The sequence below is a fragment of the Arachis hypogaea genome, chromosome 19, assembly GCF_003086295.3.
Source record: "Arachis hypogaea cultivar Tifrunner chromosome 19, arahy.Tifrunner.gnm2.J5K5, whole genome shotgun sequence".
Taxonomy (NCBI): Eukaryota; Viridiplantae; Streptophyta; class Magnoliopsida; order Fabales; family Fabaceae; genus Arachis; species Arachis hypogaea.
In genome coordinates this window covers 131,793,228-131,865,316 of record NC_092054.1, presented here as the reverse complement: position 1 = coordinate 131,865,316, position 72,089 = coordinate 131,793,228, and the positions used below count along the sequence as shown (strand labels likewise).

Below are 72,089 nucleotides of genomic sequence, written 5' to 3'. Positions count from 1 at the left end.
ATGACTTGGCCATCATATGTGTTCAATTTATCTCTTGTTAGGCATATTGTGTGAATGGTGCAACTTCTATTATGACTTTTGATGGTAGAAAATTGAAATCACCAATGCATTTCCTTGTTCGTTGATGTGAAATTTTGATCGTAAATGCATTGTGTTGGTGTAATCTAAGTTTCATTGTTCATCTTGGAATTTAAATTAAGTAGCCACTTTACGAATGTTTAACTTTTGATGATATCTTGATCAAACATCTTTTGGGCTTCCAATTGAGAACATTGTATGTGTGATTACCACTTTTTGAGGATGAACAATGAACAATTCCCTTTTGGTGCTTGCTTGAAGTTGTTTGCATTTCTCTGTTCTATATTTGCAACTTGAGCACTAAATCGTGAAGCTTTGAGCTGTGAATTACCTTAAGGGTGTGATTGCCGTGATATCTGGCCGGTGTGTGTGTTCCAACCGTGCGCAATATTGGAATATACACACTGTGTTTCTTGCAAATCATACTACTTCTATAAGCTCTTTTAACATTGTTAGCGCTTCCTCAATGATTTTACTTTATTGTTGCCCTATGATCTCGAAATTCTTTTATTCGTATTTTAAGGATGAGGAAGAAGGGTAAGACATCGGTTACTTCGCCGGTTGAGCAAACTACCGCTAGCTTACCTGATGTTTGGAGGGATCGCCAAGGTCATTAGATCGGATACCTTGGTTAACCGGAGCGCCGACTCTCAATACGAGGCTATTGAGAAGCGTACAATCCATTAGGAGCGGCCGTTGAAGGTTCCAAGCCAATACAAGGCGACTATTCACCAAAGGATTGCCTCGCTTTATTGGAAGTTTCTCGAGCGAGAACCCATTGAAGTCAATGAGACTATGGTGCGGGAATTTTATGCAAACTACCAAGCTTGGGAAGCGAAGTCAGTCTTCCTCCAGGGAAAGATATTGGATACATCCAATCAAGCTCTAGAAGCTATTCTAGACATCCCCCACATTCCACTTGAGAAAGATGAATATTCCAAGATAAAGGTGGATGTCTTCAAAGGAAGAGTATCTTTGACTCCCATTCTTGAGAGAATAGGCCGTCCTGGTGCATCTTGGAAGTATAGCAAAGGGAGGAATTTTGTTCCCACTAGTATTGCATACTCTGATTTGAATACTGAAGCTCGTATATGGCATCAGATTATGACGGACTACATCATCCTGAGCACCCACACTACCCATGTGAGATTTAGAACTGCTTTGCTACTTTGGGCTATTATGCAAGGGAAGCATATAGCCATCTTGCCTTTATTGCGCAAATCAATTTGGAAATTAGTTGAGAAGAAGAATATCAACATTCTATTTCCATCGATGGTGATGCGCTTAGCAAAGCAGCAGGGCTAGAGAGGAGACCAATGGACATTATGTTCCGGATTCCTAGAGGCAACAAGTTCATTCCGAGGAGAGATTTGGAAAGATCAACAAACATCACACCCTCCAAGAGGAAGAAACCCACAGCACTACCATCAACTCTACCAACTTTATCAACTGCTTTACCCTTTTTCCGACCTCTTCCGGATCTATTCCGAGACATCTTGCATGATATCCACCACATGGAGCATTTGGAGCACAAACATTTTGAGTGGATAGCGGCAAAGCTACAAGGAAGAGACCCCGGCCTGATTCCTAGAGCTTCATCCGAGCTAGCTGGGGAGGAGCATGATGCAGTTGACCATCCCAATCCTGAGTCCACCAGCTGAAGGTGGCCCCTCTTCATCCTCTCGGATCGTGAGCATGCACAGAGGACCGTGCACAAATTAAGTGTGGGGGAGGATCGATGACTTCAAGGGGGGTAAAAATTTTCTCTCTTAAAGACACTTTGCAATGTTTCTTGTAGTACTTTTTCTCCATTTTGAGTAGCTTTATTTCTATTGCATCTTGTTTGGTTTGCTGTAAATATTTCTTTATCGTTTATGGATATTTAGTAGTTAATACTTGCATGTTGCATGATAGAATGAATAAGTTGGTGAAACACCAAGGAATTTCCATGAAATTTTCTTTTTAAGGGCATACCATTGATTGAATTGAAGAAAAATTTGTTTACGAACTTGCTTGGAGTATTTTGTTTGTAGAACATAGAAACGAGCTAGAACAACATACCTTGTTAGATTTGAGCTTTAATAGATGGTTGCACTTTTCAGCCATAATGTTGTTCCTGCGTGTGATTATACTCCTTTTTTATTTTGATCATTGGTTTGCATGATTCTTTATGTTCTGTATTTGTGTTTGGATGCATTTAGCATGATTGAGGCCATCTTTGATGATAAACTCACTAACCTATATGGCCAACCCTTGCATTCACCTTTGTGATTGAGCCTATGAATCTCCTTTTGTTCTAATGATAGCACATTACTCCCCTTAAGCAGAAAACCATTGATGTCCCTGAATTACTCTTTGATTAGCTTGGGCGGATTAATGTGTAAATTCTAAGTGTGGGGAAATTTTGGGAAGCATTGGTGATAAAGGCATGAACTCTTTGTGAAAAGTCTTTTGGGCAAGTAGGTAATGCTCATGCATTTCACTAATTAAAACATATGCATTCATAGTTCAAATTAAAAAAAACCTTGTGCGTAACAAAGTATGAATAAAAAGAGTAAATAAAGGATGCATATGCCATATTTGAAAAGAAAATGCACGAGTGAAGTGAGATAGGAAAGAGAAAATGGGTAAAAAAGTTGTATTGTTATGTGTACATAGGTGATGTAGGATTAGGTGGACACTCAAGCTAATCAAAGAACTAATTCCTTAAGTCCACTTAACCATATTTCATCCTACCTAACCCTAGCCCCATTACATCCCTCTAAAGACCTCATGATACTTGTTATTCATGCATTAAATACTAGTTGATTGTTAGATGACTTGCAAATCTTTGGAATACATGATAAAAGGGAAATTGAGTGGTTAAACCCTAAACACTGAGCGAATTGAGTGGATACACATCCGGTGAGGGGTTCGATCGCTCAATTCTATGTTCTTATGCCTCATATTGCATCTTCTTGCAAGTTGTTTGATTGGATAGTTTTGATAACTTCAATTCAATTCTTTGGACATTGATCTTAATGCATGAACTCTTTGCATTGGCCCTATAGTTTCTTGTGATGGATTGGAATTTTATGGTTTGTTTCTACCAACTCTTATCATAGTACATATTGGTGATTAGTCTTAGGATAGTTGCATGTATTTAAGTAGTATATAGCATAAGTCATTTTCCCTTTCATATATCTCCTTTGTGTATGTTTAGCATGAGGACATGCTAGTGTTTAAGTGTGGGGGAATTGATGAATCCATATTTGATGATGATTTTTGGTTAGAATTGGATGGATTTTCATCATATAAACTTGCACTTATTCCCTTGAATAGCATGCTTTTGAACTTTCCTTCCAAATTGTGCTTGATTATGAAAATGTGCTCTTTTGTGCTTAATTTAATCTATTTCATTCCGTTTGCCTTCCATTCGATGCCTTGATGTTGTTTGTGAGTTATTCCAGTTGTATAAGGTAGGAATGGGTTGGAGAAAATGGAAGAAGAGCATGCAAGGTGGAGGAAACATGAAGAATCAAAGGAGATGAGCTCAGAGACGTGTGCGTGCGCATGGCTGCCTGTGCGTATGCACAGCTGCCCAAACAGAGCGCGTGGATTGCTTCAAGCATGTTGCGCGTCCATTCAAGCATCACCTAGTGTGCGTGTGCACGGCTACTTGTGCGTACGCACATGACTGGATTTCTCGCAAGGTGTGCGGACGCACGCATCTGTGTGTCTGCACATGTGTCCACACATGACTTTATTAAAATGGCATGTGACTCGCGATTTGGGGGCTTTGGAGTCCCATTTCTGAAGTCTTCTAGCTCATATTGGAGGGGAAAGGAGAGACATAACATAGCATATCATTAGTATAGTTTTAGGAGTAGTAGTAGGAAGCATTAGTTAGCTTTTCTCTAAGTTTTTAATCATCTCTATTAGGATTTATATTAGGGTTTTACATTCAAGTGCCATTTTCATTTTTGATCTTGGATTTTGCTAGCTTTCATTGTAAGTATTCTCTTGTTATTACTCTTTATAGTTACATTGTCATTACTCTTTCTTCTAATTCAAGTTATAGTTCAATTTTACTTCTTTCTTGCAATTTTAATTTCTTGTTGATGAATTTGATGCTTGATGTTTGTTTCATGCTTTCTTGTGTTATTCTTGTTGATTGAGATCAATTGTTGCTTTTAGTTTCAAGCCTTTTCTCATTTTCCCCATGTTTAAGGTTTTTGCCCACCAAGTGTTTGACAAAATGTCAAACATAGTTTTAGGCTAAATTTTTGGTTCTTGGCTTGGGTAAAGTGAGAAATTGGGTTTCTAGAGTTGGAATGTCCAACATTTAGTTTCAATTCTTAGATTGTTAATTGTTCTTGTTCCCACTAACGCTAATTTTTTTATAAGCCAATTAGCAAGCAATTTAGGATTTGTTGGTTGGGAACACTTGTGCTCATTTAACTTACCTTTCAATGTAAGGGTTGATCAAGTGAGATTAATTCATCATAATTGTCATAGTTGTGGTTCCAACAAGGAAAGGACCCTTAGCTCAATCCAAGCCAAGACTCTTTTTGATGCTTTTAATCTTTCATATACTTCTATGTTGATCTCTTTTATACTTTACTTGTTTATATTACATAGTCGGTTCTTTAATTTCTTCATTAGTTCAATCATTACAATTTTGCATGTTCTTTTATTGCTTTATATGTTCATTTCTTCATTGACAACCCCTTGATCACTACAACTGGATTTACACACTCATTGTTCTAGAAGTACTCCTTGGGAGACGACTCGGGAGTCAAATACTCTCGGTTTTGAATCAGTTTTGAATTATGACACATCCTGTGAATTTCTAATTTGATCGGTGGCCAACTTGTTGGGTTTGGACTATACTTACAACACTAACTCTATTTTTGGATAACCGAGTTCCTAATCCTATTTGCGAATTAGCCATCGTCGTCACTTACCAAGAAAACAGGGGTTCCGTGCCAGTTTTCGGCAACCACACCCGTAGCAGCGCAGCTTCCAACAGAACCAAATAGAGTGGCAGTAACCTTCGAGCAACTCCGGTGAGCTTCATCAGCGGTGACTGTATAACCTGATGCAAACAAATTTAGTAACAACTCATGGTAGAACCAACTTAACAGAAAAGAAGATCTGAGGCAAGATTAGAGCTTACCAAGCAGACCTAGGCTTCAGTGGCGGTTTCTGGTGGTAGCGGCGGCGGTGTGGAGCTCCGGCGACGCAGTAGCAATCATAAACGGCGACGGGTAGATCGGCGAGGGCGGCCATCTTTCTAGTTGCGGCAGCTAGACCCGGCGGCAGCAACTGAAATGGTAGTGGATCTCGACAGGGGTAGAAGCTTGGCCACCCACCTTTAGGAGCAGCAACGGAGCAAGCGACGTGGCTGGACACGGCGGTGGTGGTAGAACCGGCTCCCTCTCTCTCTTTGCACACTCTCCCTCTTCGCGGTTCTGTTGCTCAACAGCGGCTCGGTTGCGGTTCGGCGGCGACGGCTCGGTGGCACGGTTTCCCTCCAAGGTCTGACGACAACGCGACGATGGCGGAAAGGCGCGGTGTAGCGGCGGCGCAACTTCTCTGCTCCCTCAACTCCGCGGTCTTTCTCTCCCTCTCAGATATCCTCTCTTCTCTGTCAGCAGCGGCAGCGACGTTGGTAGTGACACCCACCACGCCGCCTTCCCTTCTTCCCCCTCTCCTTGCTCTCCGCGGTGCCCCTTCCCTCTTCCTCTTTTCTTTCTTTTTCTTCCTTTCTTTTCTTTCTTTCTTTCTTTAGGTGCAGTGTTATGTGTTGAGTGTGTGTTGAGTGTGTGACCGTGAGTGAGAGAGGGTGCAGTATGTGTGTGTGTGTGTTAGTGTGGGTAAGGGTAAAAAATTAGGTTTAGATAAAATTAGGGTTATGTTGGATATTTTATTAAAATTTTAGGTGTAGTAGTGTAATTTTATAAAATAAATAAAAGATAGGATAATAATTAAAAATTAAATTAAATATAAAATATTAATTTTAAAATACCTTTCAATTATAAATTTGTAAATTAGTTTCAATTAAATGCTAATTAAATAAAAATTGGAGATAGATAAATTAATTCTCCTTCATTTAAAAAATAAAGTTAAAAATATAAATATTTAAAATTAAGGAATATAAAATATTCACTATTTTTCAATTATAAGAACTCTAAATAAAAAATAAGAGTTTACTCAACTTTTATATAAAAATCTCCAAAATATAGTCTTAAATAAATATAATGCATCATAAATAATTAATTAATAACTTTTAAAAATTTAGGGGCCTTACACTAGGCTTTTCAGCTATGTATTTTTCCGTAGTTAATGTTGGTGGTTTTTAGCCACTCTATTTCCGTGACTAAGTCGCACTATTTTATCACAGTTGATTTGCAATATTTTACCACTTTTTTGGGTCGTAGCTAACCTAAAAATTTAGTTTTATGATTTTTTGCGAATTTATAGTCTTTACCGTAATTTAACCGTGGCTAATTAAATAACACTAGCGGCTCAACAGGCACTATCGTGCCTGTTTAGTTGCTTTTCTATTATTTTTTAAGAAATTAATTGTATCCTTTTATTAATATATTATTCACCTTTTAAATTTGTCAGATAAGCTTTTTTTTCATCATTTCAAATTTAACATAGTATTATTTATATGATAGTTTGGTGAAATTAACATTACTATAAAAACACTTAAATTGCTAAATTATAAACGCACACAATAAAGATATGTATATATGTTATCGGAAATAGATATGATTCATAAAATAATGACAAAAATATTATCCTAATTTAAAAAGAGTATATATAAACTAAAATGCTTGTTGCTTATTTCAAAATGTTAATTATGCGTAAATATCATGGATATTCATGTTTGTCTTCATCCTTTTTAAGTGGTAGGCCAATTTATGGATCTGAATCTGAAGAGGCCTTCGTTTTCCTACAAATAGTCGAAGGACAGAAGAAATGAATATGTTTTTTTTGTTTTTAAATATCAAACTATAAGATAATTAATTAAAAAAAGAGAATATAAAGATGATGTACCTGAAAAAAATCCTTCGTAATTCATCATACATCTCCTTATCAATCACTTCTTTTATCTTGAAAAACTGTCAGATTTTTTTTACCATAAAAATAACTATATAAACGCTTCAGGTATATTCAATCAAATTGATTTCTTATTATAGAGAAAAATTCAATTTAAACCTGCAGAAATGAGATATCTTATTTTGCATTGAATTTTCTAAAAGGACAAAAAGAATGATTATAATTCATGATTTATTATTGACAAAGCGTAAATTAAATGATATTACATCTGATTTGTTAGGTAGGCTTTTTATAACAATTACCAGGATTGATATTGTTTTGTACCGAAATGAGTTAGTTGTGTTTTTATGAGTTCATGGCTGAAAAAAAAAGTTAAAATTTTAACATAATTGGTATATAGGTCGAAATAGATGGTTTTATTTATTATATACTAAAAGTTTATTGCATTACCTTTGATTCTTTTGATCCAATATTTTTCTTTTTATAATCTTCCATAACGGAGTCTTGTCTGTTTTAACTATATCTCCCCAACCAATAAAAAAAATTGAGTGGACGAACCTGATTCAATTTCACGTCTGAGTAATAACAATAAAGTAAAAATAATGCCAAATCAATGCAATTGTCACCGTCATTAATATTGTAATATTTACTTTATTGTAGTTAATCGGGTACGACATTGGAGTTGGAATTGGAGTTATATCACTTGATATGACAACTTGTTTTCATCGTCGAATCATCTCCTGATAAGTTGCACGTCTTCTAATTAGGTGTTGCTGTCTTTGTTCTTTGGTCATGTTCTGTCTTCTTCGTCTGGCATATTTTGTCCAAGTGGGTCGACGTTGACGTGATTGTTGATGTCGTGAAGTTTTCATTTCTATTTGTCAGAAAGAGAGCAAGATACAGAGAAGGAAAACGTGTGCCAGACCAAGTTTGAAAGTGAAAGAGTAATCTAATTCTCTTGTGGGTTAAGTACGACTGAAGGTGGAACAGTTTTTTATTGAAAATGAGTCGGTTTTTAAATTGAGTACGTAGTAGTAGCAGTTTTTTTTTATCGGAAGTAAATCAGTTTTAAAATATGTCGTGGGTTGAAAGTGAATCCGTTTGATACTCTATTGTCAGATAAATTCTCTTTTTGATAAAAAAAATTAAAAAATGGAAGACGCAGTAACAATTTGTTATATTGAATTGAGTGTTTAATAAAAAAGAAACAGGGGGTAAAATAGGAAGAAGAAATTAGATACCAAATTTTCCTATCCCTATTATACATTGGTACAGCCCATTATATATATTGGTATAGATTTGATTAAGAAGTACTCTTTTATACGTAATTTTATTTATTAAATATACACATAAAAAATTTACTTTAATAGACATACGTAATTAAAATTCAAGTACTATAATAAGTAAATTCAAGTTCTATAATAAAAGTTAGGGTTTCTTTTTCTTTTTGGTAGTACTCTTAATTTTAATATCATTTCTTTTGTACCCATGTTAAGTTTTGTTTTATCTAAAATAAAATGAATCAGTTTTAAATTCTATCATGGGGTAAAGCCATTTTTAATTAAAAAATAAAAAGAATTGAGAGTGAGCTGAGCAGTTTGATTTTAATTCCCTTCACGATTGAAAGTGGAGGAGTTACGTAGCTCTCTTGTGGGTTAACGGAGAATTTACAAAACTGAGTAGTTTTAATTTATAAAAATAAGGGTAAAATAAGAAAACAGATTTGGATACCAAACTCTCCTATCCGCTTTATATATTGTAATAGATTGTTATAGATATCTATAATAATATTATTTAGAACAATTATGGAAGGTTTATCGAATCAAAACCTAAAAAATAGATTATTATTAATTAAATAAATATAAAGAATTCTTACCGATATTTGGACCATTCGGACTGTTACTTAGACTAACTCCACTATTATTATGTGTATTTGAATATTTAAAAAATTTATTATTAGCATGAAAAATAACGTAATTTGATAATTTAAGAGTACATTCAGGAGATAAATTATATATAAATGGTACTAAGAATACAATAACATAGATATATTGTAAAAAATAATTCATATTAAATGATATACTAACAAAATAAATTTATTAATGGAAAGTATAACTTAGAGTATCTGACACAGAATATTGATGAGCGGGCATATTTGTGATATCTTCTAATGGTGTTGTCATATTAGTTGTACCAGTCGATGTATCAATTTATTTTCCTCGTCTAATACTCTTTCTGTAACGGGCACGCCTTCTGGCGAGGTGTTGCTGCCTCTGTTCTTCGCTCATATTTTGTCTTCGTCGCTTGCCATAATCTTGCCAAGTCGGTGGACCACTTCCACGTGAATTTTCTATTGGTATCCTGTCAACTGTAGTTAATCTAATTAATCAAAACAAACATATAAACATAGTTTTACACTTTTATTTAATGACGAAAAACAAATTATATTATGTTTTACGTTATATTTAGATGAAGTAAGAAGGATGCATGAGAAGATAGATGAGAAACGAAGGAAGTTTTTCTATTATGTAGTAATAATAATGTGAAGTGAGAGAGAATAAGAGAAGAAAGAGATAATTATAGAAGTTTTGTGGATTTATGAGATAAGAGAGAACGTGAATGAAGATGAGTTAGTGAAAATTTTTTAACGCGGAATAACTAACGTATACTAGAGTAGGTTATTAAGAAGGATAAAAATGGAAAAAAGTTTTGGACACCAAAACAGATTTTGCCATTATATATTGTTATAGATTAATATTTTAAAAATTATACTTTAATATATTTAAATTAAGAGCATCATAACTATTACCATAATTTTTATATCTACAAATTGGATAAATATTTTGTTTCCTGCATGATTATAATAAATACAAAAACCAAAGAGACACAACACTAAAAAAATTTTAGTATTTATAAATATAACCAAGAAAAAAAATATAATACTAATAATTCAGTAATAAAGTTTTACATAATAATAAATAAGTTATTTTTAATATAATCTAAATTAAACTACATTTAAAATTAAAATAAAGATTATAAAATACACCACCTAAAGGTGTGCCATGTCATTAAAAAGAGGAGGCACTTCATCACCATATTATATAATAGAAATTTGTGGAGTGTTGCCAAGTTTTTGTTTCTTTATATCCATCTAACTTTTTTTTTTCTAAAGTTTCAACTTGCTTCTCTAATTCTAACACATGTTGCTGAGATACATTGTTGGAGACTCCACTAGTTATATATCCAAAAACATGTTTAGACTTGTCAAAACTTCTTGGACATACAACACTGCTAAAACCGCACACACGTCCTACATGCTCAACACACCGAATACCTTTCCAACTATATCATCCAGATGAGCTAACACTGTGGAAGAAACACCCTCAGCAGTAGCGCATTCTTGATCTTCAAACAAATACTCTAATATTTGCTCCTAAATACACTACAAGAAACATCGTTAAAATCGACGGCCAAATCGACGGTCAAGTTGTCGATAATATAAAAAATCGACGGCAAAATTGATGGCGGAAGTGGTCGCTATTAAACTTGTCGATTTTTCAAAATTCTAATAAAATTGACCACTTGCCAAGCTGTCGATAATTATCTTATAAAATCGACAGTATTTTCGTCTATAATGAGTTTGAGAATTTTGCCTGCTTAATAAAATCGACAACGTTACCGTCAATATTATTATATAAAATCGACAACAATTTTATCGATATTTGATTCAATAAAATCAACAAAAGGGCCGTCGATTTAATTATTTAGATACCGACAAATGCTTAATAAAATGGACAACATTGCCGTCAATATTATTATATAAAATCAACAACACTTTTATCGATATTTGATTCAATAAAATCAACAAAGGGCCGTCAATTTAATTATTTAAATACCGACAAATTCTTTCTTTGTATTTTGTTTTTTTTTGTCCATTTTAAATTTAAAAAGCGACAACGCTGTCGTCGATTTTAATAGCTATATTTTTTAATTATTTTTTCTATTTGAAAAATAGTAGACAATTAATACAAATAAACTTTTAAATATAGAAATAAAATTTATACAAAATATTAGATAAATAAACTTCTAAATATAAATAAAGTTTATACTAAATATTAGACAATGAGTTTACAAACTTATCAAAATAATAAATAATCCTCTAACATAAAGACTCAAGACAGGATAAATAACTAAACTTAGACTTATATTCATTTAAATTGCAATCTACTAATAATACAAAATATTCAAAGCAAAATAAATAATCCTACTCATACTCATCTAAATAATCATCCGAGTCATCAAGATCGTCAGAATCATCATCCCTTTGAGAACTCTGTGGTTGTCCTGGTTGCTGCAGAATAGGTGGGAGTTTTCTACCTGGGGTTGTGGTTTGCTGGGAGCTTGGAAAAGTAAAAGGAGGAGGTAGGAAAACACATGATCCAAAACTACTAGGACCCTTGGCCCTCACATACTTAGTCAAGCTACTGAGTTGATGACTAAACTGATCCATCTGTGAGTTACTGGTGTTGAGATCTTCACGCAAGGATTCAACAGTCTGTTGCCACTCTTTTTTCTCCCTTTAGTAGCAGTCTTCAAGCTCTCTATATTTAACAACATGTTGTTCAACTTCTCTATTAGGTATTGTGATTCGTTCTCTAAGATCCAAAACATCAGTGCTGGTGGTCGTGGTTGGCCCATCAACTTGAGGTCGCACCATGAAAGAGTCCCTTACCTCACCCATGCCATATACCCTACCTTTTCGTTTTCCACCTACTGTCTCAATCCATATGCGTTCCTCAGAGACAGGCGGTGGATCAATTACACTAGCCTCTATGGCAGCCTGCTGCTCTTGCTTAGCCTGAAGCATACAATGAAGGTAAGTTCCCTTTGTCTTTCGGGAGTGTTCATCAGCCCATTGAGTCCTATCCTCTTTGCGAGTATGAGTGTGCTAAAAAAACTCATTCATACGTGATAGTCTTCCAAGTGAATGATTCTACATAATGTAACCAAATTATCAATAAATATGGGTGTAAAATTGATGATGTACTGAACTAAGCAATTGATGATGTATATACTTATTTATTGCCTATCAACGAAAAAGGCCATAGGTAAAAGACAAACACCCGATTAGATAATATATAAAAATAAACGTCCTAGGTTCAATCATCTCCACAAGTTGCTTGACTTTAGACTCACTCAACACATTACGGGTTGAAAGAAATTGCAAGCCAACATAATAAAAATATATTAATAAGCCACCATTTCAAGTGTATATAAAAGAATAAAGAAGCAACGGCACTTTACCGAGAACAAGAAGGTTAATTAATGATGCATATGAACAATTATTGATGGTCCATGCATATGAACACACACTTGACAATAATGTGTGTGTTCATACTTAGCTTGTGATTGTAACGTTTATTATTTTTTAGACATGTAATGAACCGTATCCAAACTCCTAGGTAAGTTAACATGTTCAATAATAAGCTCAACAACAAAAACGTGTACAATACACACAGATGGAATTGCTCAGAGGGTGGGTAAACTATAGCTTCATCATTGAGCTCAATACCGTTAGACCTTACTCAATCAACAAGTACTTCAATCAATCCTTAATTCCATTGTATAAAGGTTCAATCCAATACTGAAAATAAGAACCAATTATTCATAGTAAAAGGCCACACACTCAAAGGTATAGTACTAGGAAACTTCACTACATTCGAAGTCATGACCTTATTCTTTGCTACCGGAAAAATCAGAATGAGATTTTAAAAGCTCCAAAGGAAGACATGAATATTTCACAATCAAGATAACTAAACAAGTAGATCAAGAATGCAGATATTAAAACAGAAATAAGCAAGTAGTACAATAAGAAAAATCAGGATTTTTTCCATCCCATCCTATAAAGCATCAAGCCATCAGTTAAATAAGCAAAATTGCATGCGAAAACCGTCAAGAACCAGGAGAAATCCTATGTGTAATTCTAGAATTTGATAAACCAAAAGAAAAATTTACTGATACTGGGCTAAAAGGTAATTAACAAGACCGTCGTTATAAACTAATATCAAATCAGATTGCTATAACTATGTTCCTTAGCAATTCCCATTTTTTTATGTTCAATCACTATCACAATTAGTCATGATTGGTAATAAACTAATATCAAATAAACTCTTAGTGTGTCATGTCTTATTTAGTTATTTACATTTCTACAAATGATAGTATAAATTATGATGGCAACTGATAGTATAAAGTAAAAAAGAGGGTTCTATAAGCAACTTACCCAACGTAACCTCGCTTCTGGAAAGGTGGTGCGTCCTGCAAGTGAAGGGAGGTACCTCGAGTCAATTTCCTGGAAGCTGTATTTCTCTCCTGTAATTGTCTTTAGGCATCAGTGTCCTAACGTCTCATCAATTCACCAAGAACTCTTTAAGTTCATCTATCAATGATTGAAGATAAACATCAATTTTTGCTTTGAGATTTTCTTTTCCGGGTATGATGCATGTTAGGAACAAAAAAGGGTCTTTTATACACATATGAGGTGGAAGGTTATAAGGGATGACTATAACAGGCCAGCAAGAGTACAATGTGCTAAAATGAACATTAGGAGAAAACTCATCAGAATAAAGTCCAAGTCTAACATTATGCGGTTCGCTTGCAAAATGACAATGCTTGGTATCAAAATGTTTCCATGCTTCACCATGGGAAGGATGTGTCATCACGTCGTTATTTTTGTAGTTTTGGTGATACCACAACATATGAGGGGTAGTACTCATTGATGCATACAACCTTTGTAACCTTGGAATCAATGGCAAATAATGCATTCTTTTATATGGAACCTCTTTATTTTTACCCTTCCTAGGCTTAAATCTCTACTCCCCACAAAATTTGCATTGTCTAAGATCTTTATCCTCTTTGTAATATATCATACAACCATTGACACAACAATCTATCTTAACCTCTTTAAACCCAAGCTGGGAAACAATTTTCTTAACTTCATAGTAATTAGCAGGAATTTCATTTGGAGTTGTTTGCATTTCTCTAAACAAAGTTGCCCACTGGTCAAAAGATCCCTGAGATTGGTTTCCTTCTGATTTTATAATCAGCATCCTACTAGCAAGTGACAATTGTGAATGGATACAATTTTCCCACAAGGGTTTACTAACTGAACCTAAGAGGTCATAAAATCTCTTAGCATCTCGATTTGGTAACTCCACTGTTGGTTGCATGTACATGTGAAACTCAGATTGCAAAGCATCAATAACCATCTCATGATAACTATAAAAATTTTCTTTCCATGTAACACCATCTAATGCATAGCTACTTTCAATATCTTCATCTATCATAATCTGATTCTCTGTGGTTATCTCCTCCCCATGCTCTGTCCAAATCCAATAATTAGGTTTAAACCCATGAGTATATAGATCAATCTTAATGTCGATCAACTGTTTAAACCTCTCACATTGACATCTAGCACATGGACACCTAACTAAACCTCCTCTGAGAAATTTGAGTTCTAGTACACACATCCACAAATTCATTTACCCCTTTAACAAAACTGGGCTTAAGACCTCGCCTCTGGTCATATGTTCTATCATACATCCAACTTCGATTCTGGTTTTCCATTATTAATGATTTTAATTTCCTACATATCAAAGGGATAATATTAAAAAAAAAAAACTAAAAACTCACTTTTTAAATTTTTTTTTAACGAGAAACCACAACAAATAAAAGTATTATCATGAATATAATATATGCTTTCACCATGAATAGTTTACACAAACAAGCATACATAAGCAAATATAGATAAGAATGCATAATATTTTAATGTTAATAACTATGACTGCTAAAAAAAGATAAAACAAAAGAGATGGGACATACACAAAGTGAGGGAGAAGACTTGATAATAACCCCAAGAATGGTGAGAGGAATGCTTAAATCAAAATCCTTTTGATAAGCTAGAGATACAAATTTGATTCAATCCTTGCAATAGAGAAGGAAAAGTTCTGTTTAGCCAAGTAACAATGATAAATGCCCTTGTCAATTGACATATAAAAATGCAGACAAAAATATATTTCATAGGCCCATGAGTAAACAAATTTCAAATAAAAGGATAGTTGTTACTTTTGGTATAATGATGTATTATGTTTGGGGGACTCGTGAAGATAGTGTTTCTTCTTTTTTCAAAAAATGGGAATTTAAATAATATCGTTAAACATATTTTAATTAGTTGCTTAAATAAATTAAAATGTGAAAATATAAATTCAAGAATTATAAGATAACTACTAACAAGATGTGGACACATATTGCGTATTATGATAACAATTTGATTAAATATAAATCCAAGAATGACAATTTAAGCTCACAAATTTCACCTGAATCCATATATTAGAGATGATTAACTAAAGAACAAGAATTCATATATAAAAGTTTAATTTGCATGAAATTTTCTCAGATCTTATGAGAATGAAATAATATGTAACGTGGGTTCAGAGAAGGTATTGAAGTAGTTTGAAGAGGCAAAGAAGAAATATCCAATAGTTTCATTATTCTATAAATGATTGACTTGTTAGATGTCACCAAAATGCAAATTGTTTGCAGGTTGTTACACTAATGGTGGAGCTGGTATAGTTCCAAATTAGAATGTTGAATGAGCACATGTATAGGAATAACTGTGCCAACAAATAATTGCCACCTTGAATTTAGCAATTGTACTTAGTGTTTTGATATATATGGTTTGGATTTGGCAGCAAATAAAGTAGATAATAAGGTATGGCCAAAAAAATACAATTCAACCATACATATCCTTATGGGTCATAATTTAGTTAACTGCCAATGAAGATGGAGATTAGTTCCACTTTCAACCAATGTAAAGGGTTAAGAATAGAAGAGAGGAAGTTAAATAGACACATAATAGACCAACAACAGCAGTCACAGACTATAGGTATATTCTAGTTCTACATATTCCAATCCAACTAGCACCTGATGAGGATAAGATATGATATTGACCCTGTCTACATTTTGCTGGTGCTAACTTCATCATGATAAGGATACTTTCGGCCTGCGCCCCTAAACAATTTAAGAATCTAAGAACACAGTTGGAAGCATTCAACAATCAGAAAAGGGGCTAACTTAATTTCAGCTGATATGAGTACAATACATGACTAATTTAACTTTTGATTTTACACAAGAATGACAGAAAATAAGTAGAGTCATAGGGTACAACTCTGCAACAACTAGAAACAAGAGTTCCATGTTTTCCAACAAACAACAATAACATCAATAACTAACAATGATGAAAATTGCATTTGAAACCTTTGCTGATCCAAATTCCAAAATTAAAATTCTCCTCAAAATAGCCACAGTTTTCTTCGGAACCAAAGCAGCAAGTATATCAAAAATTGAAAATCACTTTAGAAAACAACAACAACAACAACAACAACAAACAGATGAAATGAAAGAAAAAGAAAGAAAGAGAAAGAATGGCGCCAACCTTGCGAATGGAATCCAGGGAATGAAAGTGGCGGGATTAGAACAGAACTAGAAATGCTGAGATCACAGCTTAGATGCTGCCAGTACATTCAACAGAACGATCCACTCCTCCATTGGTCATTTCATCAATTATCTATTGAGAAATATTAACATCTTAGTCTTTCTTCCTTGAAATTATAAATAATTACGTAGAAAAACTTAAAATGAACTAACCTCTTATATAGGTTTGTTATGATCTTTTGGGTTCACAAATTCATTAACCCCAAACTTCTTAGCTGCCAATAATAGTAAATGAGAAAATACCATCAATAAGTGAATACAATTTGTAGATTTAGGAAACTTGCTCAACTTATTCTATGCTGAATCATCTACTACATTTGATTAAAAAAAAACTGCATTATACCTAGTTCGAATCGGTTGGAAACTAAATCAACCCCAATAATTCAGAAATTATTGCCCCTCCAGTAGTCTAAAATTTGGATTGAAAAAAGAATAAGAATCACTGCTCACAAATGCCTTTGATCCATAACTATAAAACTGCAATGCAAAGAAAAGTAGTGGGTAACATACATCAAGATCAATAGCAAAATCCAAATCATAATGAAAGCAAAATCCCTAACCAAAAATTAGTACAGAAGGAGAGTATAAAATAAATACCAAAATCATTTCAATTAAGTAGAGAAAGAATATTAGTAGAGAAATAATATATTGAGAATTCATGAAGCATCAAATTATGACCAGGATATGTATGACTGGAAGCAATGGCCTTTTACTTTCTTGAGTGTCTACAATAATGATAGTAAAAAATTTTATTAGAGAATGACCTCGTAGAGGACCAAACCTCTGACATAAACATCACACCATAGTCTTAGCTCATAAAATAAAATAGAACCAGAATAAACATGACCAGGATTTCTAAATTTAGAAAATAGGAGATTACAATTAGGTCATTGTTTACACCTGAAATAGGGGATTTCCAAATGAAACTGAAGTTGGCTTTGAAAAAAGTTCAGTAATGGTTAGAAAATGATACCTGGTTCTTGTAAGCTCGATTGAGAGAAAGCGGAGAAGGATCAAAGTAGGAGGAGCGACGGCGGCACGGCAGCAGTAGAGCGATAGGCGATGCGAGCAAGAGGAGCGACAATGGGCGAATGTAGGGAGTGACAGTGGCACGGCAGCAACAGAGCGCGACAGCGGCGCGAGCAAACAGAGTGACGGAGGTGCAACCGTGACGCCGACATCGGAGAATGAGGGTTGATGAATTTGGGATAAAATGAGGGTTGGTGAGGAAGTGGGGAATTTGGGATAAAATTGTGTTTCTGAACTTGGAGGCGGGAAGTGGGTGCGGGGTTGGTGTTTTTAGTAATAAAAATTGACAGTATATTTATTGATTTTAATTTGAAAAAAAAAAAACAACGCCTTTAGCTTCTATTTTATACATTAAATCCACACCATTTATTTGATTTTAGAAAGCAATCTAGACCATTTAAATTTATCGATGGAAACATTGTCGATACTTTAAATATAAAAATAGACGTCATGTTTATCGATTTTAAAATAAAAGTATTTTCAACCCCTGGTTCGTCTACAATATGCAGATAGTTAAAAAAGGTTTAATGCATCATAAAAAACCGATGACCAGGCTGTCGATTTTATTATTTTATTTTTAATTTTCTTTTTTTTTAAATATCGAAGCAAGCTGTCAAAAAATGTTGACGGGAGAGATAGCCATCAATTTTTTGTGTCAAAAAATATGCTTTTTCTTGTAGTGATACCAACAGAAATGATTAGTGCATGCAAGCATGGGTGTAAGGAATAAAATTATAGTAAACTAATACAATAACATAATTATTATACCACTATTCCTTGTCTCCCATTTACGTAATTTCCGTCCTTCTTTATCAGAGTTGACAAAATAACCTCAATTCGGCATATAGATCTTCCTAATTGTTTTTCCTAACATTATGGTCATATTTGAAACATCAACACTTTTTTCATAATAACAACAAAATTCATAAGACAATAAAATAAAAATAAAAACAAACAAAAGAATTACCATATGACTTGCTCTTCTGACATTACTTTTACTTCCTTCAGTATGTAATATTTTAAACTTTTTTCGATTCTTTGTATTTTTCAAATATTATTTTTATAATTTTCAGAATATTTATTAAATCTTAAAATAAGGATAAAATTTTTATAAATATAAAAGGAATAAAAAGTAGATAATACGTTTAGAATTTAAAACAAGACATAGAGTGCAATAAAGACACTACAAGAAAAATATACATTCAGCCACACTTTTTTTAAGCTACATTTGAAAAGCGTAGCCTATTCTATGAATAGACTACGCTTTTCTCCGTGTTGCCTTTTTATATGAGAAAACGATACACAATTGTGGCATCATTTAAAAAGTGTAGCCTTAGGTATTTTAGACATCACTTATAAAGCGTAGCCGTAGGTTGATATCTATAGGTTTACTTTTTGTATCAAAGGGGACGCTTTTAGAGAGTAACCTATTTATTAATTTTGGGTGCGTTTTAAAAGTGATGCCTAATGTGTCTAGAGCAAAAAATTTAACACTTAGTGAATTTTTTTCCTCTTTTCCCTGAAAGCAAAGTCACACTTAGTAAAATTTTTGTCATTCCCTCCAAATCTCACTGATCACCTCCAAAGCACACACCTTCATCCCCTTTCGTAAACCCTCGAAAGCTCACTCAGCATCCATTGACCCTCTTCACTCTGCCTCCAAAGCTCACCATCGATCGTCGCCCCCATTCACTCTCTTCACTCTCGCCATTGACCCTCTCACTGTCGCTCTCACCATTGACCCTCTCACTCTCGCCATTGACCCTCTCACCACAAGAAGAAACCCTCTCAATCTCACCAGTGACCGTCGTCGCCCCCCACTCACCCGCACTCACCACTCTCCACATTGCTGCACCACTGACCGTCACTCCTCTTCGCCATCTTGCACTGATCGTCGCTGTGCCGCCCTCACCATCGTCGCTGCTGCCACTTTCACCATCGTCATCTCCGTGCTTCTCATCATCGTCTTCTCTGTGCTCACATCATTGAATAGGTATGTAGTGATTTCTATTTGGTTCTGAAATTTCAGAGGCTTAGGGTTCCAATTTTAGGGGTTTTAATTTGGGGATTTTAATCTGTGAAATATGGGTTTGTGAACTATAATTTGATAACATGCATGCTGTTGTTGATGAAGATGTGTGGTATTTTAGGGTTTGTGAACTGTGATTTAATATACAGCTTGTCTATTTTTTCTGTATTTTTGTTTGTGAGACTGAATCCAAATGCAGCGTTAATAATTTTCTCAATGAATAAGTTGGCTTCCGTTTCTCTGTTTTCAGCTTCCGTTTCTTCTAGAAAACTTGGCTTTTGACCTATCTTACAATCTCTTATAAGTTTTTCATTTTTATCATTTTTGTGTATTTTTCTATTTCATTTTAAAGTTTGTTCCTTTTACTTGATCTCCATGTCTAAAGGCATTACTGTGTTATAGAACTGATTTCTTTGTGGGAAAACTCCCCCCCTCCCCATCTTTTTTCCCTGGATCTTATGTGAGCTATGATAGCTCTGTTCAGAAGGGTATTTCAAAAGTTGAGAAGGAAGCCAAGGTAGTATTGATAATGACAAGAGATCACTAGAAACTTACCTGCAATCTTCAGTTAAGAAGTTGAAAGTCTCAATTTTAGGTGTATGAAACAAGACTGAGCTAGTTTTTAAGGAGCCCATTGTCTCTGCTGAACAGGAATAGAGAAAGAATCTGTGTTGGTTCAATATTCTATTAAGGAATGTCAAACAAAGAGAAGGGGTTGCGCTCCCCGGAGAGAGATATTGAGAGCTATTTCAAAGAAAAATGATGAAATGATTAAATTAAGAACTAGCTAGCTTTGTCTCAAATTGGTTTAATGAAATGTTAACAAATTATAAGTAAAACTGACCAGCCATCAAATTGTAAATTGATAAGTTTGAACTGAGAGCTTTTCAGTAATTTACAAGTTAACCTCATAATTGAGGCGTCTTAGCACTACCAAGGCGAATACTTTGCCAACTTAGTTTATTGAAATTCGATTGTTTTTACGTTTTTTTATACTACAATATCTAGGAATATCAATATGTATTATTTCTCCTTTTGTTCATGGTTGGTTTTTTCATTAGCTTATTCATTGAGACTGAATCCAAATGCATGTTGAGGATTAATAATTTTCTTCATCCGAAATTGTGTTTCCTTTTCAGGAGCAAAATTTGGTGGCTGCCATGAGCTTTAGATTGTTTTGATCACTCTCTCTCTGGCTCTTTGATCTCAACAGGAAACGCAGCGTTTGCTCAGTGAGCCAGGTAACTTGTCATTTCTCAGCTCCATTATTGTGGTTGCATGCATAATTTGAAGTTTTCCTTCTTGTGTGTATTTGAGTAGGCACACCCGTCTCAATAAACTTGCTCTAAGTCGGACATTGTAAGTTTTCATTTTCTACCTTGTGATTGATTTTTAATTTTATGTCACGGAAAGGGTCTTTCAATTTTGTTTTCATTTTATTTTCATTGAGGCTTTCTTAGTTGTTCTTTCTTCCCAATTTCCTCTACTCTTTATTTGAAGAGGATTTCTTTTCCTCAGAAGTCAGGTCACACTGTTCTTGTACTTTTCTGATTCTCTCTCTTTCCTCCAATAATATTTCTGCTTTTATTCAAGATCTTGTACTGTAGCAGTGTGGAGTTTTTTTTTTTGGGCATTTATAATGTGTAGGGTGGCTAAACGACTTTATGCTTGACTTTTGAAGTTGCTTATTTATTTGATCACTTATTTATCTTAGTTAAAATTGTTTTTTAAGCTTTGATGTTTTAGTTGCTGTTTAGTTGTACCTTCTTTCTCTTCTCTCTGTATGTGTGTTTTATTAAATTTTATAATGTTTCTTCCACAATGAAGTTGTGGAATATTGTTGGCTAATCGTTCCTATTAGAGCACTTCTTTCATTTGCATTAGACTTTTTTGTTTCAATGAGTTACTTTGGATTGGTTGACTTTTTCTTAATTTCTTTGGAACTAGCATTTTTTTCCTTTCCGTTAAGTGATTAATGTGATTTTTATTTTTATTTATTTTTCCAAAAAAAACTTGAATGCTGGATGGCTTCATGTATACAAACCAGTGGTGCTATGATTCAGATTCATAATTTTGTTCCTTGGATTTTCATTATCACCTAAGCTTTTTTATTTTTGATAACATTGATCACTTTAGTTTAGCAAAAACAAATGGCTAGATTCTTATGCTTAGACTAGTTATACACTTGCCTATGGATTTTTCTTCCTCATTTTCTATGATAGTTCTAAATTTCAGTGGTTCTTACTTGAGCTTTACTAATTTTCTATTGATGTAACTTTTTTGTTTGATTTGCTATTTTGAACATAGCTAAGAATCGTCCATATATGTGAAGCAACTTTGACTAAGTGGTTGGTAGAGTTTGAGAATACAGAGTCTGCTAGCTTGACAGTATGTTTCTTATTCCCTGTTATTCTTTGAGGTGTAGGCTTAAATGGATGTTACACTGTTGATTGTTGAATAACCTTTTATTGAAGTAATTTTTTACAAAACTTACTATTGGATAAGAAAATTATACAGAGTACAGACACACACACATATATATTTCCATTATTGTGGTTATCACTTTCTTCATATAGCCCAATGCCCTTTTTCATCTGTTTTCCTTTATTCACAAATTCAATATATGATAAACGAAACTCTAATTAATAGCCATATCTATACACTTAAAATTTTGTTATTTTGCCATTATCTGTTGAATGATTTAATTGCTGTAACTGCTGATGGGTCCCAAGTCTGTTCGATTATATCAATTTAATTCTTGCTAAATGATGATTGTGCTAAATTCGTGGTTAAATGGTTGCATATGGCAATTACAATTTTTTTTGTCTGTAATTTTTACAGTTATTCGTGGTTAAGATTGAAGGCGAAAGTTTTTGTTTAAGGTCTTCCAAGAAGATTTTGTCAAAACGCTGATTGTGTCATGGCAAGGTATAATGCATACTTTAATTCTTTTGATTTGTTAGTTTTGAAGTTGGAATTTAACTTATTATATTTGTACTATAAATTCTATGTTTCTTTTTATTTGTTTTACCTCAATGGGTTTCTAGAGAATTACTTCTAAGACTAGGAACTATTTCCCAACCTAATTACAAGGCTTTGAAAGTCCTTTTCATTGTCCATTCCCTTTATAGCGAATAACACCCTTCCTCCTCTATTCCTATTATCTTCACTTTGCGTCCCCTTATAAAATTTCCTCCTAAAAAATTTAATAATTATCGATTAGGTTTTGTGATATGCCAAAGGATTGGATGGATCTACCGAGGTATAGCGAAGAGTATATCAATGGTGTTATTAGTTTTTTAGACTTTGCATACTCCGAGGGAGAACCAGACGGACGACAAATTCAATGTCCTTGTAAGAGGTGTTGTAACATTAATTGGTATAGAAGAGATGTGGTATTTGACCATTTAGTAGCCGACGGATTTGTTAAGGGATATAGAACATGAATTAATCATGGCGAATGGGCAATCCCGATGGCGGTTGACGATGACACGGATGATGAAGAAGGTGCACGTGATGACATCGAAGGACTGCTTAATGATGCATTTGGAGATGTATCTCATGCTGAGGGTGTTACTGTAGGTCAAAATGAAGAAGCTAAAAAGTTTTACAATTTAATAGATGGGGCAAGTCAAGAGTTATACCCGGGTTGCAAGAAATTTTCTACATTATCTTTTACCATCCGTCTGTACTTGTTAAAGTGTTTGCACGGTTGGAGCAAATGCCTCCTTCACTTCACTTCTTGAGCTATTAAAAGAGGCAATGCCTGACATTAACATACCTTCATCTTTCCATAAGACAAAGGTTATGATAAGAGATTTAGGTCTGGATTATAGAAAAATTGATGCTTGTCCTAATGATTGCCTCCTGTATAGAAAAGAACTAAAGGATGAAAAACAATGTCGTGTGTGTGGAACTTCTCGATATACTGAAAATTCTAGTGATAATGGCGAGAACCAACCTGACAAGAAAGGTCGTCCTATTCCTGCAAAGACTCTGAGATACTTTTCTATAATTCCAAGACTTCAGAGATTATTTATGTGCTCAAAGACGGCAGCTAGTCTGAGGTGGCATGATGAGGAGCGCGTAAAAGATGGGACGTTAAAGCATCCTGCTGATGGCTTGGCATGGAAGAACCTTGATGAAATGGATAAAGAATTTGCAAAAGAATCTCGCAATATTAGACTAGGCTTGTCAAGTGATAGGTTCAACCCATTTCGTAGCATGAACATTTCATGGAGCACGTGGCCCGTGATGCTGATGGTATACAACTTGCCTCCGTGGATGTGCATGAAACCCGAATATTGTATGCTTTCTTTGCTTATTCCTGGGCCACAATCACCTGGTAAAGACATTGATGTATATCTACAACCATTGATAGAAGACTTGAAGTTGTTGTGGGAAATAGGGGTCGAAACTTATGATGCGTCAAAGAATGAGACCTTTCAAATGCGGGCAGCTCTTTTGTGGACAATCAACGATTTTTCCTGCTTATGCTATGTTGTCTGGGTGGAGTACAAAGGGAAAATTGGCTTGCCCTTGTTGCAACAAAAATACCTGTAGCTTACAACTAAAACATAGTCGGAAGACAGTTTATATGGACCATCGTGTCTTTTTACCCATGGATCATCCATGGAGAACCAATACAAGGTCTTTTAATGGGAAGCAGGAATTAAGACCCCCTCCACCTGTTATAGAAGGAGCCAAAATTTTTGAGATGCTACAAAATGTTGAGAATGTCTTTGGAAAGAAGCAAAGTACATCAAATAGTTTCCCATGGAATTGGAAAAAAAGATCAATTTTCTTTGAATTGCCTTACTGGCACAAGAACCCACTGCATCACAACTTAGATGTCATGCACATAGAGAAGAATATACTTGACAGTGTAATTGGAACTCTCTTGGATATCCCAAGCAAGACATAGGACCATTTGAATGCTCGATATGACTTAAAAAGATTTGGGTATCTGGACAAATCTTCAACCAAAGGAGGTGAATAATGGCAAGAGAACAAAGTTAGCAAAGGCATGCTTTTCTATAACTACTGCAGAGAAGTCAATTTTTTGTGGTATTTTAAAGACAACAAAGCTACCTGATGGTAGTGCTTCGAATATATCACGCTGTGTACATCTAGGAGAAAGAAAAGTTTCTGGGTATAAGACCTACGATGCTCACTTTATGCTTCACTATTTACTAACAATACCGATTAAAAGCATCCTTCCTGATCATGTGGCCATTCTGTTGATTCGACTAAGTTCCTTTTTTCGTCACTTGTGCAAGAAGTTCATCACACTAGAAGAGATAGATCTACTGGAGTTAGAGATTGTGGAAACGTTATGCCACCTTGAGAGGATCTTTCCCCCTAGTTTTTTTGACATAATGGTTTATATTTCCATTCATTTAGCAAATGAGGTGAGATTGGGAGGTCCGGTGCAGTTTCGTTGGATGTATCCTCTGGAAAGGTACATGTGTACATTAAAGTCATATGTTCGCAACAAAAGTCGGCCCGAAGGTTTTATTGCAGAGGCATATCTGGCTGAGGAGTGCTTAACTTTCTGCTCAAGATACTTGCATGGAGGTGTGCAAACAAGACTTAATAAGCGGCCTCAGAATGATGATGATCCTAACGAAGACGAATTTGTGCCATCAAAGTTGTTTTCTAACAAAGGTTGTTCGTTAGGCGTGGGAAATGGAGAACCAATTAATCTAGATGACATAGCAATTGCTCAAGCCCATGTGTATATATTACACAATTGTGAAGAAGTCGCAGATTATGTTAGGTAACTTAATTAAACTTTTTTTTATTCCGGTCAAGTTCACCCATATTTTTTAGATCAAACCTAACTATTATTTATTATAAAGAGCATGAGGAAGAGGTTAACAATCAGCGGGAACGAAATGGAGAAAAGCAAAAGTTCACAACAAAATGTTCGCGCAGTGGTTTGAAACTCGTGCGAGGGATCCAAATGTGCCTTCTTGGCTAAAAGAATTATCTCGATGTCCAAGCTCTGTGGCAAGAAAATTTTCTGGATATGTAATTAATGGATATAGGTTTCACACGGTGGAGCGTGAGGCAATGAGAAAAACACAAAACAGTGGTGTCACATTAACTGCTTTAACTTCAAACTTTGCAAGTGCTAAGGATCAAAGTCCAATCCAAGACAATGTAGCTTATTATGGCTGGTTGTTTGAGATAGTAGAGCTAGACTATTTTGGGCGTTTTTTGATGTCTCAATAAGCATTGATTGGATGTGAATTATTGTTATTAAAAGAAAATTTATTAAGTGTTTCAGCATTATGTGATGTCTATATGCCTTTTTACTTGGCTAGCTACTTTTTTGCTCTGATTTCAAACCTGCTAGAACCAACAGAATGTGTCAGTATTCTTGCAGTTTTCCCCCTCCATTTTCTTGCAACACAGATAAAGGATTGGTTTGGGAGATAAAATACTTAATTCCTATGCAACTTGCGTAATTGGTAGGTATCACTCATCTATACTGCGTGGACAAGAAAAGATCCACCAATGTATCCACCAATTTTCTGGAGTTCCTAGTCATCAATTATTATCAATTTCAATGATACATTTCCTGATCCTGCTGTATCTCAGAGAATAATAGAATAAAGGGAGAATATTTCTAGAATCTTTTTTGGAATAAAAACGCCATCTTTAGAAGATCAAAAGGGTTATTTTCTTTTTAAATTAGATTTTTTAAAACCAAAATGATAATGTATTTTACCTGTTTCTGATTAGGGTTTTGTTGAATGGTATATTGATCCGAACTCCTTGATCATACCAGTTTACATCTTTCCAATTACTTCATAGCTCTAGGACTGAACCAGTTGATATCACAGTAGTCAAGTGTAGGGTTTGGTTCATCTTTACAGTTGTGAAAAACTGAAGAGGTGCTCCAATGTATTATAAAAAATAGATCTTTTATGCTTGCTTTTGGGTATTGTTCATGAGCAATTTTTTTTTGAACACTTTGAAATTGGGGGCTTATATATTGTCGCTTCATGGATAAATTGTACTAAATAGTTTGTATAACCAGATGTAGAGTTAGGTTCATTGTTTTTGAATAATATTTAACGAGTGAATGTGACATATTTTTCAGTGCTTTAGCTTAATAATGCAGCCTTGCTAGTAGATTTGCCTAACTCATTATGCTGCATGTGTTAGTAACTGTATGCTAACTTTTTATTCACTTCCAGTCAATAAGTCAAAGAAACAAGCAACACAAGGAAAAACAGAAGTTTTCACATCGCATGGGGCCAATCAATTTCGAAAGAGTATGAGTGGCTATGGTAAATAGTAGATTTATATTTATTAGAATTTATATTTGCATAAATTGAAGGAAGAAACTGAAGTATGATCTTGTTTTGCAGCGAGCAACAAAGAAAACAAATGAGGAACCAAAAAGGTTTGAGATGTTCATTGCTACCCGAACAAGTCGGAAGAGAAAAGAAGTGGATGAGGAAACACAAACTGCTGTTGTAAGAGTTCATTGAATCATTCATAATTACATTTCAAATTTAGGATACGGTAACTAACTCAATTTTAAATGTTTCTTCTATGTAGGAAGACTTCCAACACTGCCAAGCTGCTGGTGAAACAGAAGATGAAGCATTTGAGGCCTTATTCGGGAAAGAACAACCAGGTCGGGTAAAGTTGTATGGAAGATCTGTGACAAAAACTGATTTAAAAAAACATGCTAAAATTAATGAAATCAAGAATCAGCACAAAGAGGAAGTGTCCAGTCTGAAGGATAAACTTGGACACATGGAGGCCCAACAGCAAAAACAAGAGGCCAAATAGCAAAAACAAGAGGAAGAGATTCATGGGTTGCGAAATATGATCAAGTTAATACTGCGGCGATCGGAACCTGGAATGAAGTCAGAAGAACTAGAAGCTTTATTACAAGACGCCCAACAGTCTCCTATTGATGCGAATAGCGGCCATGCATCAACATATTTTCCGAACTTAGATGTGGTATGTCCTTATCTATTCCTTGTTCCATAGTTTTTTACTTGCATTTACATTAATTGCTATGGCTGGAAATGTTTGTTGGCTTTATTAACACTGAAGTTGTATTGCTATGGCTGAAATTTGTTTGTGTAATTTTGGTTGTTGTATTTTTGATTTTGTGCACTTGGTACATATGAATTTGTCCCTATATCTAATTTAAGTGTGAAAGTCTGGTTAATTAGTGCAAGAAAAATGCTATAGGGACATATCAGGATTGTGTTAAAGGAAATGGAAGAAAGAAACACCTGTAGATTTTCATGGTTTGAATGAAACAAGATAATACATAATTCCTTGAATTCACCTCTTCTGCCGTGACCATGTTATTTTTTTTAGTATATGCTTTCTTGGTTTATTATGTCTACATGTTCCATTTAATTTTTATAATTATGAATGTCATTATGAATATTTTTTTAACTACTTTTCTATATAATTATGCAGGGTAACAATGAAGATTAAGCAATGAAGATTAAGCTGACTATTATTGTGGTTTATTGGCTAAGATAGAGTGCTATTTAGAATCTTTACATATATGGTTGACTAATGATTTTTATTAGAAGATACTTTTATTGGCTAAGTGCTATTATGGTTTTGATATGGCTATGCTTACTTTAGTTTGAGATGTATGAATTTTTACAGTTAACTTCATTCTAGTACTTTTGGATCAATATTATAAATATATTTTGGTTAGAGATAATTTTTATTATATAAAGAAATTATTTAGTATAATTATATATTTATTTTTATTTTGTAATATTCAACTCATTTAAATAAAAACGCAGAATTATTATACATGTAATCATATTAACTATTATGTTGTATTGATAATTATTATATATATATATATATACAGAAAAAAATAAGACCTAAGGCTACACTTATATACACTAGCTATAGTATACAAAAAAAAATGAGACCTAAGGCTACACTTATATACAGTAGCTATAGTATACAAAAAAAAGAGGGACCTAAGGCTACGCTTATAAAAAGTAGCTATGGTATACAATGTGGCTACGCTTTACAAGTGATGCAGTAGCGTTGAAAAGCGTAGCCTATTTTGGAAAAATGAAAGCTGAAAAGCGTAGCCTTTGGTCCTGGACAGCATCACTTGAAAAGCGTAGCCTATTTCCAAATGCCAAAAGCGTAGCCCTTGGTGCAGAAAAGCGTAGCCTTTGAGAATAGGCAACGGCCGAATAGGAATCACCCCAAAAAGCGTAGCCGTAGCCCAAAAAGCGTAGCTGTAGCCTAAGGCATCATTTTTTTTTCACTTTTGGCTACACTTTTCAAGTGTATTTGAATGGGTGTTTTTCTTGTAGTGTTAGAGCACTCATCAATTTTGTTAAAAATAAAAATATCCTGCAAATTAGAGTACAAAAGTGAGTACATGTAATAATTTAATATTATGAATTAAACATACACGATTTCTTATTTTTTTACTATATGTGTAGATAATCATACAATATCTACGGTCATTATTAGCCAAATTTTGATAGCTTAAAAATAGTGTATTTCATATTTTTTTATTCGATATCTAAAAAATATAATCCACAAATTAAGGGTATTTGAAAACAAAATTAGACATTGAAAGAGCGCATAAGAACAAATAAGGAACTTAGTAATGCAATGGAACATTAGGGAGAAGAAGGAAGAAATAGTAAGAACCAAAAGTGTTAAGAGTTCAGAGAGCACAATAGACAAGAAGGAGCAAAGCACATATCTCAAAAACTCAAGTAGCAGGATTGATGTTAAGAGTATTGAGATGCCACATGACAAGACACGTGCAGCATATTAGAATTTTTTAGAGTAATCAGTTAGAAGAAAACTGAGTTCGTTACATCTAATTAGAAGTAGTTAGAGCTCATTTACTATAAGTACCAATACACTATAATAAACTAGTTAGTTCAGCGAATACAACTCATTTTCTAGAAATTTCTCTTCCTTCTCTCTCTCTCTTTCTCTCTCTCTCTCTCTCTCTCTCTCTCTCTCTCTCTCTCTCTCTTTCTCTCTCTCTCTCTCTCTCTCTCTCTTGCTTTTCATTCTTATTCTTCATCTTCAAGAGTTTGATATCTTCACATGGTATCAGAGCTCAACGATCCATGGAGAACACTGCACCAACACCACATGGTATCAGAGCTCAACGATCCATGGAGAACACTGCACCAACACCAAAAGCTCTAACGAGCTTCCTTAATCAGGACACATTCGTTGTGTTCTTAGACATTAAACTCAACGAGAACAACTACAAAGCATGGAAGAAGCAAGTACTAGCGTGCATAAAGGTGAACAAGCTTCAAAGTCATATTGATCCAAGGAAGGTACCTGCTAGGTTTAGCTCAGAATCAGACATGAAAGAATCGAAGCTCAAAGCTACACAAACTGGGAAGTACAAGATTAGTGCCTTGTAGCTTGGTTAAGGACGACAATGGAGTCTAATTTTGTCAACTATATAATTGAGTACAATTACGCATAGCAAATCTGGAATGTGTTGAGTGAATACTTTGAATCTAGAGTCAAATCGAGGATTAAGCAGCTCAAGACTCAGTTAAAGACACTTAAGAAGCAAGATTCTACAGTAACCGAATACATGGGAAAGATCAATCAAGTTGCTGACACACTTAGTGCACTTAGAGCTCCACTGACTAAAGACAAGTATATTGAAGCTGCACTGGGAGGGCTTAGCGAAGAATACAATGTTTTCATCATTGTGGAAACAACAAGGATTGAAGAGACGTCAGAAAGCGAGTTTGAATCTCAATTGCTTGCTCAAGAAGAATTAATTGACAGATTTAGAAGGACGGAGCTAGGACCAATGCAGGCAAACATTGCTCAAAGTGAAGATACTCCAAAAAGGTTTCAAGGAAGAGGGTTCAACAACTATAGAGGAGGTTTTCAAGGCTCAAAAGGTAGAGGCTATTTCAGAGGCATAGGAATGTCATCATGGTGGCAGGGAAATAGGCCATAATGCCAACTATGTGGGAAACATGGCCATATAATAGTGCAGGGTTTTCACAGGTTCAACCAAGACTTCATGAATCCACAAATGCAGCCCCAAAATGCAGCGTAACCACCTTTAGCAGCATTCCACAATGGTACAAGCTCTTAAAACTCTCAATAAATATTTCAAGAAGTGAAGACTCAGCCTCCTACACCACCCAATCCTCAAGCATTCCTTACATTGCCCTCAGCTCTCCCAGACACAGCTTGGTACCCTGATTCGGGTGCATCTCATCACATCACATTTGACAAAAAAAACATCATCACAAGATCTAATGATGATGGCACTAAACAAGTGTTTGGAGATAATGGCCAAAGTATGGATATTGAACACATTGGAAGTTCATTCATGCATGCATCTTTATCTAACAAACCTTTCAAATTGCAAAACCTATTACTTGTACCTAATATATCCAAAAATTTAGTGAGTGTAGCCAAATTTGCCTTAGACAACTATGTATTTTTTGAGTTCTGACCTTACTTGTATAATGTCAAATGTCAAATCTCCATGAAGATTCTCTTTCAAGGATTGCTTGAAGAAGGGCTTCACAAGTTTGAAGGGGTCAAAATTGGCCCAAGAACAAAGTCTGTACCGATTAATCCTACTTGTTTCGATGCAAACATTGTTGAAAACTCCAAAAATACATATGTTGAATCTAAAAATAAGCTTGTGCAAGCCACTGCCAATACAAGTTCAGCATTGAATAATAATGAGAGAGCTGTTGCACCTTCTCACCTGGCCAAACTGAATTTTAATTCAATGGAACATAAAGTTGTCATAAGTCCAATTTTAATTTGTGATTCTACCTCTCAAGTGTCTGTAAATACCTTAGTGAGTCCTATTTCAAATGCAAAAGCCTATGGCACCTGTAAAAGGGTTAGTGGTACAAGCCAATTATGGCATAGAAAATTAGGATATCCATTTGATAAGGTGGTAACTCTAGTGATGAACCAATATAATGCTTCAAGTTCTGATAATTCAATGAATAAAATTAGCTATGATCCCTCATTATGCAATGCTTGCTGTATCAGTAAAATTCACCAACTACCTCATCTTGAGTCTTATTCTAACTATGCACCTTTAGATCTTATATTTTTTGACATCTGGGGGCCAGCACCCTTATACACCAGATCAGGTTGTAGGTACTATATCTGCTTTATTGATGCAAGCACAAGGTATACCTAGACATACCTACTCAGGACCAAAAGCCAAGTATTTAAAGTATTTCAACAATACAAGTCATCAATTGAACTCAAGACTGGGCTAAAAATCAAAGCCTTACAAACAGACAACAGTGGAAAATATTTGTCCACACTATTCAAGCAGTTTTTTGGTAACAAATGGCATTCAATATAAACTTACATGTCCCTATACCCATCAACAAAATGGCTTAGTAGAAAGAAAACACAAGCATATCACAGAAACCTCACTCACATTGCTAGCCCAAGCTAACCTTCTGTTAAACTTTTGGGATGAATCAACCCTCACTACCACTTACCTCATTAATAGACTACCCACCCAAACTCTCAACAACAAAACACCTCTTGAAGCCTTCACCAACACAAAAATATACTACAATATCCTACAACCCTTTGGATGCACATGGTACCCGCTTCTCAAATCTTATAATGCACACAAGTTTGAAAATAAATCCCAACAATCCATTTTCATAGGCTATGCCCCCAAACAGAGAGATTACCAATGCCTCCTGTCAAGTGGAAAATAAATCATTTCAAGGAATGTCCTCTTCAATGAGTATGAATTTTCCTATAACCAACTCTTCAAGAATCAACCAGGCCAACCCCTCCCTCACACCTCACCTTCCACCTTCACACTTCCCTTGCCAAATCTTCTACCTCAAACCAACCTTAACTCTACTCCTGGACCCAACATTATCCAACTTTCAGCTACCATCATGCCCAATCAGCCCACCCTATCTTCCTCATCAAGGTCATCAACAAGTTTTTCAACACAACCTCTCACCTCAGCAGTAAAAACTTCTAGTCATTACAATGTCTCAACCACCCATTCAATACCAGAATCTTCAATCCGAGGCAAAACATCCACTCCTAATTTAGCAGCACCCCAAGTGACACCAACCCCTTACCCCACATCTTCTCCCCAACCACACCATCATGCATTGCATACATTGAATGACACTTCTAATGCGCTCAATTATATATTTGAACCATTATCAACTTCATCTTTTTCTTTGTCTAGCAATCATGATTATAATGCCACTGTTGTTAATTCTTTTTTTCTTGAAACTCCCTTAGCTGTAGATGTGCTTGAGCAAGCCCCAACTGAGATAGTTATCCCTTAACAGCTACATCAAAATCACTATCTCATGCAAACAAGGAGCAAGTCAGGCATCTTCAAGCCGAGAACATATGCAGTAGTGCTCAAAGGGGCTAACATTGATCTCTCCCAATGCGTCCCTCAAATAGTTGAACAAGAACTGACCAACGAGCATTGGAATTGGGAAATGGAAGAAAAATATGAGACCCTCATGAGGAATCACGCGTGGACACATTGGCAACAAGTGGGTCTTTTGAATCTAGAAGCATCCAAATTGTAAACCCCGGATAACTAATAAATAATTAATCAATAAATTAATTATTAATAAAAAAATTAAGAAATTAAATTTTATAATTGGAAGAGAGAAATAATTAAAATACAAATTTTAACACTAATTTTAAAGTTTTTGGTCCAAAAATGGGCCAACGAGGTGAACCAGTTGTACTGGGTCTATATTGGGCCCAAGGCCCAACCCATATAAGCCTTGCTTTGGCCCCCTTTCCCATTCATTTCAGCCTCCCATGCTGAAAGAAGAGAGGAGAAGGATAAGAACCAAAACCCTTATCACCTCAAAGTTTCAATCTTCCATAACTTTTGATTCGGAGCTCTAATTGACGAGCTGTTTGTGACCACGTGTTCATCTCGGAATCCTCTACAAAACCCACTGAAAATTTTGGTAAGAAACTTTGTTTTCATGCCCAGATCTTTCCTCCCATTCAGATTTCGTTTTTGGGTTCATGGGTTTTGAGAATTTGGTGTTTTGATGATATTAGGTGTGCTCTAGTGGTGGAAAATCATCGGGCTTTGCCCCAATTGTCCATGGGAAAGGTAATAACCTTTAAACCCTTGTGTCCTATTCAAATTTTATGAACCCTATGTTGATTTTGAGTGATATTGTTGGTATTAGATTAAATTGTATGTGTTTGGATCAAATTAGTGGTGTTGGGAGCTTGAATTTGGATCTTTGATGGCGGAGTTTCTGTTTGGTGAGCATTTGGTGCCTTGGGCATTGGTGGAATGGTGGTTATTTGAGGTGTTCTGAGATTAGGAAGGAAACGGTCAACGAATGGTTTTGGCTTCTCGTAATTAATATTTAATGTCACACGAAAACTTAGGCTAGTGGCCTTAAGATAGGCTTGAATGCTTTGAATTGTTGAGTTGTTGGGTTAATTGTATATAAGTATATAATGTATGATGATGTTTGTTGATGGTTAGAGATTAAACATGAAGATTGTGAATGAATGTATAAATTGACATGTTGATGATTTGATGATTATAAAGTGATGATAATTGTTGATGTTGGTGATGATTTGTGAAAATTAAAAATGTGGAATGTGAATTGAGTTGAGAAATTAGGTGTGGAATGGTTGAGGAAGATGGAGAGGTAATTGGTAGTGATTTTTTATTGTAATTGAAGTGGATTGGACTGAGGATTTTGGAAAAAACTAGTGTTTTGAAACTTTTGGTAAAGGCTAATTTTTAACCAACTTCGGCAGTCCATAACTTGAATCTCGGATTTTAGATTTGAATGAAATTTATTTTAAATTAAAGACAATTTCAAGATCTTTAAAACGGTTTAAAGTTTGTAAAAATCAGAGTTTTGTAGAGGGAGTTATGGACATTCAAAGTTGGGTACAAAAAACTAATTTTTGGCTAAGTTGTAGAAAACTTGAAATTCTGATATGCGTGCATACGCACGAGGGGTGTGCGTACGCAAACCCTGGGGATTCGCATGTTGTGCGTATGCACAGGCCGGAAAAGTTGTCTGATGCGTGCGTATGCACAATACCATGCGTATGCACAATTTCCTGTTTTACACAAAAGTTCTGTTTTTACTGTTTGACCTTCCCAACAAGCCTGTAAACCTCTGAAACTACTGTTTTGATGAAAATTTATCATTTTTGAACCATCAACCATTCTTTTAGGTTTTTCAAACCTCTTTTACACTTGTTTAAGATCTGTTAGTGAGTCTTTAAGCCTTAGAATGAGGATGAGTATGTTAAATAAGTTTGGGAGATATTTGGAACAATTTTGCAGAGGGTTAGCTGAATTAATGAGGCGTTGGTAATTTTGAATGAGAGGAGATTGATGGGGATGATGGAAATAATGATGATGTGTAATTAGATGAGATATATGTGACTGGGTAAGAGGCACTGACATTGTCCACTTGCTCCGGATAAGAGTTAAGATACCGGATAAGATGCAGTGGCATTGTCCACTTACTCCAGGTAAGGGTTAAGGAAGAAGAATGATGAGAAAGATTAAAAGTAATTATAAGGACAATGATTATGATTAAAAAGTATGACAGACACTATATTCCAAGAGTGTGTTGGGTGCTATATCCCTGATAGGTAGTGACTGTGACTATGATGAAGTGGATTGAAGAATGATTATGTTAAGTTACGCTTTTGCTTATGAGATTGGTTGTGTATAATCTGTTCCATTTATGTTGCATCATTTTTCTCTCTATTTGTAATGTGTGTCAGGCACTATATCACATGTGTGTGACGGACACTATATCCCAAGTGTGTGGGAGCACTTTACCCTGGGAAGTGTGTCGGGCACTATATCCCATGAGTGTAGTGGGCACTATATCACAAGAGCGTAGCGGACGCTATATCTCAAGAGTGTGGGAATACTTTATCCTGGAAAATACGACGGGCACTATATCCCATGAGTGTGGCGGGCACTATATCCCAAGAGTGTAATGGGAACTATATCCTAAGAGTGTGCGTGGATGCATGTTAGAAAGACAATATCTGGGTTAGCTACGGGGTATGTCAGTCTCTGACATAGTAACCGACATGTGAGCTCACGGCTAGTAGGAAAGGTATTTATCGTAAGCATTTATATGTTTTGTATAAGTGTGCATTTGTTTTGGCTTGCCTAATTGCCTATATTTGCTTATCTGCTATCTGATCTATTTGTAGTAACTGTTATCTATACCTGTGCTTTCCTTGTTTGACTTGGATGTCTTTGCAACTAAGAAATCTTTCATGTTGGCAGAGGTGATACTGAAGGTAGCTCCACCAGAGATTAGGAGGTTTGGAGAAGATAGGGGCCATAGAGTTAGTTAGAAAGAGACAAGAGATGAAGAGTTAATTTAAGAAATGGGTATCCCTTGGGTTGCGTACCAAACTTTATGGTTTAGTATTGATTTTTTTAAGTTTGAATCTGAGTGTCGACATTTTAGGATTACCTCTGGCTTTCCTGGGGCCTTTTTTATTAACTATGTGGGCACCTTTATCATGCTGACAACCCCCCGATTCTTATTCCATACATATATTGTTGTTTTCATATGCAGGATGCGAGGCACTGCACTGAGCATTTTGGAGACTCTCTGGGAGCAAAAAACTCTTGGGACTTAGTGTTGTATTTTATTTATGTACATATATGTGTAAATAGAATTCTCCTCCTTATATATATATATATATATATATATATATATATATATATATATATATATATATATATATATATATATATATATTATAGTTTGTCCCTCCTAGAGGTTGACTTGGAGAAACAAGTGTTTTTCTTACAGTTTGGGTTGTATTTTGGGTTTATATATATACTCTATTCAACCTTAGCTTCACAGGTCGAGTTCGGAGCTTGTTATCTTTATTTTGGAATTCTCACCCAAATATATGTTTTTAACCTTCCTTTGGATCTTGCTTATCCATCTATGCTTATCTTTCGTGAGTGATACGGTATTTGTTTTGTTTTTTATTAACTTCTCTTTCAAGGCTCCTAGTTACAATTTCCTTCAATTATATTATATACATATTTTTTTCTGTTTTAAAGGTCATAGAGCCTCACCACCTTTGATTTACGTCCTAGGCATAAAGCTCTATGTGATAGGGTGTTACACAAATGGTACAATTAAAAAGTACAAAGCACGGGTTGTGACGAAGGGATTTCATCAAAAAGAGGGTATCAACTTCGATCAGGTGTTCAGCCCGGTGGTGAGACCTCCCACTGTTAGTGTCATGCTGAGTTTGACATTAGCAAAATGATGGAAGATTCGATAGTTCAACTTTAACAACGCCTTCTTAAATGGCAACCTCGAACAAATTGTCTTCATGACTCAACCAGAAGGCTTCATCTCCACCCACACTCCTCACCATGTTTGCAAGTTCCAAAGATCATTATATGAGCTGAAAAAGGCCCTTAGAACCTGGTTCAGCAAGCTGAAACTCACTCTCTCAAGTTTGGCTTCGACAACACCAGATCAGACACATCACTCTTCACCAAATTCACACCTACATCAGCGACTTATGTTCTCGTATATGTAAATGACATTCTAGTCACGGAAAATTTTCAAGCAGAAATCACAGCCTTAGTCAACCAGTTACATGCAATATTTTTACTAAAAGACATGGGGGAAATGAACTATTTTTGAGAATTGAGGCAGTAAGGAATAGTGACCAAGTAATGACCTTATGCCAAACAAAATATATCAAAGAACTCTTAGTTAATGCAGGGATGAAAGAAGCCAAAGCAATGCCTAATCCAATGGCATCCAGCCTGAAACTTTTAGCGCAAGGAGGAGAATTGTTTCAAAATTCAGCATAATATAGATCAGTTGTTGGAGTACTCCAGTATGCAATAATCATAAGGCCAGAGATCTCTTATGCCGTAAACAAAGTATCGCAATTCATGCACCAACTGTTAGACAACCACTAGAAAGCGGTAAAGCGAATCTTCAGGTACTTAGCAGGGATACTTCAGCATGGATTAAAGTTCCAAAAGTCTAACGAGAGTAGAATTTATGCATTTACTGACTCAAATTGGGGAAGTGATGTAGGAGACAGAAAGTCAACAAGTGGATTTTATGTCTTTTATGGACCAAATCTTGTCTCTTGGTCCAGTCGAAAGCAACATGTAGTATCAAGAAGCTCCACCGAAGTTGAATATGGAGGGATAGCTACTGGACTTACTGAAGTCATTTGGTTGCAGAACTTGTTGAGTGAAATGAGGATACCTTGCACCACCAACCCAAACCTATATTGTGACAGTCAGAGTGTTGTACTATATAAGACCTCGGATCTTTGGAAATTAAATAGTAAGATATTTATAATATATTATATTTGTTGATAATTTTATTTAAAGAAAAATATTTACCTAAAAGTAATTAACTTAAATTTTATAATACTTTGAGTTCAAAATCCATTAGGATTAAAATTTTCTAAGTAATTGAATAGTTGAAAGTTTTGATTAATTTTATGAACTAAAAGAAAACTTATTTATTTAACTCTAATTTTAAATTAGAGTACTTGATTAAAAATATTTGTAAGTTGAAAATAAATAATATTCTTAAAGTTAATTATATTAGATTAAATTTGGTTTTTAATTAATATTCTACCTAAACCCTAATTCCAAATCAAGACCCTAAATCCCTAAAACACAACCCCAACCCTAATTTTCCTAAACCTAGCCGCCTTACCCCCTTTCTTTTTCCCTTAACACGCATAACTCTCATCCTTCGAACCAGAAAATGGAAAAAAATGGAGGAGAGCTATGCCGTAGGGGAGAAGAGGAGATGAAGGAGAGGGAGACCGAGCCGTTGCACGTCGTGCCTATTGCCATCCAGCTTGTGTCGCCGTTGTGTCGCAGTCAGACGAGAGAGAACGCCGTCGAGCAAGGGCTGAGGAGGAAGAGAAGTGTCGCACCTGCCATGAGCTCGCCGTTGCCATGGAGGACCGTCGCCACCGAACACGAAAGAGAGAGAAACCAGATGCAAGGAGTAGAATGTGATGGAGTCGAGGAGGGCTCGTGCCGTCGTCATCCGCACTCGCTGCTGCCGTGAGAAACCGCCACCATCACCAAAATGAGTTGAGGGAAAGGAAAACGCAATGGTGGTGGACTGTTTTAGCCACCCCTGCTGCCGTCGCTATTTTGCCTCTGCCGGATCTCTCTGCCGCCGTCAGTCTTGCCACCGGAAGTTACCATCAGAGCTGCCGCTGCTTTGTTCCTGGTTCCTTTTTATGCGGTAGGCCTTTTGCTTTGAAACCCCCCTCCCTTCTCGCTATTTTGTTATAGATTATTGAGTTTTATGCGACATTTATGTCTTAGGGTTGAGCTATGGTTCTTGCCTGATGTGCTTAGAGGCTGTGACTGCTGCAGGGATGATCAGATTTGACGCCACCGCTGCGAAATTAGAGTTTTAAGGGTTTTGTCATATAGTTAAGTCATGAACGAGTTAGGGGCATTTTATTATATTTATTTTACTTTCAAGAGTTGTTATAAGTCGATAGTAGTATAAAAAACATATTTTTATGATTATGTGAGTCTTACGAATTGAATTGAACTGTTTAGATGGATATGATTATTTATCTGATGGATTTATTGAATTATTGAAGAAGTTGATTATTCGGAAATGATTCTGATTATTGGACATGATTTGAGATATGAAAATGGTTTGATTTTGAAAAAGATTTATTATTGGAATTAGTTCAATTTTATGAAAAATGATTTGATAATAAAATTGGCTGGATTTCGAAAAATGATTGAGAATTGGAAATGGTTTGGTTAGAACCTTTGAAGGGTGGTAAAAGTTTGAGTTTTGGAGGAGATGCTTTTGAAATTTCTATAAAAATTGAAAATTTTGCTTGAAGTGGTCATTTTGAAAAATTTAGAATTTTAAGGATTTTATAATTTAATTTTTGAGTTATTAAGAAAATAATTACATCTTGAGTTTGATTTACTTAAAAAAGAATAAGTTATATTTTGAATCTAAATTATTGAAGAATGTAATGGGGGGATGATGTGAATGAGTGTGAAAATGAGGAATGTTGATAATTGAATTTGAATGAAGGATGATGAGGATTGATTTTAAAGTATAATTTTTGAATAACTAAATGGGATTAAGAATGAATTTGAAAATGAAATTGAATTTGATTGAGATACTTGGAAGGATTGTGATTTGTCCCACTTGCTCCATGTCAGTGATTGTGACACCTTGGTAGTAGCAGCTGTAGTGGATTATTCCACTTACTCCAGGATGAGTCTTTAAACACCCACCTGGATAGTAGCAGCAGTAGTATTCCACTTGCTCACGGGTAGTAGCAAGGGGGTTGTGGCTCACACCCACTTGCTCCGCAATGGGTGTTTCTGTCCAAGGTTAGCTACCAGGACATATCGGGTTGGTTCTATGACCAACAGATGATATTATCAGCCATAGGGCACAAATGCATGTTTAAGTTTGAATTTGTTTGGTTTACCTAATTGCTTATCTGTTATTAACTACTATCTGAGCTATTTGCTATATCTGCTTCTTAATTATGTTTTTCTTGTTTGCATTGTATGTGTTTGAACAACCAAGAGATCCCTCATGCTGGTGGTGGTGAAACTGAGGGTTGTTTCTGAATGTGATATTGATTTCTGATTTAATTGAATTGCTTAGGTCGAAGGCCGTAGTTGGTCATTCACACTGTTAGGTAACTTTTAAGATTCTTCTATAAAAAAGTGTGTTTGGATTTCTTTTAAAGAGGTATTGGATTTTTGGGTGGTTAAACTGTCGGTTTTCAAAAGATTCATAAGACAACAATAATCACTAAGCTTAAAAATAGTTTTCTTATTAAATATCTTCTTATGACAATTCTGAAAACTCCAAGGTGAGACCGTGTGGTTAGGTTCTCAGCCCCTATAGATTTATCTTTTCAGGAATCAGATGAAGGAGTTTACGAAGAGTTTTAATGAGTTTTGTTTTATGATGTTGATGTTTTAGTTAGATAATTATTTTTCCCTCTCCTTTGTTATTGTAATATTGTAAGAGGGATAGGAGTTTGTATGTTTTGTATGTATATTATATTTATAAGTTACTTATGTAATAAATTTTGGTATATATATGAATATGCTTGTCTGTTTTCAAGATAAAGTATTTTTCCGATTTTTCAAAGAAAACAGCGATATAGTTTTCGAGTCAAATGCTCCTATTTTATTATTATGTATATGAAATTGTTGTAATACTTCTTGCTATCAGAGTGGCGCATCCAGAAGCGTGACATTCTGATAGTGAGGCTGTTACATATTACTTTCAGCCAATCCAATCCTACACAACAAGAGCAAGCACATCGAACTCAATCTCCACTTTGTTAGAGACTATATGACCGAGAAGAGACTACATTTGATCCATATTCCAGCCCAAGAGCGGATAGCAGATTGCCTAACAAAACTCTATCAAGCCCTGCCTTCCAAAAGTTCAAATTGAGATTGAGAATTGTTGACAGAAGATGTAATAGTAGCAGAACAATTGAAAGTCCACACAACAGAGTTGATGTTAAGAGTTTAGAGAGCACAATAGACAAGAAGGAGCAAAGCACAGATCTAAAAAACTCAAGTAACAGGATTGATGTTAAGATTATTGAGATGTCACATGGCAAGACACGTGAAACATATTAGAGTTTGTTAGAGTAATCAGTTAGAAGAAAACTGAGTTAGTTACATCTAATTAGAAGTAGTTAGAGCTCACTCACTATAAGTACCAAAATACTATAACAAACTAGTTAGTTTAACAAATACAACTCTCTCTCTCTCTCTCTCTCTCTCTCTCTCTCTCTCTCCCTCCAAGAGTCTGATACCTTCAAAAACGAATAAAACATGGTGAGATCAGAAGAAAGAGTGGATATGGTGGCAATGTTGTGTGTATAGGTAATTTGTATGTTGTTGGGGTTTATTTAACGAATTAGGAAGGTAACTTGAAGTACCTTATAGGTGATGTAATGAGTGAAAGGTCTAAAGGAAAAGCGGTGCTAAAGGGAATTCAAGGGGCGGTCTAATTTCTTTTAAAGGAAGACTATGTGTGTGAAGATGAGTTGATGATCATAGTCGGGTGCAAAGAAATTGTTAATTGGTTAAGAAAAAAAGAAGAGGCAAGTTGTGATCTTAGATTCCTAAGAAATAAAACCAAAAGCATTGTTCACTTGTTTAACAATAATATTGAAATTGAATTTAGGAAGGAGAACAACTTCCGAAAAGGGAAGCGGCAGACATCTTTGGCGTCTAATGCATCATTTAAATAGGTGGAATGGATACAAGTTTAATAGCATAATAGTTTAATATATCTATTATTTATGAGGTGTTGTAATGGGTGGGTGTGTTATTTTGCTTGTAAATTGTAATAACTCAACAAGTTGTTAATTGTCTTGGAGTACATGATGAAATTATATATTTTTTAATGGCAATGACAAAAGAGAGTAATTAGTGGAAATAAGCTATTACTTTTATACCTCTCCACGTATGTGGATCGAGATTGAGACAAATGATTGAAAAAAAAAGTGAGTGGTTTTTATTGTCTTTGCATTGTATATATATACATGTTTATTTAATTTGTATAAATGAAACATGTTTACTTTTTTTTTCCAAAGATAAATATTATTTTATTAATATAAAATAAAAGTGTTTCCATAAGGAAGTACAAAAGAATTGGGTATTTCCATTTAGCATCAGCTGTGACTGAAAGACTAAGAGCTTAAAGAAGAGTAAAGTAAGAGTAAAGAAAAAGTAGCATCTATCAGGTATGGTTCACAAGTTCACGCACTAAATTGCTAGCTTCTTTCACTATCTCTGGTGCTGGGCTTATTACCTTCTCAAAAACACACCGATTCCTCGCTTTCCAAGTGCTCCAACACAGCGCCGCTATGAGGAGGGTCTTTTGTCTACCGTCGAATTGAGCCGCTGCCCAGGATAGAACTCGTTGCCACCAATTGAAAAAAGTTTCTTCTTCTCTCATCCATAGGTCAGGGGTTATTAAGCTTAGACTCCATATTATTGAAGATAGGGGGCATTGGAACAAAGCATGAGAAATTGATTCAGCCTTCAACATGCATCTTGGACAAGTGGCAGGAGTGGATGCGAACCGGCTGTGAACTTGTTGCAACACCGGAAGCTTTTCATGAAGACTTTTCCATAGAAAAATCTTAATTTTATGTGGTAATTTCAACTCCCAAATGCTATTTCAGACTCTGTTGTGTATGTTCTGGGACCTCAATGAAGTAGGAGAATGAAAGAATCCATAATCAATTTTGTATCCTGACCCAACTTCATATATACCAGATTTTGTCCAGCACCAATTAACTTCATCCTCCTCCTCTGTTGGTTTGATTGAAAAAATTTTATTGCATATATCAACTGAAAAAATCGACTCAATCAGATTTTTATTCCAACTTCTATCAGGATTTAGTAACACACTAACGTAATACACTTGCATATTTGGCGGGATTGTGAGTGCATTTTGAGGGACATTAAGGGGCACTGGTGGTGGGAGCCAAGGGTCATGGAAGATGCGAACATTAGTGCCAGAGCCTATTTTCCATAACAAGCCTTTCTCGATCACCTTGCGCCCTTCAAGAACACTTCTCCAACCCCACGACGGTACACTTCCTATCTCTGCATGTAGGAAATCTGTATATCTGAAATATTTAGCTTTGAGCATTCTTGATATAGTAGAATTAGGGTATTTCATTAGACGCCAACATTGCTTGCCCAATAAAGCCAAATTTTGCGCCCTTAGATCCTTGATCCCCAGCCCTCCATCTTTCTTTGGTCTCGTCATTGTGTCCCATTTAATCCAAACCATTCTTCGTTCTGCGCTTTTTTGACCCCACCAAAATTGCGAGAGCATGCTATGAATCTCAGTCAACAGCGTGTCCGGGAGCTTGAAACAAGAGAGTGTATAAATAGGAATCGCCTCCCCCACCGCTCTCAATAGCGTGTGCCTGCCACCTGATGACAATATACTTCTTTTCCAACCCATAATCCTCTTCTGAACTTTATCCTTGATAGCTCCAAAGGTTGCTTTCTTTGATTTTTGAACTATAGAGGGCAGTCCCAGGTATTTGTCTTGTGCTCCGATATGTTCAATATTTAGTGTCTGAGCAACTGCTAGTCTTGTGTTCTGAGGAGTGTTGTGACTGAAAAAGATAGCCGACTTATTCAAATTGACTTTTTGCCCACTAAAACCCTCATAGGTCTTTAGCAATTCTAGAATGCTTTGGCTTGTATTAGGTGCGCTCTTGCAAAAAAAGATTGAATCATCAGCAAACAAAAGGTGATTAATTGTTTGGCATCTCCGATTAACTTGAACTCCTTGAATTAATCTGTTTTGCTCTGCCTTGTGTAGCAAGAAGGAAAGTCCTTCTGCACAAAAAAGAAAGAGATATGGAGATAGGGGGTCACCCTGTCGGATGCCCCTATTTGGCCTAAAATAGCCAAATGGTTGACCTTCCACAACAACAGAGTAAGAAACAGTTGTTACCAATTCCTTAGTCCAGTTAATCCATTTAGCATCAAACCCCAGCTTATCCATAATATACCATAAAAAATGCCATTCAACCCTATCATAAGCCTTGCTCATGTCTAGTTTAATAGCCATCTCATGCTCTGCCCCACTTCTCTTATTTTTCAAATAGTGCATACATTCGTGGGCAATTAGAATATTATCTGAAATGAGTCTTCCTTTGAGAAACGCACTCTGATTTGGACTTATAATTTTATTCATAATACCTTGTAATCGGTGCACCATAACTTTAGAAATAATTTTATACATAACTGAAGACAAACTGATCGGTCGTACCTGAGTCATGTCACTGGCATCTGGCACCTTTGGAATCAAACAAATTTGAGTATGATTGAAGCTTTTTAAAATTCTGCCATTGTGAAAGAAACTTCTCACTGCCTTAAAAACGTCACCTCCAACTATATCCCAGAAAAAGTGAAAAAACTTAGCTGTAAACCCGTCATCACCAGGAGCACTCTGAGCATGAACACTAAATGTAGCTCTTTTGACCTCGTCCATAGTTACTGGCCTTTGGAGCCTACGGTTCATAGAAGCTGTAACCTTAGACTCCAAATCCTCTAAGTATGGATTCGGATCAGCCGAACAAGAAGAAGTAAAAATATCGCAAAAGTAGTCCTCAGCTACCTTTGCAATATCCTCCGGTTTCGATGCAATCTCATTGTCCCTCCCCACTAATCTCCAAATTCTGTTCCTTCGCATTCTTGATTGAAATTTCTGGTGAAAGAATCTAGTATTCTGATCTCCTTCTTTTAGCCACTTGATTCTAGATTTTTCTCGCCAATAGCTCTCTTCTTTCAAATATGCTAGCTCCAACTTCTCTTCCAAACTGGTAACCTCCTCTCCCCCATTGATTCCAGCCACCCGCAACTCCTCTATTTTAGCTTGAAGGTCCTCAATTTCTTTTCGGGAGTTTGCTTTGTGAGTTTTCTGCCATTGAACTAGTCTATGTCTACAAACTTTCAACTTTTGGGCCAAAGAGAACATAGCCGAGCCTACAACTTCCATTCTCCACACTTCACTGACAATTCTCTTGACATCCTCTTCTCCACACCAACGTTCCTGGTATTTAAACCGCCTTTTACTATGCCAGGATTGAGGTTCGGTTTCCATCAAAATTGGAGCATGATCCGAGCCTGACTCTGTGAGCCTGTGCACCACTGCATTCGGAAACTTCAACTTCCATTCCATCCCAACTAAATAGCGGTCAAGCCTCTCCTTCACCAAATCCTCTCCTTGTCTTCGATTTGTTCACGTGAAAGGGTGCCCCACCATTCCAATATCCACCAATTCGTTACTGTCAATAAAATTAGTGAATGTTGCAATGGTGGTTGTTGATTTTTGGCCTCCACCCTCCTTTTCCGCTTGGCTTGTTATAGCATTAAAATCGCCTGCTATTACCACTTTTCCTTCCATGTGTTGGCTCATTGTTATAAGCTCCTCAAACTGTAAGGATCGAATTTGTTCTGAACAACTCAAATAGACACCAATGAACGCCCATACCTCACTGCTTCCGACATCCTTAATTTCGGCTGCCACAAAGAATTCTCCACTGCTAATAATTTGAACACTGATGCTGTCCTTCCAAGCTAGCACAAGTCCTCCTGCCACTCCTGCCGGGTTAACAATATGCCAGTTTTCGTAGCCGCATACCCGAAGTTTTGCTTCCACCTGTCGAGATTGGTTCTTTGTTTCACTTATAAACACAATCTCGGGGGAGTGGGATTTACAGATCCCTTTTAAGGTGTGAATTGTCAGGGGTCTCCCCAAACCCCGACAATTCCAAACTATAGTTCTCATGGCGCCTTGGGTGCCATTTGTAGGCTGGCACCCTCCACCATCTGTTCAACTGCATTTTCATCCTCTGTTCTTGCTTTCTTTGTAGTTACTTCAGCTATACCACTCATCAACCTTTTTTTGGGTTCACTTTTAGTATCTGACTCTGCAGCACCTTGTCTTGCTAACCTTTTCCACTTCCTACCTTTTTCTGTGGTGAGACACTCCCCAATAGCGAATTGCATAAGCTGCCCTTCATCCTCCTTGGTATTGGACTGACCAGCTATGATAACCTCCATGCATTCTGTTCTAGAATTGGCTGATTGAGGTGACTCAGGTGCTGCCCTGTTACCAGTGTCTTGTGGTTTCAAACTTTGTTTCTCTTCTTGCATTGACATCCCTGCAAATTCTTCCAATAAGCAGTTTAAGACCGGTTTTTTCTTACGTTGAGTGGCCTTATTCTGGTTTTGGGTTGAGTTGTTGAATGTTCTTTCTCCTTCAGAGTAGATTCGCGTTCCCACTTGGCTAGCTTTAACCCATTCGCCAATGTCATCCTCTTTTACCATCTCACTCACTGTGTCCTTCAGCAGATCATGGCAGTTTTTCACCTCGTGCCCCAATTTTGCGCAATAGGTACAGAACTTTCCAAGTCTCTCATAGCGCAGTGCCACTTCTACCTCCTTTTTATTAGGTCCTGCCACTATTAACTGATCTCTCACTTGCCTGGCAGCATCGATATTGATTTTGGCTTTCACAATCCTAGTTTCTCTGCCTCGCATCTGAAATTTACCTACCTCCAACACTGTGCCCAGATTCTCTCCCAATTTACGTCCAACTTCGAGGGTTTTAAACGATTCTGGCAAACCCCAAAATTGAACCCAAACTGGAAAATTGGAAATAATCTCTTCATCATAGTTCTGATCTTCCTTCCATCTCTTGACATGGAGCACATAATCTTTGAATAGCCATGGAGAACCACGTTCAACACGCAAGACATCCACTTCTTTATTAAAAAAGAATTGGAAGGAATTATCCCCTTTGTCACTCACGCTAAATCCTTCCGGGTTTCCCCATATAGCCTTTAAAGCATTCCCCATGGTTCCAATTGAGAAGGTTTTGGAGGCAAAGAGTCTGCCATAGAGACTATTGGAGCAAGCGTTAATACCTTTTGATATGTCTGCCTCTTCCAGTAGAATCACATTCCTACCTCCTTTCAGGTTGTCTTCCTTGATCCGATCTTCATTCCTCGTTGTCTCAGCCATGCAGATTACGTAGACTTGTATTGAGATTTAATTGATCTTGACAATGTAGCCTTGATGGCACTAGGAACTCCGTTAAGAAACCCTAACAGAGCACTAATGAAACATGTTTACTTGTTCATATAAGTCTTGTTTTTTTCATGTACAAATTAATAAATATGTCTAAAAAAAAAGAAAAAATAAAGTATGTATAATATATTTGATTAAATTACAAATTAATTATGGTACACATATATACATAAATTCAACCGAATATATAAGAAAAATTGAAACTTGAAAAATATGAAAAAATAAGAAAAAAAGAAATAAGAAATTGTGGAAAATGAGAAAAAATATATTAAGAAGAAAAGAGCACGCAAAAGACTTTTTCATAAAATACAATATTTATACGACCGTTTGTAATAAAAATATTGTACATGAAATTGTTTATGTACAAATATACCACTGAGCATTAATAATTTACCAAGGAGCATATATATGGTCATGATATTATATAATTATCTAACAATAATACATTTTTTTTTCACATTTTTATTCATCACACAAAATGTATGATACAAAACTACAAAAAAAAAAAGTACTTAATAAAATAATCACATCCTTATGTATGGTAATATGAATTACAAAACAGGTGGCAACAAAAAAAAGTACAAGATAATTATCGATCTATCCTTTTTCCATTTGTCAATAAAGATACAATATAGTATGCTATTATTATTATCTGTCATGGCTTCTTGTTCTCAACATACTGAGGGCCAGCTTTTGTATGGATCCTTGAGTGTAGTTGCGTTACCAGGCCTTGAAAAAACTATCTACATACAGGTACATAAATAAAAACAAGTTTGATTTACTTGATACACCTCTAATTAACCATAAGCAATATATTCAAATTTTGATTAATGTTTACTCGTTGATCCATACTAGTTAACTCTATTGTAACTTAAGAAATATTTACCAGTAGTCTAAATTTAATTTGCATTGCAATTACTTTCTTAAGTAAATATTTTCCCTCGTGCAGTCTTATAGAGCTAAGTAAGGAGACTTAACATAGCACAATTTCAAGTTAAAAGTTTTAAAATTTGGTCACAAATTTATATCTTTGAGTATTAAAATTAAACTATAATATAATGTCTAAAAAAATGTTTCGTTATAATATATATGATGTAGATTTTTTTGTAACTTAGTTTTGTACCTGGTAATTTCCAAGTGCTCGTGACTTGAAACCTGCACTACAAATATCAAAATAGTATTCCCATGTCTTGATGAACTTTTGGTCGAACCCAAGAGCCAAAATTTCATTGAAAATACACAAATTTCAAATAGATTTTTTTGCATAAGTGGTAACAAGAAGAAAAAGGAATCATTTCAATAGTTAATACATTAAGTATGTTTTGATAAAACTAATAGATATACCTTTGATTTTTAAAGAAGTTCTTTTTTCACTATGCTCTACACTGCATTTAGGAATGTTCATTTCATTAAAAACAAAAGAATGAAGGAATGCTCATGATCATTGAAGTTAGAAATAACACGAAAATTGTACCATAATCTTGATGCAGCAGCCATGGCTGATGTTAGAAGTGTCAATTTAGCCCAAACCTTAGGGCTGGCCCTCAACCCTCCAAAAAAATTTTAGCCCACAGCCCTAAAAATTATAAAATGATATTTTGTAAGCCCAACCTTAATTCAGCCCTGCCAACAAAAAAGCAAAACAGGGCTGGCCCTATAAGCCCTCCAAGCCCTAAATCTAACCTTCTCCTCCCTGAGAGGCTGAGACCCTGACCAGAGAACGCGTTGAAAAGGTGAAATTGTGAAAGGATTTGCGTTGAAACGGTGAACTGTGAAAGGATCTGTGTTCTACACTTCTACCTACGAAATCCGTGGCTACTTCTCCTCGCTCACGCGGAATCAGAGATTCAGAGGTGGGTTTCTTTGTTTTCTATCCCTCTCTGAGTTTCTTCTTTGTTTGTTTGCAATTGCATCACCCATTTTAATTCTGTTGACTGTTGTTAATTGATTTTAAAATAGTTGAACTATGAATTATAGACTGTGAACTATGAACTTGTTTTTAATTTTTTCCCAAAAGGAGATTATGGAATTGAGAATCAAAGTTGAGTTTTAGTTACCATTTTTCAATAATCTGCTATTTGATTCCTACATAAGCAATTATTCTGATTTTAAACTTGTTTAATGTGATTTTGGTATTGTTGCTTAGCATGATTAACTGTTGGATTGTTTAGCTTCTGTCTATTCCATATTTTCTTTCTATGATGTTTTTGATTCATTATCTTCATATTTGGATGAGTTTCATGAGAATGGGTAATGGCATAATAAATCAAACGAAATTTTTAAATTGTTGATAACTAATTACTTGGATTGTTGATAACTAATTAGAAATTTTTAAATTGTAGAACTGGTATTGTTTTGAAAAATAAGTATTTGCAAATTGCAACTTCAACCGAGCATATATTGATTTCTGTGCACTTTGTTATGCAGAGTAGCCTCTCTGCTTCATTACATAAATTCCACAAACTGAACTATTTTGTCTCTTGTTAGTTGTTACTACTTCACAGTGAAGTTCCTTGATTGTTGATAGTATATTTTTGTCATTACTAATTGACTTTGTTAACAACTTGCATTGATGTCTTTCATGTTTAATTTTCTCGTTATCTTTTATCTTTCATTACCACCACAAACTTCCTTGTTTTTAGTTTTCTAAGTAAATCAGTTGCATAAGTGATAAGTGACATGTATGTATTATTCCTAATTCTAATAGTGATGATAAATCATACTCATGAGAGTGTGATATTGAATTGCCGTTCATTTAGGGGAAGACAAGAAAACTATTGATTGTGGGCTTGTGGCGGCTTCTGCAGACCCTTTCAAAGTTCAAAGCACATGCAGGAAGTTTGAGATATTCAAGTAATTTTTCCATACTTAGCTTCTAAAATGATGCTATTGAATGTAACTGCTGCATCTACAAATCTCTGTGCTTGGTTATCCTCCACAAACTTAACTCTCTCTGTCACACTCAAGGTTTTGACATCTTTGTCTCTAATATTTTAGTTTGCTAACTTGCATTCTATAGTTATACTTAGTCTTCTCTCTTTAATTTGTTTCATATCATTGACTCCATCAAGTAAACTTACTTTGGCTTATATAAGAAGAGAGTTTAGATTTTTTTGGTGCTTTAATTCTTTAAGAATTGAAATAATAAATTTATAGGTCCAAGAAAAATTACAATGCTAAACACGATTTATCAATTTCATACTATTAAAAGCTTTCAATCCGGCAGATAAAGTTCACTGATATAATTTTTTTGGGATTTGTAAAAGGCACTCAGTTTGATTTAGTGGTAACATGATCTTGCTAGGTTGGAGAATTTTGCTTCAGGGCTTGAACTAATAAGCCAAAAGGTCTGAGGTTTTAATATTTGGAAAACACTGGTTTCTTGTTGACTATTCAATGCACTTTCTTGGTTTTAAATTACAGTAACGTAACATTGTTTTGTCTTTTGGCCTCCCTTTCCATATGTGACTTTCTTTAAGATTCTTATTGTCTATTTTCCACCACTTGTTCCATATGTGACTTTCTTTAAGATTCTATCTTCATTTATTTAATTAAAGGCTTCTTGGTCTAAATTTAAGAAATAACTTTATCTTTTTAACAAAAAAATAAAAGGGCAGCTGATCACAAAGTTATATTGTTAAAGGATTCCGAAATTTTCTATTATGACATCTTTTGATTTTAAATTATAAGAAATTTGTGATTTGATGCTTATGTAGTGTAGACTGATTTTGCAGTCTATAATTTTGTTGGTGTGAAATTGAGATTATGCTTTTGATACTTGTGTCTGCTGGTGGGATGATACTTTTTTCGGCCTATGTTTCAGCTTCTCTTGCTTTTCCATTCCTAAATCCTAATACATGCTTTGCTTGTTTGATTGATTGTTACTGTTTTCTCTTCAATTACTTCTTATTGAAACTTCAGAGATGAATAATTAATATGAATTAATGAATGTTGTTGTTGTTGCTATAGAATTTTAATATACATTATTTGGATATGATTAGGAAATTTATAAACATGGATGATGAGATTGTTTCTGAGACTCCTGTTCAAGCTTCTGGTAGTATTGATTCTGGTAAAAAATCTAATGTTTGGAGATTTTTTAAGAAGATTGGAAAAGACATAGATGGTATTGAAAAGGCTGAATGCAATTTTTGTCATCGTGAATACAAAATTGGAAAAAATCCAAAAACTAAGAATGGTTACGGGACTTCTCATCTAAGTCGTCACATAGTTTCTTGTAAATCTATACCTCTCAATATTAGATTTGATGATGATATAGAGAGTCTGCCAACCAAAATTGATCAGCATGTTCATAGAAAAAAACTCGCTCAAGCTATAGCAAAACATGATCTTGCGTTCAGCTTTGTTGAGTATGAGGGTATTAGAGATTGGATTAATTACATTAGTCCAACGATTATAATGCCTTCTAGAAACACTTTAGTTTCAGATCTTCAAATGATTTATTCAACAGAGAAAGAGAAATTGAGGCAGAAGATGTCTAGGATACCTAATAGAATTTGTTTGACATCTGATGTGTGGACAGCATCTACCACTGAAGGATATATTTGTCTGACAGCTCATTTTGTTGATGAGAATTGGCGACTAGTGAGTAAGATTTTGAATTTTTGTCGAATGATTCCTCCCCATACTGGAACTGATATGGAAGCAGTCTTATTTAACTCTTTGAAGCAATGGGGTATTGATAAGAAAGTATTCTCTATTACTTTAGATAATGCTTCTGCAAATGACAACATGCAAAACATCTTAAAAACTCATCTACGTAAGCAGAATAGTTTGCTTTGCGATGGAGAATATTTTCATGTGCGTTGCTCCGCTCACATTTTAAATTTGATTGTGCAAGAAGGGTTAAAGGTGGCTGCTAGAGCTTTATTTAAAATCAGAGAGAGTGTGAAGTATGTGAAAGCTTCTGATGGGAGAATGATGAAATTTAAAGATTGTGTGCAGCAAGCAGAAATTGAAGAAGGTGTTGGTCTAAAATCAGACGTTCCAACTCGATGGAATTCTACATATATGATGTTGGAAAGTGCAATTAAATTTGAAAAAGCGTTTGACATCCTTAGTGTTGTAGATGGAGCTTATAAAGATTTTCCGACAAATGAAGAATGGAGCTTAGCAAAAAAAATGTGTGAATTTTTAGAGCCATTTTATGAAACTACAAACCTCATTTCAGGTTCATCATATCCAACATCAAATTTGTATTTTATGCAAGTTTGGAAAATTGAATGTCTTTTGGAAAATAATGAAAATTGTGATGATGTTGTTATTATGAACATGGCTTTCAGAATGAAGATGAAGTTTGATAAATATTGGAAGGATTATAGCACTGTCTTAGCTTTTGGGGCAATTCTTGATCCTCGATTAAAGTTAAAGTTCTTGAGGTTTTGTTACAAAAAACTAGATCCTTCAACCTTTGAATTGAAGGCAAATGAAGTATTGGAGAAATTTAAAAGGTTGTATGGAGAGTACATAAATACTTTTGGTGGTTCAACAATTTCTCAAAGTAGTAATCAATCTCCTATGTCACCTGAAGAAGGAAGGCTTACAAAGAAGAGCAAAATAGTGATGAAGGTATTTAATTTTAATATAGTATTATTTTTCTCCTATTATGTTTATTCGTTACTTAAATAATCTTTATACTATATCTTTTAGGAGTTCAGAGAATTTGACTGTGAAACCCAAACTTCCAAGGATAAAGATGAATTAGAGATTTATCTAAAAGAAGGTTTGATTCACACCAATGAAGATGATTTGAAGTATGATGTGCTGAATTTTTGGAAGATTAATGAGGATAGGTTTCCCACTCTGTCAGTTATGGCCAGAGATGTTTTAAGTATTCCCATCACTACGGTAGCATCTGAGTCTGCATTCAGTATTGGTGGACGTGTTTTAACAAAATATCGAAGTTCCACTCTTCATGAGCATGTCCAAATGCTTATTTGCACAAGGAGTTGGTTACGTGGATTTGTTCCAAATCATGATGGTAAATATTTATACTATTTTTTTCAAATAATATTTTAAATTGAATTTCTAACTGTTTCTTAATTGGTTGATTTTAGATGATGAAATTGGTGAAATTCATGAAGAAGAAGAAGTGTCAACAGCAACGATGCATCCCCCTCAACATTCATGATTTTAGATGATGAATTTTTGTATAAACTTTATTTTAATTTTTTAGAGACATTCTTGATGGTAAATTCTAGAGAGTAAGAAAAAGGGTGATGAGATAGTAAATGTCATGTTTGATTTCTTGATATATATAGTTAAAAGTTGGATTTAATATGATCAATGTACATTATTAACATTTATTTTTCAAGCATAAAAATAAAGGGATAAAACAAATTAATGACTTTTAATAAGTTTTATGTGTGTTGTTGAAATAGAGAATGTATAAAAAAAAAAAAGAGAATTAGGTAACCCATGGGTTGGCCCTAGGGCTTTTGGCCCATGAGGATTTTTGGCCCTGAGGGCTTTTTAAAAATTTGACCCTATTAGTTAAAGGGCTTTTTATTCTTCTGGCCCTATAAAGTAGGGCCAAAGCCCTATAGGGCCAAACATATTGACACCACTAGCTGATGTTATCCTACTTAGAGAAGGAAGGCATACTCCTTGAAAAATATATTCCTCCAAGAAATCAGAACTGCGTCTATACTCATCGTAACGCTGGTTCGAAATTGATATGAACTATGTAATAAAGATAACCATCTTCAAATGTTATCACCAATTTAAATACCAATTTTTTTTTTTTACAAAACTAGTAACTCCTTTTTTGGGGATAATAACAAATGTTTTCGTCCTTGCATATTTTTATAAAAACTGCCAAAAAATTATACCTCGAGAATTAGAAGCCCATCATCTGCTAATAGTGATTCGCAACAACTGAAGAACTCTTCCATGTATTTATGACCGACAGCTTCTATCATTCCACTAAAATACCAATCTATATGTTATGCAATATGCAGAAAAATATTGCTATTCTATGTATTTATGCAGAGTCAAATAGAAAATTTGCTCACACAGATATAATCCTATCATATTTAAATGTCTTCAGTAGTTGGCAATAGACACACAGAAGAATTTTGATATGATTCTAAAGTCATGAATTCAAAACATTATGCATGGATCACACCTATGAAACGATCACAACAGTATAATGAAAGAACTGAAGATGGAGACTTAATGTCCTTTTTTCATGTGTTTCATTTGGCTTGTATATTAAGTTCACCATGTTTCTGCATTAGATTTTAAGAAAATGATGAAATTAATTATCTTATCATATATGGTAGACCTGAAGTCCAGCATCCCGAACTCTTTTTTCTGCAAATTTTAGTTGCTCCTTAGACAAAGTGATGCCAGTGCACTTGCAATTGGTTTTCTTGACGACTTCAATCACTAAATTTCCCCATCCACATCCAATATCAAGAATTTCATGTGTTTGGTCTATTCTAGCCTTCATTTGTTTAAAGAAAACTAATGTTAAGACCTTTGCAATCTATCAACTAAAATACATTGATAAAATAACATTCTAAACCATTCACTTTTTCAATGAGAAGAGACATTTTTCTCAATTGTGCATCTTTTGAATCTTCCTTTTCATTCTATACCAAATATTCATATAGACAAAGAAATGTAAATGCAAGTATCATTTGCAAGAAATTGGAGTTAAGTATCAAAAGAATGTCGCCTTGCCTTAAACATTGCACATGTATATGTCATTGTTTCATCCAAAAATAGCGCAAAGAGTTCATTGCTATGGAAACAAACCAATTCAGAATTGTAAACAAATTATATTCAAGATTAATAGCACAAATACTTGCGATATCTAATATAACATAATCAAACAAATAAAGAAAAATAATTAATTAATGAACTAGCTTTGTAGTATACAAACTACAAGCTAGCATTAAGTTTTTTCTATTCTAGTTAAAGAAAGTATAAGAAAAATCCAAAATGTAGGGAAGATAGAAGTATAGTTATTCATGCTTGTAGCAAAACTCCTACTAATGCTTATATTTTTTGTGAAAACCGAAATTTCAATTATGAATTATCTATTTAGGTAAAAAATATCTCATTTGACGTATCTGTGATTTTTGAGTCTGAATGCACACACCTTCCAATAAAACTGGGGACTGTGAATTCTCATAGCACACTTCACAGAGCACTTTTTATTGATTCCTTGAAAGGAAAACATTGTTCTCCCCTCCTCCAATAAACTATAAACTCCTCAAAACATGATGTATAAGTGACTCAAGAACTAGAATTACAATGCTATAATCATATAGATAGAATGATTGTTTCAAGAAATTATTATTCTAATAATATTATGAGTGTAAATTAGGCTCAAATTTATGATATGCAATAAATGTCTACACACTAATAAAAGTAAACTTACATTAAACTACTAGTGGTGATATAGGAACTTAAGAATTTCGTCACAAAAAAGCGTGCACTAAGCTCCTTCCAATAAGGTACCATGTGTTTGGGGTTGTTCGGAGGGAACAACATCTTCCAAGAACGTTATATGCAGCAATCATGCCAGCCTAAAAATGTTCTTCTTATAGTTTAGTTTTTTCATTCCTTTTTAATTTGTCATTTGGACTAAAAACTGATTCATAGTAAATTTGAGCCTCTTTAATTTTATAATAAGTTTCCTTTAACTACCTTTAATCCATCTTCATGAAATCCACAACCTGAAAAGCATAAATATTTGCTTAAGTCACAAGTATATTTAATGTCGGTCAAGATGTCTCAACATAGTAAAGGTTTTGTACTTGAAAAAGAAGATGTCATTAGATATACAAAAGTAATTAATCTATCTAGAGCTTTATTTAATATTTAATAATTTAACTAGTGTTTAACTCTTAATCAAATAGCCAAAACTAGGTAGGTCCAAAAAGTACTTTGGTAGGCACCGCAAAACCAAATTCCTCTTTTTCCTTGAAATTTTTCAAGCTCTTGTGAAGCTTTGAATGCAATAACTGATGGAATTGGATGTCCAGTTGACCACTTAAGAAGAGTATTTTTTTTGGTATATAATTTGGATTTAGAGTTATAAGAAAAGGTAATCTTGTTTCACTAAGATTCTGCAAATCAAAATATAAGATCAATTAACAAGTTTTATTTGTAGTTCACTTGAGTCTAAGTTGCCTTCTAGAGGTTTCAGTTATGGACAAATGCGTTATATGAATTGTTACTAACTTGAAGAATGTTGAGCCAGTATGTGATACAAACTTTGTTGTTGTTACATCCAAGAAAATTCCATCCACTCCATGCAGATGGGTTTCGAGGCAATAAATTTGTGTCATGGTGAAGAAAAATATCACTGTCAGCAAAGATCAAACAATTATTGTAAGTGTGGACTTATTTGAACATAAATATTTTCACTCTAACATGTTTTAAAGTTCCATTCTCTTCATAAACATGGAGACCATAAGCATAAAAGGTTTAACAGTGATAAAACTTCATCTGCAACATTGTCATAAGAGAAAAATACCATGATAATCATCATTATCATATCATTTGATGAAACTTATTACTTTCAAATGTAACTAGTAACTATTACAAGCTACATTATCATGTTTTGTGGGTGGATAATAGCGAAGAAAAGAGTTAGAAATGTTAAGATAATCCTTACTTGTATGCATATTGAAAAGCACCAAGAATTCTTCGTTCATCATATGTTGCTTCCTCTCCTAATAATCTCAAAGTGTCAAGTGCATGTGTTGCGATTATGTAGCAATCATACATTTCTTTGGAACCATCTTTGCAATGCACAACACATCCTACAGCAAAATTTTTAAGATTGTTGCTTAATCAAAATCATACAATCACACTCAATGGTTGAGAAAGAAATTAAAGAAGAAAATGTGAATGTCTAAAGGTCAATGAGTACAATAAGGGAATAGATACATGAATCACCTTTTTCTGATGCAAAAACCAGTTCCACCTCACAATTAACTATTGCTTGACCACCTCTTCTAACAAGTTCTTCTTTGACCTAGTTATTATAACAAATAAGTAATGTCAAAATCTTGATTGCTAAAAGGTATCGATCTCATATAAGTAGAAAAAAGTTTTGTCGTCACATTTTTTTCCACGCTTTAAAAACGTGCTCAAAAGGGGTCAATGGCCACACTTCTATGAGGGTGGCGATTGATTAGTAATTTGGCCACACTTTTTCTTGCTACGCTTTAAAAACGTAGCCAAAAAGGACTAATAAATGACGCTTTTATAAAGGTGGCAATTGATTATAAATTTAGCCACGCTTTTTCTTGCCACGCTTCAAAAGCGTGGCTAAAAAGGGTCAAATGGCCATGCTTATAAAAAATGCTACCATCAAGCTTAGCATTAAAAATTAATCACTATATGGTACCTTCTTAACATAAGTGTGCGAGCGCCCTTTAACAGTTAGCCATTGTGGTCATCCAAAGAGCTACAAGGAGAAAAAGAGGACCAGGTGAATCAAGAAGCAGTCCTTTGTTTTATTTAAATATTTAAATTAGATTATTCATCACTGTATAAATTTGAGATAGATTTTATCTCCTTACTACCTAAAGATGATGGTGATTTCTAAAAAATGAGAAAACAGAAAAGGCAAAAAAGCTCATAACTCCTTCAGAAGAGCAGGGCCATATAGAACCACATATTGGAACCTACGTTCATTAATTTCATGTTATAGCATATTAAAAAGCATACAATAATTATATCACTAACGAAAGTAATGTTTATAGAAATCAAAACAATCTAACAAGATGCAAATGAACTACTCACAATATATGCTTTCACAAATAATTTAGAGTAATCCCTTGACTTTATGAATTGGTCCAAGGTCTCATTGCGGTCCATATCCGAATTGTTGTTGCCAAGCATATCAAGAAAGCTGCATTTTTAATTGGAAAATGAGATAACAAATCTATTCTTAATATATAAAAGTAGGTACATAGGTTTACCCACATTACTTCTAAGTTATTTCTCTTCTTCTACTTACGCCATGTCAGCATTATCGCTTAGTTGGCAAAATTTTAGAATCCACCACTCAAATCTTGCCAAATCAACTTTTATTTTCAAATAAAAAAAAAACACAAAAAACAAAACCAACAACTTAATTTTTTCCAAAAAGCTCTAAAAACCAAAGAGCTTATTACCTTTCTCATGCTTCTCTAAACCCTCTTCCTCTTGGCACCTCTTCCGTACCAAAATCCTATTTCCTCCATCCACTTCCGGTCCCATGAGCCATTATTTTTTCCTCAAAACAAATTGTCCATCGCGATGTCCATCCCCGACGGAGCCGCATTGCATAAATTGCAGAAACCAGGGCAAACTCCATTCCTCCTGTTGCGGTTTCCCTGTCGGAGCTCGATTCTGGGTCTCAGACCAACGTCACCATTCGGCGCCGCCAACGTAGGAGATTCGTCCAAGGTGTCTTCCTAAAGATTTTCAACTTTGCCGTTTACTCTTCTCATTCTGTTGTTCAATATCATTTTCAATAGCCCTGATGATGCAGTTTGGTTTGTTTAACATAATTTTTATTGCACCTTCCTTATTTTATTGTAAATTGATTCATAAGGTGATTTTGATGCCTATTTTGAAAATGTAGAAACACAATTATTTGAAACACTTAGATCTATCCAATTTATCTATTATTATTCAATTGAAACATCAAGTACTTATTAAATGCAATAAACATACATTAAAAGTTTCATAATAATAATAATTATAAAAAATTTCAGTTACAAATATTCAAATTCTACAACTTATACATATTAAAACTCTTACTACTCTTCATTTCTTCATCTCTCGTACTAATTGTCAAAAATTCTTAAATTTAATGTAACATTTTTATATGTTTTTCATTCTCATTCATTTATTCTTTTAATTATTTACAAACAAAAAAACCGCAAAAAAGACAAAGAGTAGCCATTAATGCAAATCGAAAAATGAAAAAAAGAAGAAGGAAAATACATTTTTGTATAACTCTAATATAAATAACTTATGTCTTTTTTAAAAATAAATAAATTCAAAATCTATTTATAATATGTTCTCTAAAATATTTTTAATATAACATTTATTAAAATATACTATATAGTATAAATAATCTACTTCTCCGCGCATTGCGCGGGTCTCATTCTAGTTCAATTTATCAGGATATAATCATCCATGAACTAGCAAATTAGCATTACTCTTGTCAATTGTCAATATTTTGCAGTTGAGTTCAAAATAATTAATTAAATTTTTCATGAAAGTACAAAGAAAGTTAAAGTAGACAATGCTTTTTCATCAAGTAAATCGACTCCGATCCTCCAAGTTGACAAGCTAAATGAGTTGACCCATACTTTACTTTTTAATTTTCTTAATATCTGTTCAAATAAAAGAGTTGCTTAAGAAGAAAGTACCAAACAATTTTATTTAAACATTCATACATTTTCATACTAAAGTTTAAAAGTCTAGTATCTAGTATTCTAATGTTTATATTTATATATTTCTTTTAAGAAAAAAAGACGGGCCAAAACGAGTTAACTTATTCCCACTAGGTGAACTCTCTAGCCTACTTGCCTTGTAACATCATCTTTGAACCTAATAATTTCTCTTAGCATTTGCCAAAAGTGAGGGTTGATCACATTTTTCTTTTGTGCAAACAAGCCAAACAAACCGTTTCTGCTGCTCCATTCACAGTCGTGACCATTATCAAGGCTAATGGCGAATGACGTATCAGATAATTCCATATCAACTCCAAGACTCTCAAAGAATTCCATCATGTTAGGATAAGTTACCTATTTAATGAAATGATATAATTTTTAATAGTACTTTCAAATTAGAAAAATCATTAATAACCCAAATTTTAAGAAGCAAGAACCTTTTTCAACCACTGTTAGAGATGGTTATAGGCCTCCAATGCAACAATTTTATAACAAAATTAGGGCATATATAATTTCTCACATAAAAAGATTATATATATATATATATATATATATATTTAACAGTTCATTATATTTTCGAAGAATTAATAAACTTTATTACATCTGATCTTTCTAATATTCAAAAGGTCTAAAGAAAATAAATAATAAACAATTCATGAACTCATATTCATATCAACTTAATTTATTAATTTTATATTATAATAAACTAAAATTTTTATGTCAATGAATTTTAAGTCTAACAAATAAGGTTCAAAACAATTTTTTTATAAAGTTTGATATACATTCTGTTATTAATGAATTTAAAAATGTAAATGAACATAATATACTATTTTGTCTATCTCTTCTATAAAGAAATGACAGATATATATTTAACTCTTATAGTTGTATTTGTATTTGTCATTTTTTATATATATTATGTATATTTTTTGGCTCTTTGTAACTTTTTAGATCTGTATCTAACTATATTATTCGAGTCAAGTCAGTCTCCAAATAAAAACAAGAAATGCTTAAATAAAAAAATGTAAAGAATTATGTCTGTTTCGCTCGATTTAAGTTCAACGTTCGAATTATCTGTTTTCAACGATTCATCACGCTCATCATGCTTTTTTTGTGTTTTTTCTCCTTCAAAATATTGACTTTAAAATAGGTAATACTAAGACCCAGAACTTTTGAAAAGTTTTATTATGATCAAGTCTCAAGTTCATATAGTTATTTATATTTTTAATTTCAGAAATTATTTTATTAAAGACAATTAAAGCAAATTTTGATTAATTGAATTTGAAATAAATTAAGATTTTTATCCAATTTTATAATTATTAGATTATTTTCTATATTTAAATTATAAAGTTGGTAGTTATGAAATAATAAAAATTTTATATGATCTGGACTAAATAATTAATATTTTAAAATATTAATACTGCTGTTTTGGAAAATAAAAAAATTAAGTATATTATTTCTAATTTTTGGATTTGAACATTTTATTAAAAATAATTTGTGAAATTGATGAACAAATAGTATTTTTATACATTATTATTGTTGGATTAAAATTTATTTCTAATTACTATATTATCTTTATTTTTATTTGAAATTACAAAGCTGACCTTAAACCTAATTTTACCTAAACCATAATTTCTCCAATTCCTAACCCTAAACTCCTCTGCCTCAGCCGAAATCCCCTTTCCCCCCAAAACAGCAGCAAACACACAACAAAACCCTGAAGAAACGAGAACCAGAGAGGGATCAGAGAAGAGGAGAGGGGAAGAGGAAGGACGGCGCCGGCAGGCATCACTGCCGCCGCGCCATCGTGTTGCCGTTGTAGGAGAGGAAGCCGCGAACCATAGTCACGGGACGGAGGAAAGAGCGCGCGCGCAGGGGAGGAAGGAGCCGCTTAGCTTGCTGCCGCCGCGTTGCTCGGGACCGTCGCATCCTCGCCGACAGCTTCGTCGGATTTCGCTGTCGAATCCTCCTTGCCGCCGCCGTTCGAATCGCGAACAGGAGAGGGAGAAGATGCGAGCCATGGTCGGAGGGGAGAAGGCGCCGTGTCTGGTAGCTGCTGTCGCATCGCCGCCGTCGTCCTCACTACGCCGCCGTCATCTTCACTACACCGCTGTCATCCTTGTCACAGAGTCAGTCGCCGTCACTTATGGCAGAGCCAGAGAAAGAGAGTTCGGGAGCAGAGCAGATGAGAGAGATCTGAGGCTGAGCTGGGAGTCCAACCACTGCACCCAGCCGCTGTTCGCGTCGCCTCCGTCGGAACCGCCGCCGTCACTACCAGCTTTTATCTCCGTAGTGGTTGATTATGGATGAGAGGGGGCGAAGCTGCCTCTGCCGCCTCTGCCGGTAAGGGTTTTAGTTGTGATTTCTGTCTTTTTGGATTTCGAGAAGGTTTTGATGCTGCGTGGTTATTATAGTTGATCCACCGGAGCTTCTGGCCGCTACCGCAGCTGCTGCTGGGTCAGTTTGGGATTTGCGGGTCGTCCGTTCTGCTGTCATCGTAAGTATATTTTATTTCGAACTCTCGGTTTTAGTATTCCGTTATCGGTTATTGAGAATTTTCTGATGTTAATATCTCAGGGTCGAGTTTCGAAAATTGTATGATTAAAATGAAAGCTACTGCATGTCGTCTCGCTTCGTTTCTCGTGGTGAGACTAATTGGTTTCGTTCCTTGTTACCGCGATGCTCTATTAACAATTATGTTCTAATTTCATTTAATATCCATTTTGCTTTAATCCCAATTTACGTCAGATAAGTCGTTGTTTCTGTGACCTTGATTGTCATTGTTGATATTGCCTAGAATCACTGAGGTTGTTGCCGCGTGTTAGAATAGAAAGAGGACTCTTGACGTGTTAACTTTAAAGGGGTTGACTTTGAGGTAGGGGCCTTTTCAGAAAAGCATATGTTATAAATTAGAATTATTATATATGAATATTATGTGGTAAAAATGTATACTTGAGTGATTGTATAAGTCTTATGTAATGTTGGTTATTTTGGATGAATATGAATGCTTGGCCGATTCGATTATTATTTGGTTTTGTGAAACGGACAGTTTTGTAGTGTTTCTTTAAAGTCGCTTCTTTAAAGCTTTGAAATCAAGTTTAATCCATCAAAAATTGAAATATGAAAATGGAATGTATCTTTGGATTCAGTTGGATTTTTGCGCTGATTTGATTTTGAACCCTTTAAAGAGGGTTGTGGATTGGTTTGGATGGGACCCGGAAAGGGTGGCAGAGTCCAAGTTTTAGGGGAGGTGCTGTTGAAATTCCGATAAAATCCGAGACTTTATTGAAATGTTATTTGGAAAATTATGAGTTAAAGACTTTTACTATTTTATTTGGATTATTTAAGAAAGGGATGACTTATGCTTTTGAAATGAATTATTAAAAAGGAAATTGTGATTTAGTCTTGTTTCTTAAAAAAAGTATTGTATCTCTTTTGTGAGCAAGTTATTTAGATGAAACTTATGTTTTAAGGCTGTTTTAAATGTGAAAAAGGGTTTATGTCTTTGAATTTGACTTGAGGGTTTCAATTGGAGGAGTTTTAGTTACTTTGAGAGAACCTGGACGTCTATTGACAAGTTTTATTTTACAATGTTTTGGGAAAAAGTTTTAAGTACTCTTTGAATTTTGAATTTTTGCAAGACTAAAACAATTATTGAGCAGTTTGAAACGCTTTAAAATTAATCATGGGGTTGAAGCTGGTTTTGTTTAAGTGATAAAATTGTGAAAGAATAAGAAAAGAAAAGAATGCGAACTTTTATTGATTATTGATTGATTGAATTGTACTGAAGTGTATTGTAAACTATGAGGGTAAAACTAAATATATATAGAGCATTGTCTTCTGAAAGATAAAAGCAAATAAAGATAAGATAATAAAGACTAAAATTAAAATTGAATTTTTGTATTCTGTTGGGCTGAATTTGTGGGCCACGAGACTTTTTTATTATTGTCATGGGTTAAGGTGGAAGAGTAGTTTAATACGCCCCCGCAAGCTGGTGGATGGAAGATGTCAATAATCCACCGCTTGGATAAATTGTTGAGAAAAGCGCGTCTGACGTGGTGACGCGGAGGAAGATGCGTGCGGCAGAACTTGAGCTGCCGGCGGCAAAAAAATATAAAAGGAGATGCTGCGCTTGAGCGACGATCTTCAAAAAATGCGTGCGGCGGAGCTTGAGCTGTCGACGGCAAAAATATAAAAGGAGATGCTGCACTTGAGCAGCGATATTCAAAAAATGAAAAAATAAAAAAATAAGCGTGTAAAACGCAACAGATTGATCTTTAGAGGGCGCGTATGGCGCAATAAGAGTGGTCTTCAAAGGGCGCGTAGAGCGCGATAAAAAAAAGCGCGTGGAGCGCAATAAGAGTGCAGATGGAACTGCTAGAACAGATGCAGATTGAACTGCTAGAACAGATGCAGATTGAACTGCTGAAACAGAATACTGACGAAACTCCCGGAAGAAGTTGCAGATGAAACGCTAGAAGAAGGCGCAGACGGAATTGCTGGTAAAGAACCGGGATAATCAAAACTGTGGTAGAATTTTCACTTGATGCATGTAACTAAATCTATGATTATTTATTGTGGGAGGAAGTTGAAAAAGAAGCATGGTGATTTCTCACCGAAAAGATAATATCTTATATATCCTCCTCAAGGAGGATACCGTGGCTCTGATACCATGATAAAATTGTGAAAGAATAAGAAAAGAAAAGAATGCGAACTTTTATTGATTATTGATTGATTGAATTGTACTGAAGTGTATTGTAAACTATGAGGGTAAAACTAAATATATATATAGAGCATTGTCTTCTGAAAGATAAAACCAAATAAAGATAAGATAATAAAGACTAAAATTAAAATTGAATTTTTGTATTCTGTTGGGCTGAATTTGTGGGCCACGAGACTTTTTTTATTATTGTCATGGGTTAAGGTGGAAGAGTAGTTTAATAGTATTAAACTACTCTTCCATCTTAACCCATGACAATAATAAAAAAGTCTCGTGGCCCACAAATTCAGCCCAACAGAATACAAAAATTCAATTTTATCATGGTTTGGCTTAGAAAGGAGTAATTGATTACACAACTCGGTTTGGCTTAGATCCTACTTTTTTATTACTCAAATTAGGAAGCCAAGGTTCTAAAGATTTTAAGCGAATTTGAGAAAATGAGTTATGTTATTCTCCCCTAAAGACTTGAGACTCTGCCGAGGAACTTTTGTTATAAAATCCCATTGTTGGATGGATGATTTTGAATATTTCAAAATAGATCTTTAATTTGCCATGGTTTTGGAAGTTTTGGAAAGAGGATGCCGAGGGTGGATTTATTTTTAAAAAGGGGAACCAACTTTGAGTTAAAGTGGCTTATGAGCCTCAGATGATTTGAGGAATGGGATCTTTAAAGCTAAGGCTGAGAAGAATTGATTTTTGATTTCAAAGTGAAGTGAATGGAGAAAAAGTAATTTATGGCTTGAATGATGATTTTTTTATGAATTTGATGATGTTGAATGGTGGAAGTGCTTTTTTGTTATGAGCCGGAATGGCTGTGTATGATAATGAATTATGGCTGATTGCTGAATATATTATGAGCCGGATGGCTGACTATGAATCATGAATTTAAGCCAGATGGCTGAGATGAATGTTGATTTATGGCTGAGAAAAAATGCATATATGCTGAGTTATTGATATTGTGATTGTTGCACTTCCAATTATCTGAGATACAAGTTTCCTTGGGTAGAAGCAGTGGCTAGCCACTACGTGCTCCAGGTTGAGACTCGATACTCTGCTGACCTTATGTCGTAAGTGTGGCCGGACACTGTGAAAGTTCCGGAAGAGCTCGCCCCCGTGACTATACACCAGTGAGGGTGTTGGATGTAAATTATGATTATGATTGTGAAGAACTCGAATTGGGGATGCACGATAGAGGGACAGTCCAATGGTTAGCTACCAGGACTTGTCGGGTTGGCTTTATAACCGACAGATGATATCATCAGCCACTAGGACAGGCATTCATCATATGCATCTGTGACATTGTTTGGGTGTGCATATTGTACTTGATTTGCCTTTGTGATTACTTGTGAGTACCTGCTAATTGTTCTACTTGCAGTAATTGTTTGTTTGTGCTTGAACTTTTCTATTTGTGTTTGCAACCGAGACTCTGTTGGACTGTGGTGACTGGTTGTTGTTTGGGTTGTTTGGGTCTAAAGCCGTGGTTGATCATGAGGTGGGCCGTAGGCCATGTCTGGTTGATGTTTCTGGTTTGGAAAAGTATGAAAAACTAATTTGGTTTAGCATAGATAAACCTTTTGAAAGGCTTCTGAATTTTTAAGAAATGAACAGTTCCTCTTTCAGAAAAGATTTCAGATTTTTCTTTTATAGTCAACCTTTACTTTTGAAAATATGCATAAGGCGGTTATTAATCACTGGAACGGTTTTACCTTCACATATTCTATTATAGCAATTCTCAAAAACCCTCTACTGAGAACCCTTTCGAGGATGATGTTCTCACCCCCCTACAAATTTCTCTTTTCAGGATATGGACGCAGAAGTCACGAGAGTTTATCTAGTTGTTGTCGTGATGTTTTGTATTGCTTTAGTTATTATTTATTATTCCCTTGCCTTTATCTTTATGCATTCTGTAAGAGGGATAGGAATTGTATTAGTTAATGCTTGTAAAATTATTTAATATGTATATATATATGTATGTACTCTTTGTGAGTTTTGTAAGTTGTATGGTATGTATGGATGTACGTTACCTAACAGAAGTATTTTTGAGCGGTATTGCGGTTTAAAGTTTTAAATAGGCTCATATTTTAGTATTAAATAGTATAAGAGTCGTCGTGATATCCGAGCTATCAGAGTGGCGCAGCCGGAAGTGTGACTTTTGATAGTTAGGGTGTTACATTATGGTATCAGAGCAGTCTTTCCTGTAGAGCTTGAGGAATGGACTGACTATGCTTCAGTTGCATACTCTGAGTGTCTGTCATGCAATAGTCTTGTCGAATGACGAAAATTAGATCTTTATGAACATGATGATCTATGGATTAACGCTGTTAGTCTTGCATTGCATACTTCTTGGTATTAAGTTTGGCCGGCTTAATACTAGTGAATTATGTTTATGAGAGCACTAATGGGTTATCATAGATGATATACGAGTTTTGGACAAAGTGAATCGCGGGTTTTGGGAACATTAGAAACTATTTCTCGAGGTTATTCAGTTATGTGTCTTGAATTCTGTTCGAGTCGACTTGTTCTTTCATAGCCTAACTTGAAGTTCTTGTTTGCTAGTCCTTTTGAAAAGTAGTTTGATTTTTCAACTCTATTCCTCTATTCATATGCATTCTTATTTGATCTTAATTGCATATGCTTGTTTGAAACCTTTATTGTATCTATCTTTCTCTGTTTGAATTCTTCTTAATTCACGTATTCTTTGATATAGCTTTGAACTTGTCTTAATGCACTGTGCCTTTTAAACACTTGATTCCGAGTCCATTCTTAGAGAAATTGTTGATTCAATTTTTCTCTTATTTGACAGTGATTACAGCCAATTTTGAAATTTCTATAAAATTGATGTTGATTCGATATATACTTATCTATATCAAACTTGGAAAATTCCTTATACAGTTTAATGATGAGCGGATAATTTATACGCTTTTTGGCATTATTTTTAGTATGTTTTCAGTAGAATCTAGTTACTTTTAGGGATGTTTTCATTAGTTTTTATGTTAAATTCACATTTCTGGACTTTACTATGAGTTTGTGTGTTTTTCTGTGATTTTAGGTATTTTCTGGCTGAAATTGAGGGACTTGAGCAGAAATCAGATTCAGAGGTTGAAGAAGGACTGCTGATGTTGTTGGATTCTGACCTCCCTGCACTCAAAATGGATTTTCTGGAGCTACAGAAATCAAAATGGATTTCCAGCAATATATAATAGTCCATACTTTGCCCAAGTTTAGACGACGCAAACTGGCGTTCAACGCCAGCTCTCTGCCCAATTCTGGAGTTCAGCGCCAGAAAGGGATCAAAAACCAGAGTTGAATGCCAGAAATGGATCAAAACCTGGTGTTCAACTCCACAAATGGCCTCTGCACGTGGAAAGTTAAAGATCAGCCCAAGCACACACCAAGTGGGCCTCGGAAGTGGATTTATGCATCAATTACTTACTTCTGTAAACCCTAGTGACTAGTTTATTATAAATAGGACTTTTTACTATTGTATTAGTCATCTTTGGACGCCTGGTTCTTAGATCAGAGGGGCTGGCCATTCGGCCATGCCTGGACTTTCACTTATGTATTTTCAACGGTAGAGTTTCTACACTCCATAGATTAAGGTGTGGAGCTCTGCTGTTCCTCAAAGATTAATGCAAAGTACTACTGTTTTCTATTCAATTCATCTTGTTTCGCTTCTAAGATATTCATTCGTACTTCAATCTGAATGTGATGAACGTGACAATCATCATCATTCCCTATAAACGCGTGCCTGACAACCACTTCCGTTCTACCTTAGACTGAATGAGTATCTCTTAGATCTCTTAATCGGAATCTTCGTGGTGTAAGCTAGAATGATGGCGGCATTCAAGAGAATCCGGAAGGTCTAAACCTTGTCTGTGGTATTTTGAGTAGGATTCAATGAATGAATGACTGTGACGAGCTCCAAACTCGCGATTGCAGGGCGTTAGTGACAGACGCAAAAGGATAGTAAATCCTATTCCAGCATGATCGAGAACCGACAGATGAATAGCCGTGCCGTGATAGGGTGCGTTGACCATTTTCACTGAGAGGATAAGATGAAGCCATTGACAAGGGTGATGCCTCCAGACGATTAGCCGTGCCGTGACAGGGCATTGGATCATTTTCCCGAGAGATGACCGAAAGTAGCCATTGACAGTGGTGATGTATCACATAAAGCCAGCCATGGAAAGGAGTAAGACTGATTGGATGAAGATAGCAGGAAAGCAGAGGTTCAGAGGAACGAAAGCATCTCCATTCGCTTATCTGAAATTCTCACCAATGAATTACATAAGTATTTCTATCCCTATTTTATTATATTATTTTCGAAAACTCCATAACCATTTGATATCCGCCTGACTGAGATTTACAAGGTGACCATAGCTTGCTTCATACCAACAATCTCCGTGGGATTCGACCCTTACTCACGTAAGGTATTACTTGGACGACCCAGTGCACTTGCTGGTTAGTTATGCGAAGTTGTGAAGATATGTTTAGACCATGGTCCTGTGCATCCGTTTTTGGTGCCATTGCCAGGGAATCAATTTCGAACAACAATTCACAACCTGAGTAGCAATTTCGCATACCAAGTTTTTGGCGCCGTTGCCGGGGATTGTTCGAGTTTGGACAACTGACGGTTCATCTTGTTGCTCAGATTAGGTAACTTTCTTTTCGTTTTCTTTTCAAAAATTTTTCAAAAATATTTCAAAAATTTCTCATCTATTTTCGAAAAAAAAATAAAAATGTTTTCAAAAAAAAATTTTATTCAAAATTTTTAAAGAATGAATTCTAGTATTTCATGAAGCATGTGAAGCCTGGCTGGCTGTAAAGCCATGTCTAAATTCTTTTGGACTGAGGCTTCCAACCATCAGTTGTTATACGACTGTAGGGTATGTCAGGCATGTCATGTCTGAATTACATGCTGAAGCTTGGCTGGCCATTGGCCATGTCTAGTGTTTTGGACCGGAACTTTCATTGAAAGCTTGGCTGGCTAGTGAGCCATGTCTAATTCCTTGACTGATACTTTAGACTAAGAATGCAAGATTCCTGGAATTCATATTAAAAAATTTGGAATCCTTATTTTCCTTTTTCAATTAATTTTCGAAAAATCCAAAAAAAAATTTAGAAAATCATAAAAATCAAAAATATTTTTTGTGTTTCTTGTTTGAGTCTTGAGTCATGTCATAAGTTTGGTGTCAATTGCATGTGCATCTTGCATTTTTCGAAAATTTATGCATTCATAGTGTTCTTCATGATCTTCAAGTTGTTCTTGGTAAGTCTTCTTGTTTGATCTTGATGATTTTTTGTTTTGTGTCTTTTCATGTTTATCATATGCATTCTGGAATTCTTAGTGTCTAAGCATTAAAGAATTCTAAGTTTGGTGTCTTGCATGTTTTCTTTGCATTAAAAATTTTTCAAAAATATGTTCTTGATGTTCATCATGATCTTCATAGTGTTCTTGGTGTTCATCTTGACATTCATAGTGTTCTTGCATGCATCCCTTGTTTTGATTCAAAAATAAAAGAGAAAAACATGAAAATGATGTTTTTAATTTTTCTCTCTCATCATAAAAATTCAAAAATAAAAAAAAATATCTTTCCCTTTTTCTCTCATCAAATTCGAAAATTGGATTGACTTTTTCAAAAATTTTTAAAATCAAGTTGTTTCTTATGAGTCAAATCAAATCTTCAATTTGAAAATCTTATCTTTTTTAAAATCTTTTTCAAAAATCAAATCTTTTTCAAATTTCTTAGTTATTTTCGAAAATTCCAAAAATATTTTTCAAAAATCTTTTTCTTATTTTTATATCAAATTTTCGAAAATAACATCACCAATTAATGTTTTGATTCAAAAATTTCAAGTTTGTTACTTGCTTGTTAAGAAAGATTCAAACTTTAAGTTCTAGAATCATATCTTATGATTTCTTGTGAATCAAGTCATTAATTGAGATTTTAAAAATCAAATCTTTTTCAAAACTAATTTCAATCATATCTTTTCAAAAATATCTCCTTATCTTATCTTTTTTTCAAAATATGATTTCAAAAATATCTTTTCTAACTTCCTATCTTCTTATCTTTTCAAAATTGATTTTCAAAATTTGTTTCAACTAACTAACTAACTTTTTGTTTGCTTCTTATCTTTTTCAAAACTACCTAACTAACTCTCTCTAATTTTCGAAAATATCTTCCCCCTTTTTCAAAAATTTCTTTTTAATCAAGTAATTATTTTTTTTATTTGAATTTTCGAAAAACTACTAACCTTTTTCAAAACTATTTTCGAAAATCACTAACTCTTTTTCAAAAATTATTTTCAAAAATCATTCTCCTTCATCTCCTTCTATTTATTTATTCATCTACTAACATCTCTTCCTCACATCACCAAAAATCCAAACCCTCTCTCTCTCTGAGTTCAGATTTTCTTCTTCTTTTCTTCTACTAACATAAGGACCTCTATACTGTGGTATAAAGGATCCATACTAGTATTATTTTTTCTGTGCCTTCTTCTTTGTCATATGAGTAGGAGCAAGGACAAGAACATTCTTGTTGAAGTAGATCCAGAACCTAAAAGGACTCTGAAGAGAAAATTAAGAGAAGCTAAATTACAACAATCCAGAGATAACCTTTCAGAAATTTTCGAACAGGAAGAGGAGATGGCAGCCGAAAATAATAATAATGCAAGGAGGATGCTTGGTGAATTTACTGCACCTAATTCCAATTTACATGGAAGAAGCATCTCCATTCCTGCCATTGGAGCAAACAACTTTGAGCTGAAACCTCAATTAGTTTCTCTGATGCAGCAGAACTGCAAGTTTCATGGACTTCCATCTGAAGATTCTTTTCAGTTCTTAACTGAATTCTTGCAGATATGTGATACTGTTAAGACTAATGGAGCAGATCCTGAAGTCTACAGGCTCATGCTTTTCCCTTTTGCTGTAAGAGACAGAGTTAGAATATGGTTGGATTCTCAACCTAGAGATAGCCTGAACTCTTGGGATAAGCTGGTCACGGCTTTCTTAGCCAAGTTCTTTCCTCCTCAAAAGCTTAGTAAACTTAGAGTGGACGTTCAGACCTTTAGACAGAAAGAAGGTGAATCCCTCTATGAAGCTTGGGAGAGATACAAAGGACTGACCAAAAAGTGTCCTACTGACATGCTTTCAGAATGGACCATCCTGGATATATTCTATGATGGTTTATCTGAGCTATCAAAGATGTCATTGGATACTTCTGCAGGTGGATCCATTCACCTAAAGAAAACACCTGCAGAAGCTCAAGAACTCATTGACATGGTTGCAAATAACCAGTTCATGTACACTTCTGAAAGAAATCCTGTGAATAATGGGACGCTTATGAAGAAGGGAGTTCTTGAAGTTGATACTCTGAATGCCATATTAGCTCAGAATAAAATATTGACTCAGCAAGTCAATATGATCTCTCAGAGTCTGAATGGAATGCAAGCTGCATCCAACAGTACTCAAGAGGCTTCTTATGAAGAAGA

General features: G+C 34.9%; 2 protein-coding genes, 1 non-coding gene and 1 pseudogene across 3 annotated transcripts; all 4 read right to left on the bottom strand.

Moving 5' to 3' along the window:
* Positions 1-42,561: 42,561 nt before the first annotated feature.
* On the bottom strand, positions 42,562-45,534 carry LOC112778763 (uncharacterized). Its single transcript, XM_025823050.1, has 3 exons — positions 44,623-45,534; positions 43,250-44,061; positions 42,562-42,949 (listed from the first exon to the last, which is right to left on the bottom strand). The coding sequence occupies exons 1-3, from the start codon at positions 45,532-45,534 to the stop codon at positions 42,562-42,564; spliced, it is 2,112 nt and encodes a 703-aa protein (XP_025678835.1).
* A 60-nt stretch (positions 45,535-45,594) lies between these two features.
* On the bottom strand, positions 45,595-46,143 carry LOC140182352 (uncharacterized). Its single transcript, XM_072228521.1, has one exon. The coding sequence runs from the start codon at positions 46,141-46,143 to the stop codon at positions 45,595-45,597; it is 549 nt and encodes a 182-aa protein (XP_072084622.1).
* A 1,975-nt stretch (positions 46,144-48,118) lies between these two features.
* LOC112778761 (uncharacterized) lies at positions 48,119-61,899 on the bottom strand (annotated as a pseudogene).
* A 9,741-nt stretch (positions 61,900-71,640) lies between these two features.
* LOC112780159 (small nucleolar RNA R71) lies at positions 71,641-71,748 on the bottom strand. Its single transcript, XR_003191014.1, has one exon. It is a non-coding gene; the product is annotated as a small nucleolar RNA R71 (small nucleolar RNA).
* Positions 71,749-72,089: the final 341 nt, after the last annotated feature.

What these genes read in the sequence shown, in the direction of transcription:
- LOC112778763 (XM_025823050.1), bottom strand. Translation starts at nt 45,534, where the DNA reads ATGGAATGGAAGTTGAAGTTTCCGAATGCAGTGGTGCACAGGCTCACA. An exon ending in ATGCCAGTGACATGACTCAG is followed by an intron (nt 44,062 to 44,622) that starts GTACGACCGATC and finishes TTTTTTTGCAAG; the next exon opens with AGCGCACCTAATACAAGCCA. An exon ending in ATCCCGCCAAATATGCAAGT is followed by an intron (nt 42,950 to 43,249) that starts GTATTACGTTAG and finishes TCTATGGAAAAG; the next exon opens with TCTTCATGAAAAGCTTCCGG.
- LOC140182352 (XM_072228521.1), bottom strand. Translation starts at nt 46,143, where the DNA reads ATGAGAACTATAGTTTGGAATTGTCGGGGTTTGGGGAGACCCCTGACA.